This window comes from Astatotilapia calliptera, chromosome 16 (genome assembly GCF_964374335.1).
Source record: "Astatotilapia calliptera chromosome 16, fAstCal68.1, whole genome shotgun sequence".
Classification (NCBI taxonomy): Eukaryota; Metazoa; Chordata; class Actinopteri; order Cichliformes; family Cichlidae; genus Astatotilapia; species Astatotilapia calliptera.
The window spans coordinates 18,848,836-18,920,924 of NC_137437.1; the positions used below are offsets into that span (position 1 = coordinate 18,848,836).

The 72,089-nt window shown below is 39.6% G+C and overlaps 2 protein-coding genes across 3 annotated transcripts; both read left to right on the forward strand.

Moving 5' to 3' along the window:
* Positions 1-15,794: 15,794 nt before the first annotated feature.
* pcdh8.1 (protocadherin 8, tandem duplication 1) lies at positions 15,795-19,726 on the forward strand. 2 transcript variants are annotated; one of them, XM_080290719.1, is made up of 4 exons: positions 15,795-18,429; positions 18,564-18,634; positions 18,912-19,057; positions 19,196-19,726. In XM_080290719.1, the coding sequence occupies exons 1-4, from the start codon at positions 16,066-16,068 to the stop codon at positions 19,522-19,524; spliced, it is 2,910 nt and encodes a 969-aa protein (XP_080146845.1). In that variant the 5' UTR covers positions 15,795-16,065; the 3' UTR covers positions 19,525-19,726. The 2 variants fall into 2 exon arrangements, with proteins under 2 accessions (XP_080146845.1, XP_026001032.2); XM_026145247.2 differs by having other exon boundaries at positions 15,808-18,429; positions 18,912-19,045.
* An 18,840-nt stretch (positions 19,727-38,566) lies between these two features.
* Positions 38,567-51,897, forward strand: LOC113008089 (protocadherin-17-like). The gene is made up of 4 exons (XM_026145246.2): positions 38,567-42,129; positions 43,305-43,363; positions 43,515-43,684; positions 50,319-51,897. Exons 1-4 carry the CDS (start codon positions 39,661-39,663, stop codon positions 50,894-50,896), a joined length of 3,276 nt encoding a protein of 1,091 aa, XP_026001031.1. The 5' UTR covers positions 38,567-39,660; the 3' UTR covers positions 50,897-51,897.
* The last annotated feature ends 20,192 nt before the right edge of the window (positions 51,898-72,089 follow it).

Here is a 72,089-nt window from a genome sequence, read left to right on the forward strand (position 1 = left end):
CGACAGAGGAAAATCAGTAAATAGAGTGAAACAACTTCCAAGCTCCATTTCCATCATTCAGATGCACGCTGTCCAGAGTCAAGAGAGTGAAGACAGTGAAGCTGCAGATGAGGCTGTTGGAAGAAAAGGAAAAGAGTGGTTTTAGAAATGGCTCTACAGTATTTAACAGTATGTCAGTCTAAACACAGAATAGAGAAAATAGTGATAAATTAAAAAAAAAAAAAGCCTGCTATCCTCTTAATGCACTCTCACAAAAAGAGCCAATTACACACAGAGCAGCATTATAGAAAGCTTTTATAATGTTTCCTGGGTGTCAAGATCTTAATTTTTGATGCTGCTTTATGTGCATCCAGAGTATAAATTGGCCTCTCCAGTTTGCTGAAGTGATAAGAGGTAAACACCAAAAACCAATAACTGTCAGCCGAACATTAAATCAAACTGACATGTCTCTTAAAAGGTACGGCCATGAAAAATTAAGTGGAAGATTTTTGAGAAGACTTAAAATATGGAGTATTTTTTCATCTATCTTGGCTGCTGTGATCTACAGTTTTTTCCCCCACTGTGACTGGCTCTAGTCTGAGCATGAATACAAACAATTTGGCTGACATTGCTTTAATCAGCGCATCTGCAGCAAAGTGAGTTAAAAAAGACACTTATTCCACACAAGATATTAAGGTCATCCTTTTGATGTGCTTTGTGACATTTTTTTTTATTTGCTTTGTAATATTGACGCGTGTTCCATTAAAGCATGTCGAAAAAGGTTAACTTGACATGGATGCACTACCGACTCGAGCCGAAATGGTCACCTTGACTTCCTTTCACCCGGGCTCTGAACATCCTGTTCCTGCAGAGAGTGAGTCTGTGACCCGTGAGAGGAGACTTTAAAGATTTCATGGGCTCAGTCAATCTCAGCTGCGTCCCGAGTTCAGGAAAACTGAGAGTGAATCAAGTAACACTCCGGCAGAGAGCAAGTGACATTAAATCCTTAATAGTTATTGGTGAGATATTAAAGGATTACAGCACTGTGGGATCCTGTGACCGAATGGAAAACATTCTGTCAAATATCCTCTCTCAGATTACCGTGTCACATGCGGATGTAACAAACAGTCCCTCTGCATATACCATAAATCTCATCAAAATGTGCATGTATGGCAGTTCAGGAAATGCAGACTAAAATAAGAGAAGGGAGAACTTCATTGCTCTGACACATGTAGGTCTTGAGTCACTTGGCTTTTCCACAGAGCAATCACACTAACTTTGAGCAAAGGTATGGCAAATTTAAACATGTCAGCCAATTTCCAATGTGTGAAGCAACAGAGTGCTTCACCAGCGCTGGCGGCTCATGGCCTTGGGCCTTGAGATGTCTGAATCTGAAATTCACAGTTCAGAGCACACCCGGAGATGGAGCCTTAGAATCCTTGATGCCCTGCACAATGAGGCCATTTCATAGTAGTTCGCGGTAGTCTCTTGCTGGTGTTGAAGGGAGAGGAAAAGGGATTTTGACAGGCCAATGAAGAATTTATTTGAAATGTCTTGTGGTGTTGAGAAGATTTGCATGCTCTTCAAAAATCTGAAACACTGGAGAGAAGCACATAGATATGAGTTTATACAACTAGTCCTCCAGCCTGAATTGAGCTCTTTATCAACGTTTATGCCAACTAGAACCGAAGATGATCAGCCCTTCATCCATATAATCTTGGGGTATTTTTTTAATGTCTGAACTGTCACTTTGATGCAGCGCATCACTGTTGACAATTTGTCCACATAGCCTAAGCAAACTACACAGATTTTATCGTGTCTAGCTGCGCACAGCAGTTTGTATGGAAACATGCAACCGAGAGAGATGCTGAACATGAGGGAGCATCGGAGAAAGTGATTTAGGTTGACAAGAGCGTTTTCTGCTTGATTTTTTGGTGACAGGCTGTGACAGTGCTCACAGTGTACAGGAAACAATTGTGGAGAAATTTGCTTTGACTATTTGTACAAAGCGCTCTCCTTGCCAAATATAAACATGAGCAGACTATGTGGTGCTTTAAAGGGTTAGTTCGCCTCATAAATACATTTTCTTACTTTGAGGCTGATTATGTTGCTGTTTTTTTTTTTTTTTGTCAGTCAACCATGTGGAAAGAGCAAAACCAAACACTGTTTGGAGTTGTCAGCCATGCCATTCATTTGTTTAATTAATTAGAAAGCAATCTTGGCACTTAGTGCAAAATAATATCAGCTGGTTCAGACTGAACTCATAGCCCATTAAAAGATGTTATTACCAAGGTGTCACACAACAACACAACAATCTCATGATGGGTAAAACCAATGAGCTCTCTCAGGACCTGTCCAACCTTATTGTTGTTGTAAAACATACTGATGCCATTGGTTGCCCAAGAATTTATAAACAATCGAAGGTGCCAGTGAACAGTTTAAGGACCATAATCCAGAAGTGGAAAGAATATCATTTCACTATAAAGAGGCCTCGACCAGGTGCTCCCCACAAGTCTTCAGACAGAGCTGAAAAGAATTATCTGAAGACTTGTCCAAAAGCCAAGGACTACTTGTGGAGAGCTACAGAAAGACTTGGATTCAGCAGGTACAATTGTGTCAAAGAAAACAATGAGTAATGCATTTAACTGCAGTGACCTGGATGCACGTTCAAGACTCCATTTCTGAAGAACATTTTATATTTGCTGACCAACTGTTACGTCCCTCTGCAGCTTTTAATCGTCTCAGTGTTTTCAGCTGGTGCTAATTGGCCACACCTAGTCAGGTGTGGATAAAAGCATACCTGAGGCAAGCTTTCCAGCAGTGCACTAGTCTTTGCCTTGGTGGCACCAGCCATTCTAGCCAACCTGGTTTTCCATTTTAGGATGAAACCTCTTCTCACCCACACTCTGTTATTCATCTCCTTTTTTTTTATGTTGCGGCTTTTGAGCCGGGTCGTAACACCAACATTTAGACAAGCCCATGAAATACTGGGAGAACATAGTCGGGACAGATGAGGGCAAAGTTGAAATTTTTGGATGCCATAATGCACACTGTGTTTTGAGGTCAAAAGGTGCTGCATATCACCCCAAAAACACCAGACCAACACTGAAGTGTGGAGGTGGGAACATCATGGTGTGAGGCTCTTTTTTCAGCATATTGCACTGGTATGCTTTGTATAATTGGAGGAAGGATTGATGGAAAAATGGCTGCCATTTACCAGGATGATGATGAAACAAAGGTGGAAGTTTCAGCAATGATCCCAAACCCACAGGAAATGCTCATTTGGTTTCAGAGAAGGAAAAATAAAGTTGCTGGAAATGGCCCAGCCAATCACCTGACCTGAATCCAATTGAAAGTTCAGGGAAAGAACTAAAAGTCAGAGTTCGTCAAAGGGACCCAGAAAATCTTCAGGATTTGAAGACTCTTTGTGTGGAAGAATGGACCAAAATCACACCTGAGCAACACATGTGACTATTTTTTCCATGGAGGAAGTGTCTTGAAGTTGTCCTCACCAACAAAGGCCTTTGTACGAAGTTTTAGATCAATTTCAACAAGAGTGTTCAATACGTTCACCCTGTCTCATTATTACACATAACTAAGATCAGTAATCAGTAACTAATTTATGTACATCTACAGTTTTGATTTCTTTGTGTGGATTGAAGTGTTGTTACCAACCATCTGGTGAGAATTTCATATCAACAGCACCTTTAGAGCATTTTTGGTGCCCTTTGCATGTTATTCAGGCCAACCCATAACTATCCAGAGATTAAAAAAACATCAATACCAATCCAAGACCTACAAGATGAAGTGAGGTAGTGATTCAGTACAGCTGTAAAAGCAAAGCTTAGGTCAAGAAGACCTGTTTTCTTGCAAGTCAAGAAAAATGATGCTGCATGAGTAGAAATCCTTTGTATCATATTCCCAACAGGAAAGCTGCCGATTTCACATAGTGAGTCCCAAGTAATTATTGATGGTGCCTCAAGAAAGAGACATCCTATTTATTCCATATTAAGTACTCTGCATTGACTTTGCAGAATTTGGTTTCAAATATTTCTTCTAACATAAAGAATTCAGAGTGATGAGGCCTCATAAAACCTTAAAGATCTCATAGCAACCTGTTATCCTAGTAGAGCACTTTGCTCTCAGAAAGAGGCTTTCCAGCACTTTCCGAAAGCAGACTGGAGGGCAGAGCCGTGAGCTTATCAAACTCTCCTCCTGTCATAGGCTCGGGCTGCTTCTTCTACTTCTGTATTTTCACTTACTGTAAATGCCATTACTGCATGTCATGGACTTTTTACTTTTTCACATAGTTTGTGTTTTCTTGTTTGTTTTTTGTGGTCTAGTTTCTTCCTGTTAAACTAGAGTTCTTCCTCCCCACTGTTTCTCTTAGGGAATTTTCTGTACTTGTATTTGTTTTCGCTCTATTACTGTAGGAGCTTTACTTTACAATATAGTGCCTCAAGACAATTGTTGCTGTGAATTGATGCCATAAACAAAATTAGAACTGAATTAAAAGCTAATTATCCCTGCAGCAGCTTCTTAAAGATAATAGCTGTTTAACAGGCTGTGTTAACCCGTAATAAAAATCTAAAATCAATCTAGCCTATACACGGAAGTATGTTGCAAATATGAAGTGTTGGTTGGTTTACTATTTTGCTTCTTCTATAGTGATTTGTGAAGACCGGAGCTGTGCCTTGAGGACATGCAGACCTGTGGCTGCCTCTGCTGGGTGAATATCTGTGAAACAGACAGTATGTACAAGCCAGAGGGCATGCGAAATAATTTACTTTCATGCTGTACTTCTGTCTAACTGTCAGTGTCTTTTATTTCCAGTCAGGCGCAGATCATTATCTGCTAGATTGTTTTTTGGCACTGTGGTTTTTAATATTTTAAGGCCAGTTCTTCTGTTAGGTTTCCTGGTGGCAGATTGTGGTTGCTCTAGAGACAGCTTCCATTTTATGTCTTGCACATGCATTTACTGAGAAGTGTTTGGTAGTAAATGTGGGTCACATACAGATGAGTGTTTTGATTTGTAGTGGTAGGTACACTCCCTGTCAGAGTCACTCTTTTTAAACCAGTTTTCTCGAAGTACATTTTTTACTTTCAACTAATCAGTAAATTTGCTTGTAGCAACCCTCCAATTGGTATTTTTAATTGCAAAAAGGCTAATGGTTCTCTGGCCACTAATGGTTCCTAACTAGTACTAATTATACCATTGTATCTTAAATTACTGAATTACTTAAAAAATTACTCTTGCAGATCTTAGGGTTTAATATTTTGTGTTAGTGGTGATATATAGGTCTCTGTGTGTGTTTCTACACAAACAGACACACATGCACAAAACATAATTAGGCACAGGTGTGCTTTGCTGACCTGCTGGATTGCTGGTGGCTCTTTCCTTAGCACAGTCTGTGCCCTGCTGGCCATACAGCTTTAACCCAAGACCACCATCTCCCAGCAAAGATTGAGGCAGCCTCCAAATGTCAGATTTTCTCCAGAAATATGAACCATGCTGTTCTCCACTGCACAACTGATTTAATAGTACTCTAAAATCTAAGTAATTCTTTTGTTCGTTCATGCATGTTGCTGTTAACCTATCTCTGTATCTCTAGCTGGGGTTATTGGATTAAGATTTACACGGTATGTGCAGCAAAACCAGAATAAATGAGGATTATAAATTCTACAATGCATGCATTCTGTTTCAAGTATAAAACACTGGATAATCGAAGCAGGATTTATATGCATTATGTATGGAAGTCAATAGCCTTTCTCATGTGTCTGTCCAATTGATTGTCATGTCATGACCATTCAACTTACTGGGTGTCATTGAAACCAAGGAGGAGTCGACAAGGCAGGGTGAGTAGTATACTGAGAGCTACCGACTGTGGAAGGTGGTTTAAATATTAAAGTACATTTCTGCCTGTACTCAAAACATAAAACAGATCTCCCTCTGTTCACTGTCTCTGTGCGATGTTGAATATATTCATGTGGGCTGGCTGACTGTGCTGATAGCAGGTGCATAAAAATCTAAAGTTTATGATTGAAGAGAGGGGCACGGTTCAGAGTTCTCCTTGATAAGGTGAACAGAATTAGCTCACGCACAGCTTATGGTTCTTTCTTTTGAACAAATATCTTCAGGGCTCAGTTTATGGCCAAGGACAAAACATTCAGTGTTAACCTAATCTTAGGGTTGAATTAAATATTTATTGTGCTTTGCAAAGATGCTCGTTTCAGTTTTGCTCTCGCAAGCTCCTCTAGTTTATTTTCCGTTGCATAACTCACAATGGAAAAGCTAACAATAGTTCATTTCCTGCTCCTGAAGCACCAAAAATGTACTCCAATGTTTATCTACTGCACTGTTTCTGGGTTTACACATGAAAATTGTAAACCGGCTCTGCTGTTTGTCCATGGCCCGTACTTTACCCTGTATGGTAGTAACATCTATAACTCACAGCCTCAAAGCCTCCACATTCAGCTTCTGTATGGCAGGCACATTGATTGCTTGGAGGAAAACGATGCGATGCAGATATTGCTCTCGTGCGGTATTTGAAATGTAAACATGTCCGACGTTTAAATCAGATTTCAGAAAAACAAATCATGAATATACCTACATTTCCGGATTTGTCAAACAGTGTGTTTTTGGCTCAGGATTCAACATACTAATTAGCCCCTAGGAGATTCATCTAACAGTTTGTGATTTTTCCTGATTTTTAATCAGTCTAATTTCTCTCTCCAACACACAGGCACGTTCAACAGCATACACACAAAAGCCTCTGTTTGCATAATGTGTTCGCTGTCTGCTCCTTTGAGACTAGCCATGTTTGTGCATGCCTGCATCTATGTGTATCTATGGTTGTGTGCTAGAGAGAGAGAGAGAGAGAGAGGGAGGGAGAGAGAGCACGCACGCGTGTGTGTGTGCAGGCACGAGATTGTTCAAGTTCATTTGTATGTGTTTTGGGAAAGAGGGCTCCACCCCCACCCGACCAACCCCCACTCCTTTTAGTCTGCTGCCCTGGCTGTGGCTCGGCCGTGATTGCTCTGACAATTCAACAGCAAAAAAAGGGGGAAAAAAACCCACCTTCTGCCAGACTGTTTTTCCTGTTCTGTTATGGAAATGAGATTTTCCATCTCACTTCATCTTCAGTACTTAAATACCTCTTTGCTCAGAATAGGGCTGTCTAGCCTGTTAACACATTTCCTCCCATAATAGTTCTCTGTTGTTCTGTAAAGCTTAGTTGAATTTCAGCTCCTGAGCCTTCACAAAGAAATAGATTTTCTACAAATTGTGCGAAATGTGAACTGTCCTATTAGGCATGCGCTGATTGCGCTCTAAATCACAGTTAGTGTATGTTGTCTTGAGGGCAGACTGTTGAATATCCTGTTTGCATTATTCACAGAAGCCATGTCCTGTTGTCTTGTTCATTCAGTTTTCCTCACAGACGTGCTGCATTGTGACTTTGATTGTGATTCATGCTAAATATTTTCAATCGTAAAAGCACATTATGTAATTGTATACTCCATAACACTCGCTTATTTATAGTGCACTTTTTCAGATTGCATTTTAAAGCGCTTTAGCGGATAAATATAAAAGACGAGATCGGGGAAGTTAAATGGACCTAAAAAATAAATAATAATAATAATAATAAAGTAGGAAAAGTAATAAAACATTAGCAAGTATAACATACAATTCCCTTGTGTTACTATAATCAGCAGTAGATCCTACCCTGAAATTTGAGGCACAGGAGACATCAACTGCCCTGTCACAAATCTGCAGATTCATCAGACAAGAAGCACCATTCAGCAGCCTCCTAATCTGTAAGGTTTTCAGCTGAATGTGTGAGTTGGGGTATGCTGGTGGTGTTATCAAGTAGTGCCTGCCTTATCAGATATCTTCTTGAGTTGAACTCACGAGAAAACCAAACTTGGCTTTTAAAACATCCCGGAGCTTGTTCACTTCCAGTGCCAAACCTCGGTTGTGCTGTAGATGAGGGTTTCATCCTTAGATGGTGCTATCAAGTCTGTCAACAGACCAACACAGCCATTTAATAAGTTACTACAAGGCAAGCTGAAAATTGATTCATTAGCTAAAACAAAAGAGTGCCTGAAAAGTTTGTTTAGCAATGTGTCCTGCTTTAATGACAGGAGGGCGATAACGTACCAGCTAATTTGTGAAAGCAGATGTCATTGACTCACAATGTAAAATTAATTTAATACTCAAAAATCAATTAAGCTAATCTGCCCTTTACAGCAAACAACGCAGACATGGGGGAACATAGTGGCGGAGCTATAAGAGAATTTCTTAATCTCAGATAATTAATAACTAGGGCTCTATAAAGCACTCATTTGGTTTTGCTCTGGAGGATGTGGAATCACTTCAAATATACACCAACATTATTCTTTATCAGGCCTTTTTTTCTGTAAAAGCACAGAGCCTTGATTCATTTTTATGAGAGCTTACAGTTTTCTATTCATAGAGCCCTTTAGAAATAGCAAGCATTCATAATGGAGCAGGGATCTGATTAACCTCCTTGCTTGCCAGCACAATGGCAGGCTACCCGGAGACTCGTGCTGTAATGGAGTCCGCTATCACCGAGCATACTCCAAACATTCTTCGCACCGCAGGACTCGGCGACCAGATTGGATTCTCTTAACTCCCCTCTGCACTCGGCACTCAGTGGGGAAACAAAACATCCTCTAAGCTGATGCCCCTCAACATTAATCTATCTCTCTGCTCCACTCATGCACTTCCGCACATGCACAAGCTATGCACCGTAGGCATTCTCTTTAGTGCCTTTGTTACAATTTTGCATTCCTAATTGCGGACTCTTATGAGCAGAGGCTGAAAAATAAGGGGCTATTGTCTCCATATGGAACCTTTAACTGGTCGGAGGACTTGTTGGTCTATGAATATGCACCTTTAAGATTATGATCGCCATGCAAGAGGGTATGCACTATACCCTCTTGCATGGCGATTAGTGTCTTTTGCAGTTTTGCTGAATTGTGATTATATTTCATATATTGTTAATTTGTTATCTGGTGGAAAATTGAGAAATCATCTTGACAGCAAAATGCCCTTTACTACAATGACGACAAATAGAAATGATAAAATAAGCCTTATTAAACTCACAGGGTGTAATTCATATTAATATTTTCTCAAATTGGATTTCATAATGCTCCTTGCCTAAATTGACCATGACTTTTCCATCCCTACTTCCTTTCCCTCTTATCTTATATGATATGAACCATTACAGGGTTGGAGTATACAGAGTTTTTCAAATGTTTATCTCCCACCTCAATGTTGCCATCTCCTGGCCTAACAGGATTAAGCAAGGCAGTCATTCAAAGCTTTCTGTTGTGGAGCAAATGGATGGCTTGTGCCAAATATGTCAGAGGGAGTGATTACACCCCTCAGTGGCCAGTTGGCCCAACAGTCTGCCCCCAGTGGCCAGCCCTGTGGGGGCTGTCAGGACCAGGCAGACTGGAGCTTGGTTAGGAGCCAGTGCTACGTTTAACAGCCAGCTCCTGCACAGCCCAAGTGTCATCCGCACCTGCCAATGGGAAACAGTTCTCACCCATCAGATAATGGCTGAGAGGAAATTGCTTCAAGGAGCTGACATTCTAGGATGGCAATATGGAGATGTGAAATGTATTCAAGAAGGAGGAGAGGGACCTGGCCCTTGAAAAAGGCACAAATTAGCATTGACACACATACGCACACATGCAGACCCATATAAATACTCCCATGTAGAAACACACAAGCAAAGCGGCTGTACTTTATCTTCCCTGCTTTGAATAATATAACCATGCAAGAGGGAGAGAGGGAGAGAAAAAAAATCACAGCCGGGACTACCGAGCAAATTCTTATTTACCTCACCTGATAATAAAAGCCAACAAGCCATGGAAATATGAATGGCAAGTGTTTACACCGTGGCTGCAGACACCCTGAAACGGGGAATATTTTAGTATCTACAATGACCGGCTTAAATGGTGACGTGGAAAATGAAAATCAGAGTGAAAGTTTGATAGGGATATTGTCACATCAAATATGTGCCTGCAATCAGCAGGCACAGAATATGACTGGAGGTTAACATGTAGGCCCACTGATCTTTTTTGGGGGGGTTCATCTATGTCGCTTAGGGTGGTAAAATTCACTATGAGGCATGAAATGTGAAGTAGTCATCATAATTGGATTGAAACTCATAGTAGAGTCTTTACTGTGATATAAAGCCCGCACAGGGCCACACTTCACACTAAAAGAGGAAAAGCAGATTTTTTTGTGCAGAATCCAGTTGTTTGCTTCTCTATTTTGAGGTTCCTGATCTTTGCTCTATATTTGCATCTTAGATCCTCTGCTGTGCCTGTGTGTTCCCTCAAACGAAAGGCAAACGGTGCAGATTTATTATTCATTAGTGAGAGCAAACAATCTGTTTCTGTGTGATAATGTTTTATTTTAATTTACTTGTTATCATTTTCTGTGAACAAGTGTGGAAATTTGAAGTGTTTTCAATATTTGTTGCTGCTTGCAAGTCGTCTCTCTTAACATGGCAGCATTTCAACCTGTAGATGGCACTCTCAGCCACTGTTTTAATCTAAACCTTTAGGGTGACTCCCTATTTTGAAATGACTGGCCTCAATTCCTAAACCTGTTTTCCTTTGTTTGCTCATGTGATTCTCTTGCAGGTATTTTCTTAAATGCTGTGATATACTGTATTCAGTTTTTTGTCCTCTCTGTGGTTAAATTCGAAATGCCAAACATCTTTGTGCATACCTGTTTCATGCATATGGTCAAAGCTTATTCAGAAATGCTTATGCATAATAAAGTGCAGCTAGCAACTGTTGTTCCAATCGTTTTCAGGCAGCGAGCATTAGTTACACAGTGGGGAATGGCTAGAGTTGAGTGGGGGTAGAGGAACCTCAGCCAAACATGATTTGTCTTTGAATACTAATGCCTCTTTTGATCTGCCTCGGCTTTTAGGAGATTTAAACAACAAAATCTGTCTTTCCAAATTTCTTAATAGACTCAGCCTTTGTGGCCAACATGAAGAAATCCTGGAAACATGTTTACACGGCACTGATATTAATTTTCTGGATTTGTTTAAAACATGTAGAGTCCACCGAGATCTAATTATGGGGAAGCCTTTATTATTCATGCTTTGCCCTAACAGACTAATTAATTTATCATAAAATAGTAAGGCATTTTCTGATTTTCTTATGTTATGCATTTATTTCCATAATTGATCTTTGTTTTACAAATATATCTTTTAAGTTGCCTCTCACATGTTCTAAATTCAGCAGCTGTACTAAAGAGATTTCATCCCCCCTGAAATGATCTGAATGCATTAGTCACTCTGCTTCAACAGGAAAAAAAATGAAACCAACAGGAAAAGAAAACAATTACCAAAGACCTAATCATGGCCACAAGTACCTATGTGATTTATATGGCCCTAAAAGCTGTTTAGGAGCATATCGTGACAGAATGTTAAGTGTGATTAGGGACAGTATGTTAAACATTTGGCCTGTTGTAATCGGTTGGAGAGCTGCGAGGATGGGCTTTGGTTGGGAGGGGTGGGGTGGTGGTGGTTATCTGTGCCTGTAACGCTACAGGAGGTGCCAAAAGCCACAGAGACCACAAACCAGTCTGAGTATTTGGCACCTCTGCAGCTGCTGCTCACATACTTCCACCCTCTCGTCTCACCAAGGGCCACAAGCAAGCACAGGATAATCTTATTTTATCTGCCTTTCAGACAGCCCAAATGGCTGAGATTAAACCTGCTACATGACCCTCACGACCAGGGTACTGACATGTATACCCCCAGTTTATTAGAGCACCTAAGGTTAAAGTGAGATGAGGAAACTGATAAGGGACTGGCCTGAAAATGCCTGGATGAGTTTCTAGCCGTAGCAAAAAAAAAAAAGTCTGCACCTATCTAAATTTTAAAAAAGCTGTGTCATGAATACAAATCAATGAAGACTCCACTGAGGCGCTTAGCAGCAGGGTAAATGTTTAAACAACCTGATGCCAGGACATTTACAGGTGGTTAAACATACCAGAGAACAGCGTTTGTCCATACTCTGGATTCACACAGCTGGTTCTTTTAGATGTGAATCAGTTTTAGGAGAAGGAAGACGTGTTATGATTGTTTTGAGATTCCATATAAGAATTTCAAAGTCGGTGTAAAAACTTTTAATTAATGTAAATTATCTAAGCTAGAGTACATGCAGTGTCTGTGACAATATGCAACGCCTGGTGGTTGCAAAATTTGCATGACACGACTGTCATTTTATTCAATTATGTAAAATACAACACAAAGTGTTGTCATGAATTCGAGCCAGATCAACAAAGGAAACCAAGCTGATTAGTGTTTTTTATTCTGTGTCATGCTTTAGTTTTACGCATAATAGCTCATTTGTGTTTCCTACCAAGTGTCAATTTTGTAGTTTGTCCATACACATACCTGTATTTCCGTGCCTCTTTGTTTGTCTTCAGTATTTGTGCAGGCGTCTTTTGCAGTCAAACCAAAAACATTGTTAAGAAAAAAAATCCCTACACAGAAACTTTTTTTAAAGTAGTTTACATACCCTCTCAGCTTTTTATTGAAAACAGCAAAATATTGGCTGAATTTTCTAACTCTGGGTGACGCTGTGGCTGTTTTCCAAAAGGTGGGCTTTTGAGACATTTGGTCCCAGTGGCATATGCCAGGATTACTGCTTCCAGTGTCACCAAATGCCTTTCCTGCCTCCATACCTGGAGGTGTGTGAAGTGGGCAAGATGCAATCTTCAAATGGCTTTCATGTGATGTTGAAGACTGTCTGGCAATCAGATTGATTTCTGACCATCATTGTGATTAATGTGATGCTCACTGCTATGGGAAGATTAACAATATTCTTACCATTAATTAAAATCACCTCAGTGAGAGAACAGATGGCAAAACCCATTAATCTGCTGTAATGTTCTTACTGTCACCACACACATCTTAATCAAGCCGTGATCTGCATTAATCACCTGACTTAAATGGCAAACAAGTATCACTCCTGTGTTAGCCTGGCTTTGTTTGTGGCCAGACCTCTGGTGACCTTGTAATGATGTATCGATCAGAAAAAAACACTCGGGACACGAGTGGCTGAGGTTTCTCATCGAGCCAGTTAGCTCATTTACACTGTAGGATGCACGAAGAAAATCGCAAATGAACAGATCATCACAACCTGTGGAGCTGCTCTTTTAATCGCTATGTCTGTACCGACTAAAATATTTTATCAACAGCTGCTCAGTTGTTACCTTGAATCCATTGCAGCACAGAGTGGTAAGTGTGTGAGACATTTGATAAGATTAAAGCATAATCCTCTTAGAGGCAAACAACTAATTTGCCTGATAATTCTGTATTACCTTCTGACTCCTCATAGCCATAAAATCCTGGATTTTAACACCCAGCCAGCATGGGGCCATTGTGCTGAAGGCTTTGTGTGTCTGGTAATGGCAGAAAAGTATCTTATGTTTGAGCCCCTGCTGGCTCAGTGTTCATATGTTCAGCATGATCTTGTTTTTAATAAAGGTTGAAAATAGAGATGCGGACTAACAAATAGCCAAAAATGACTAGATATAGAGGCTACATTTAATTTTTACGCTTAACTCCACGTCATAACATCTCTCACTTAGTGCTGAGTAGCACAAATGGTGACGCAATGCTGTTACACTTGCAAGATTAACCATTTAGGTTAGATTTGCATTGGCTTGCCTTGGCGTTTAGCCCAAAATACCACTTGATGTAATCATTTGTGGCAGTAAACAGACCTCAGCATATAGGAAAACCCACTTGTTGACTCGATGCCTTATGGATTGGAGGGCAAGTTCTGAACATCCATTTCTGTTGTAATGTGATCAGACTGAGGCACGTTCCAAGTTCAATATGGATATACTGCAGCTTTCAGTGCCATACATTATAAATTAGCCTTCTCTGCTACAAAGTGTTGGAACATTTTGTTATTGTTTTTTGTTAATGGTGCCTGGTGTTCTTGCCAAGAACAGCAGGCACCGTTATTTGAAAGAAAAAAAAAATCAATTTTCACATTTAGCAAGCAAAATTGGGCTTGTATAACACTCTAACTATGGCAGCCCAGAGCTCCTTATCACCTCTCACTGACAAGTATCTCCGGTCTCTGTGGGTCTTTATTGCGTGCTTTTTTGCACCTTTCAGTGTGTGCCCTCTTGGGGGGGCTCAGACAGATTTAACCCAAACTTTTGTGAGGCGTCAAGAGCCCTTTGAAGGGTAATAGACGCCTTTTAATCAGCAGAAGCTAATCACCCATATGGTTGACAAAGGCCTGGTTGACTCATGCTCTTTTGTTATCACTGTGAGGGCTGTTGCTGTTGTGTGTGCGTGTGTGCGCGAGTCTGTGGAAGTCTCTCACTCTGTGTGTGTGGTATGATTGGGAATCAATGCAGTCCTTTATGACTTCTTTATTTTTCAGACTTCCACAGTTCCTGTTATAGAACCATTGTTGAAAAGGGTAAATTAAGTACGACTGGGTGTTTATTACAATACAGATGGTCTTGATTATACTGGCAGGTTTTTCCTCTAACACAGAGTTACAGTGATATTCTATGTGTAATTAACATTGTGGGTGTCCAAAACACAGCACTAATCAAATGACACTTGTCTGGCTTTGTGGGTTTTCTCAACCGCATTACGCTGAAATTCCTCCTCCACTATTTGAACAGATGAGACAGCATTTGCAGATGCTCCACCCCAAAATAAAAAGAATATAAAAAAAACCACATGCTTTTCCTTATGCATTCCTTATGTTTATTTGCAACATTTACACGGATAAATGTGGAAGGAGAAAAAAACTGCAAAAATAAATATGTATGGAGTTTTATTAAGTTTAAATGTCAAAATATGAGCACTATGTGATTTTAATATGTGTGAAAATGAATATAAATGAATGTCATTAGAGATGGGACCCTCCATTATTAGATCTTTCCTAGTTCCTATTTTGCATTTTCTCCTGCCTTTAAAGACAGGCTGGAAATAACTAAATACATTAACTCACTATTGTGTTCTGCTGCTTGTATATATATTACATTTTCACGCTATATTATATTTCTACTTAGTTCAGAGGGAAATGTAGAACTTTTTTCCTGCATCACATTTAATTGACAGCTATACTCATATGATAATCTTGGGCATACTAATGCATTATTAAAGAGCCAGTAGGTATAAACGTGTTCAAAATAGTACCACCTCCACAACATTAAGATGCTCCTCACTGTTAAAACATCCACAGTAATATTGCTGTAATAAAATGTTTATAAGAAAACACATGCAGGCAATCATTCTGCAACATTTTTATTTTTTACTTTATGCATTTGCTCCTCCTTGTGTAATGAGTTTTTTTTTTTTTTTTTTTTTTTTTTTGCATTGTGGCTTTTCTACTTCAAACATCTTACATTTCTTCCATCACTACCTTTATTCCTCACATTTTAAAAGCATCACTCCCCGCAAAGCAAAAACTGCACTCAGACTGCCAATCATGCTCATAATATTTTCTTATGTCATGCGCCCCTGTTAACTTTTTTCTGTTTCTCAGTAATTACCACCAATGTATAATTTCACTGGCATATGTCCATTGCGCTTTAATGTCTTTACATCCTAGCTTCTGCATAATGTCCTTTAGAGAGGCAACAAACTCGCCCAGTCATTTATTCTAAGTTGTTAATTTTAAACTTCCTCTTGTGGCATGAAGTCCTATTATATGCAGTCCTCCAAGTAATTTAGTTAGTTAATTAATGGCCCTATGTAGATTTATTTAGAAAACAACTTTATCAGCCTGCACAAAGCCCCACAATTGGTTTATTCAGTGAACCATTTGCACCCCAAACAGTGAACAGAAGTGGCAAACGTGTTCCGTTTGGTGCAGGACTGGAAGGCCATTGGTCGACTGGGCAGCCTATTTGCATATACCGGAGCTTATAGTCCCGCAGCAAAGTCAGAGTTGAACACCGTTGTGATTCGACCTGACATAGCACAAGTGGCGGATTGCTTGCATGATTTATGACTTTTTTTGTGCAGCATTCAGTAACCCTTCAATATGACAGTTTGCAAGATTGCAGCAGCTGGGCTGTGCGTGGCGCTTGTTTTATTTTTAAATACTGCTCAGTGTACAACTACAAGGTATTTCACCTATGAAGAAGACGCACCCGGGACAGAAATAGGTAATTTGTCTCAAGATTTAAAGATTGATCCAGCTGATGACCCTGACACTTCATTCCGCTTTATGCAAGAGAATAACTTTTCTGTGATTCACATGAGAGAGAACGACGGACTTCTGAGTGTCGCAGAAATAATTGATCGAGAGCAGCTCTGCCCCAGGACTCCCCGTTGCTTCATCACCTTCGACATCGTGGCCTTCTCCAGGGAGAAGTTTCAACTCATTCACGTGGAGATCGAGGTGAAAGACATCAACGACCACTCTCCCAATTTTCCTCTCAACGAGACAACTCTGGAGATTGTAGAAAATGTGCCACTGGACTCTAGATTCCCTCTGCAAATCGCGCTCGACCAGGACGTGGGAGACAACTACATCCAAAGCTACAACACTTCCTCCTCCAGTCATTTCTCTGTTGAAGTACGCGATCGGGAGGATGGGGTGAAGTTTGCTGAACTGGTGCTGGTGAGGCAGCTCGACAGGGAGGTGGAGGACTCCTACACTATTGAAGTCACCGCATATGATGGGGGAATGCCTGCAAAGTCCGGGTCAATGACTGTGAATATCAAAGTGTTGGACTTTAACGACAACAGCCCGACTTTTGAGCACAGCTCTCTGAAAGTTGAGCTGAATGAAGACTCTCCGGTAGGCCACCGTGTTCTCAGAGTGCACGCGTTTGATCCCGATGACGGCATAAATGGCGAAGTGATGTACGCGTTCTCCGACGGGCTGTCGTTAGAAGCTGCGCGCCTTTTCCACCTCGACCCCCACTCCGGTGACGTGACCCTGAAGGCGCTTGTCGATTTTGAGAAGAGGAGATCATATGAGCTGAGCATCAAAGCGTCTGATTTAGGCGCGAACTCTGTCCCCTCCACCTGCAAGGTTTTGATAGATATCGTGGACGTGAACGACAACGCACCAGAAATCAGCATCAAACCCATGACCTCCAGCAGTGATGGAGTCGCCTACATCACGGAAGCTGCAGCGGCAGAGAGCTTCGTGGCTCTGATCAGCACCTCGGATAGAGACTCTGGCTCCAATGGGTACGTGCGCGTTAGTCTGCTCGAGCATGTGCATTTCACCCTCCAGCAGGCATATGGAGACACGTTCATGATCGTTACCACCACCACTTTAGACAGAGAGAAGATACCAGAGTATAACCTGACTGTGGTTGCAGAAGACCTGGGAAGCCCACCTTTCAAAACTATCAGACAGTACACTATCCGTGTAACAGATGAGAATGACAATTTCCCTCTGTTCAGTAAGCCACTTTATGAAGTTTCAGTCCTGGAAAATAACATCCCAGGCTCATATGTGACCACTGTTGTTGCTCGAGATCCTGATATGGGAAAAAATGCCAAAGTCTCATACAAACTCCTCGATTCAGAGGTACCAGGCGGCTCTTTAGTGTCCACTTATGTTTCTGTGGATTCCCTCTCAGGGTCTTTGTATACTTTAAGGTCCTTTGATTATGAGACGCTTCAGGAGATTGAGCTGGTCATCCAAGCAGAAGACAAAGGTTCCCCTGCTCTGTCAAGCACATCAACAATCAGGGTCAGAGTTGTGGATCAAAATGACAACTATCCATATTTCACCTTCCCTGTCCTTGTGAATGACTCTGCTGAGATTCCTTTGCCCTTTAATGCACCTCCTAGCTATCTTGCCCTTCGTGTAACAGCTGAAGACGAGGATGATGGAGTGAATGGAGAACTCTCATACCAAATTGTGCAAGGTGATCTGAAGCTTTTTACAATGAACAAAGACACTGGAGAGATTGGTTTAAAACAATGGCTGACAGCTGAAATTGGGGACGTGCTGGAAATGAAAATCGCAGTGAGTGACAATGCCAGGTCCCCGCTCTCTAGCAGTGCCACTATTAGGTTTGTCGTCTCAGACACAGAGCCCTCCGAAGACCAAGTTGTCATTGTGCTGCGGTCAAGTGATGAAGAAAGCGCCGGCGTTGATGGCTCACTAATTATCATCATTATGCTCAGTGGGGGTTGTGCATTGTTGCTGATTGCAATAGTGGTTGTAGCTGTGACATGTAAACTCAGACGTGGGGGGAGAAGCCGTGGCGCCAAGAGAGAAGTGTGTCAGGGCCTGTTTGATGGCAGGCCCCTGCCCATGCTTAGTTCAACAGAACCAAACATTTACACAGGTCAAGGAGGCTTCTTCCACGAGAGGACCTCTTTGTCTCTCGATGATTCCTGCCTGTATGAGGAGAGGAGCAGGGACTCTGAGACGAAGGTGAGTAAACTACATTTAGTCTTGTTTTTCTGTTTTATTTTCCCTCATATTTTTATAGGATGTTTCCTAGTACTGCTTTGATCTGTGTGCCAGAAATGGAAACTAAGCTCTCTCTTGTCACTTTGTTCTCTTAGATGTTCCTGCCCTCCAAGCATTTCCAACCAACATCTGTGTGGCAAGGTGACAAATACTGCTTGCAAGTGAGGTAAGACAACTAAATGAATGTCTTTTCTCAGATCTGATGCTTTACAAACAGTGAAATCAAACTAAAAAGAGTTTCTTAAAAAAAACAGTACTTCACACACACGCGCGCACACAGTCACAGACACAAAACATACAAGTTGCTTGTGGCATCTATGCAAAATGAGGTTAGATGGGCAACAAAGTCCCGTGCTGTGTATGCAGAGAAAAAAAAGTCATCAATAATCAAGCTAATGTGATGCAGTTGTGCCTCATACTGTATTTGTTGATTGCATTTGCAGTGGGATTAGCAACACTGATCAGCTGAGCGTGAAGGACAGTGGTAAAGGGGACAGTGACTTCAACGACAGTGACTCTGATATCAGTGGCGATGGAGTCAGAAAGAACTTCAGAACCTTCCAGCCGAGGCTAAAGAGTGAGTTTTCCTGTATGTGTTTAAGTTCAGATAAAGCAAACCTTCACCAGAAATATATAAATGATCAATTATTTTAAAATATATGTAAAATCTTAATCTATAAATGCTCACCATTATTATTTTATTAAATTCATATTGCTTCTATTTCAGGTGCAGCTAACGGCTTATCAGAGGATTGCCAAGGCACCTACTGTGCAATACAGCCACAGAGCTTCCGAGCCCCTAGAAACACTGCATACACAATAGGCTTTTCCCCAGCGCCTGTCTTCAACAGTCCTCATGGCTGCCCTGAGTCTTGGAAGGACTCTTGTTATGGCACAAGTCAGCCCAAGTCCCGGAGCAGCATGCAGACTTTCTCCAGGACCAGAACCCTTCCTTCCTACTACCCTCAGCAACAACACGAGGCTCGTGGTGCAGTCAGGCAGAGCCCAAATATTGTGACTGTGGCTACAGGTTCGGAAGTTGCAACTGTCTTTTAAAAAAAAAGGTTATTCCAAGTGTACATAGAAAGTGTAAATATTTTTTGTTGTCCATGTGGGTCATTAAAACATGGACATATTTATGATAGAAGACATTTTTTCACGACTGCAAAATTTAATTTTACATCTTTGAAATTCAGTTTAATGCACTCTGCACGCTGCTCATTCTTTTTCCAATAAAGGTGTGATTGAAATACCAAAAGGGCTCATTCATTACAAGATTTTCTTCTCCAAATGTGGTGACACGGCAAACATAATAAAATATTGCCAATTAATCTATTTTAATTGAACAAAATTTAGCTTTTCAAGATGAAGTGGTATCCCCTTGCCATCAGAAACCACTGCCTGAATTGGTAAACACATAGAACTGTTCCCGCAGTTTGAATCAACATGATCAAAACTCCAGTCAGATATGATCAGATGTAAAAGCTGATGCTGCTGCATTACCTGAGAGACTGGCTTTGAAGACTCCTAGGTTGCTCCGTGGAGTTTCTTGCATGCAAATGAGAGAGTAGAACTGGTACTCAAGTGGAAAATAAAGTACGAACCATTATTCCTAAAAATTCATGCTGGGTGCTGTCACACCTGCTTTTGCGCTTTGAAATAATTCACATCACTGTACACAACACAGAACAACAGGTATTATGGTGCTTGACAAATTCCTGCCTGTCATTGCTGTGAGGGACAAATCCTTAGCCTGTGAATATAAATTCATGTACATTCATTCAGAAAATAGCACATAAATATACAAGTAATATACAGTTTTCTCATGCAACTTGTCCTCTGACACTGATAAACCATGTTCTTGCCAAGCTACTCTTACATTTGCCACACTGGTTGCTATTTTTCAGCTCACTTCAACCAGAAATATTTAGTGACAGTGCGAAGTGCCTCAGGTCCCAAATAGTTTATTGATGAAACACTGATGATTTTTAAAAGCCAGATATACAGAAACCTGGCCTACAATTAGCCAACCTTGACATGATTTTCAATCTCAAAGCTGTAATGCTTGTACTGTTTGTCTCCTCAGAAAGACCCATCATTGGTGAGTACAAGTACAAATCCAGGACAGCTACAGGAATCCAGAAAGCCTATACCTAAATTATGCAGGAAAAAGATCAATTAAATACATCTCTCAATCAAGAGACCGTGTCCATGGGGAAGTGCTTGAGTTTTCATCAACAACTTCAAAAGTACGGGCCAATTTTAATACTGCTTTTCATAAACATTTTTCCAAAATTTCTTCTGAGCTGCGTTACTGTACTTACTACTCATGGAAATGAGCATTTTAAACAGTATTCAATACCTGCTGATTTTCATCTGCTCATGTCCAAATTTGTCACAATATTCTGTCCTCGTTATTTTAAAGGTCGATTTAAATAAGCATTTGATTTATGGAGGCAAATGAGACAAGAGTTGAAGCTGTGGCAAGTTACATAACAGCCATTTAAGGGACATTACTTAAGAGGAAATAAATAGTTGTGGAAAAAAAGCTGTAGAAAAAAAGAGCTCTCAGTGGAATCTGATGACAGCCTGAGCCATTACTTTTTTTTTTCCTGTTTTCTGTTCATCTGCAGGAAGCGGGGGCTAAGGGCAGTGCTCATTTGCATAAGCATAAATACCTGCTTTTTTAGTTTTTGATAGCTGTGATAAAAGCTGGAATGGAGTGGATTAGATGCCTTTTACATAACACCTAAAGCACTAACAGAGTTCTCACACATCACCTCAATGTGCCTCATGAATAAAGGACAATGTTCAAACCTTATTCCATATTTAATCTGTCATGGCCACCTTTTTTTATTGAATGCTTGTATTCTGCAAAGTCACTCCAGTTCGAATATTGCTAAGTTATTCAAGGCCATGCAAAACAAAAGGCAAACGATTAAAAAGAAGGTCATATTTGTGCCCCCAGTGATGTGTACTGGTCTGACAGATATCCAATTGTACACAGAAAGAAAATGCATTTATCAATCAATACAGTATGGTTCCCTTCGTCATTGCTTTGTATGCTCCTTGTAGGTCAAATAAGTTGTGCACTGACCTGACAATTTATGCCACAAGGTACATTTATAAACACAGTTTGTTATAAATTGCGTGTCTGTCAGAAAAAGCCATTGTTAGCAGGCACCATGTTCATTTATTTTCAAATGGATTTCCCATTAATGTCCTGCAGCAACTCTCGCAGTGCATTTGAAATCTCCTCATAGTAGTAGAAAGTGAGCGTTTTAGACCTGGTTTTCAGCTCATCAGTAGTCTACGGACAAATGAGTCAGATCTGCACACGTCATTTCTAGCCTCAGCACCTGTGGTTTATTTTTGACAAATAGCTAACTATGTGACTGTGATTATGCTGTTATGGTCTCTTAGCATTTCAACTTTGAGACACAATTCCCCAGTGTACCCAGCATGTACAGATGGAGCTTTTTTGAATCACTGTCATTTTGTGCTTCAGGCCGATCCCAGAATGCAATGTTTTGTACGTCTCACACCTCATCTTCATCTTTGTCTGAACTGCCAAGTGTGGGTATTGACTTTTGGATGCTTTGAATTGTGAAGCTGGTGTGAAAAAAAATAACACCATTTGTTTTCCACTTGACAGTTTTTTCTAGAAGCAAAACTTTTGTTTATGTTCATTTACTATTAAGATGTCATCTGCATCATTTACATGTAAGCCTATGTCAAACTATGGCTTTTTACTCCTGTGTAAAGTAAATGCCTGTAATTGTGACAGTGAATGAAAAACTGTTATTATGATTATTGAGATTATGGATTCAATTTAATCACCGACTAGCAGAAACCTTGATTTTATGACTCACTATCCAGGCCACACTGAGATTATGAACAATCTTAAAGGACGGTGTGTCACTTTGGGAAGAAAAAAACTGATTTGTTTTCTTGCTGAGAACTGAAGAAGATAAGATAAGAAGATCAATATCACTTATATCAGTCGGTGGGATCCAGAAGCTCATTAGCTTAGCTTAGCTTAACAAGGCAACAGAACAGATTTATTGCTTGACCAATGCATGCTGACATGTGGCCTTCATCTGGCAATTCTTAGCTTAGCACAAGGAGCTGAAATTGGGAGAAACAGTTAGCCTTTTCTCTTTGGTTGCAAGGCAACCAGACTGCTAAAGGTCACTGTAATTGTAATCTCTATAAACAGATATCTGCATGTGAATATGCAGGCTCTGCATGCAAGGGACAAGATTTTTCATACCAGACATTTTCTGGTTTCCATCTGTCGTCATTTTGTAGTCCGAGTAATACAGAACAGTCATTTTTTTGAGTTTGCATACAGAATAACTGTCTGTGCAGAGAGAAAGAGAAATCCATGGTCTAAAATGAAATCTAGAAACCATCAGCCATCAATTTCTGACAGTTTAGCTTCTTAATAGCTTTTTTTATTCAGCATCCATCGTTGGACAGCAAATAGCGATTGGGAACAGGGAGTGGTGACCTGAATATCAGGTTATCCCTTATTTCCTGTAGCTGCTGGTTACACCTCAGACCCCCAGGGGCAAGTCATTAGCCGATACTTGATAAATTCTCTGATAACTGTATTTGTGGGATACCGGGACAATAAATACTTCTTCACATAGATGACTGCAGATTGTTTTATTCTCGTTTATGTTATTGCTGCCGAAGGTATGTTCTTAAAATAGGGCAGAGCCAGGATTGCCGTTTCCCAATTTCTCATCTTGGAGCGAGGCTAAGCTGATTGGCTACTGGCTTCCGGTTATTATTGAATGGACAGATACGAGTATGGCATATCTAACCTTTTATGTAACCTGCAAAAAGAAAATGAAATGCAGTATATTTATCAAAAATGTGGAACAATTACCTTAACCTAGAATTCTCAGCTAGCCAACTCCCCCTTTCCTGCTCTGTTTGATCACACATTGCATAAAAATGAGTCTTGAAAAGTGAAGTAAAAAAAAAAAACTCGCTCTGGATTAGGTCTCTTGCCTGGATCACAACCTGTAATATTCAGTACCCAATGCCAGACACTCAGACTGTAACAAGGGATCACAGTGTGCTGCCTTCAGTTGCACTGCTGCCATTCCTGCACTCAGCCTTAATTAATACAAGGTGTTCTTTCAGTTCTAGACTGTATTGTTTTATATATGTGTCTTTACCTTATGAAATAGTGCTTTTGAATATTTTTAGGACTCAGAATATTTGTTACTTTTCAATTCCTATAAACACTATTGCCACGGTTGACGCTGGCCAACCGTGGGGATGTGAGGAAGGAGGACCCAGGCGTGGAGCTCTGAATGCAAACAGTGCGTTTATTTACAGTGAAAATGGAAAACATAACAATAGATCCCCAGTGCGTTCCCAACTCCGGTGACATGTCCTCTTCCCAGTCTAGTATCCCTGTCTCCGCTTCTCAGTGTCTGAGCACCCCATGCTCACTGCCCTCTCGTCTCCATGCTTCTCCTGGGGAAATAACAGAGAGGCCGCCGTCAGACACACCACCATGCAGCAGACTAAACTTAGTAACTGGTCAAGAGACTAACGTGAAGCCACGCAATGATCCAGTGTCGGAGAGAGCTCCACCATACTCTTAAATAGCTCCTCCAACGGGGCTTGATCAGCTGTGTGATGGTCTTCAGGAGTGGTCAACCACCTGGCAGGGCCACACCTACCAGGCCTGAAGGCGCCTGTAAACAGGTGCTCCCAGACACACACACCCACACACACATACCTGCAAGCAGGGAGAACAAGGGACAGCAACACCAAAAACACATATAATATAATACAAGTCCATAACTGCTCAGGGACCCTGGATCGCTCAGATCCAGGGTCTATTTTAAACGATAAGTCCAGATACCTCTCAAAAAAGGTCTTTTGGGTTGTTTTTGTTGTTCTTTTGTTTTAAATGAACAGCCTTTAACTATTAATTCAAACCTTTAATTATAAATTGTTAGTTATAAATCATAAATTGTTCTCACCTTGTGTCTATTTACAATGTAATGAAAAGAAAAGGCAATTTTAAGAATTTAAAAACAGCTAAAATAAGAACATAAAAATCCAATTCAGTGCATGTTTGTGTATCCTTTTATTTTTTATAAAGAATATATTGCCTAAGGCCACATACAGTCATGTGAAAAAGAAAAATTTCTCAGGACTCTATGCAGTCCTGTGAAAAACTGAGTATACCCATGATTCACTAGCTTGGTGAATCACCTTTAGCAGCAATAACTTGAAGTAATTGTTTTCTCTGTGACTTTATCAGTCTCTCACATCACCGTGGAGGAATTGTGACCCACTCTTCTTTACAACGTTGCTTCAGTTCATTGAGGTTTGTGGGCATTCATTTATGCACAACTCTCTTAAACTTCTGCCACTGCATTTCGATCAGGTTGAGGTCTGGACTTTGACTGAAACACCTTGATTCCTTGCTTTTTCAGCCGTTGTGTTGTAGATTTTTCTGTTTCTGCTTGAGATCCTTATCCTGTTGTATGCAACAGTTTGGGCCAAGCTTTAGGACAGATAGACTCACTCATAACTCTAGAATACTTTGCTATACAGAGGTGTGCACAGTCATGGTGTGGCTACAAATCGAACCTACATCATCACATCTCTGCCACCATGCTTGATAGATATGAGGTGTTTATATTGATGTGATATGTTTTGCTTTTACCAAATGTGGCGCTATGTATTGCGGCCAGATACCTCTACTTTGCAACGTTGCAAACCTAAGTTGTGCTCCCATGATGTTTCAGAGAGAAGATTTCTTCAGGCAGTCCTTCCCAAGCTATGCTTTTTCAGTCTTTTTCTAATTATACTGTCATGAACTTCAATATTTAAAATGGCCTGTATAGTCTAAGATGTAACTCCTGGATTGTTTGCAATTTCTCTGATTGCAAGATTGTGGTATTTTGTTAATGCACGCTTGTTGCTCTGGACCATGCTCTGCTTTTGCAGTTAGACTCATTTTCTGATCTTTAATCAGCCAAGTGCATTTGATTAGCAGACCCTGGTTGTCACTCACTCTCTTAATTCCTATGGAAACAGTAAGAACATACTTTGTTTTTCACAGGACTGCATAGAGCGCTGTCAGTCAAGGCAATGCCAAGGTGCAGTGAAACTGTTACAGCCCCACATGCTGGTACAACGACTTATTAGTACACCTTTTATTATTTTTTTCTTCTTTACGTCACACAGCCAGTAGCGCCTCTGGGGTTTTTTCATAGGGCCACTGAGAATATTGGGGTGTCACACCAAAAAACAGAATTTCCAGTTTTATTATGCTGTTGCCCAATATAGTTTATTTAAAGAAAATATGGCAAAAATGAGAAACAGAAAAGAATTATCTGCCTATTAAAATTCCTGCTATGAAAGTTGATATCACTGAAAACAGGTACATATGAAAACCAAAGAAAAATTTGAAATCTATAATAATTTATTTTAAGCAGGAATAAATAAAAAGTGAATGTTTCAACTCATTGTAGGTTGTCTTCCTCTCTCTTGTGTTCAAGTTTATTAGAATTATTACCAACACAGCAAGCTACTGCAAGATGCTGTAGCCTGGATCGCTCTCTTTATTTTCAACTCTCTCAAGTTAGCATCAGTTACTTACAGATCATAAACAAAACAAATTATACTTGCAGGACAAAGGATAAGCACATAGTATTCACTATATAATGTGTTCATCCTTTTTGCTAAAATCCCCAATTTGTTAGAAGAAATTGGTGCAGTTTTTTATGTATTGATTAATTTGGCAAACAGCATCATAAGTTCAGAGAAACTGTGCACTGAAAGTCATTATATTCCCCAAAGTTTACTAAAAATGACCAAAATGATACTCTGTGGGTTTACAAATAGAAATATTTGCTGTATTTGTCACAGATTAGGAAGTTGGTACCATCATGTATGATATGTGTCAGAATTTTTACATGAGGAGCACATTTTAAAGGCGAATGTTGCTATATAATACAATATAGAGGTCATCAATTCATCTTGGCTCCTTCATCAGTCATTATTGATTTTATATTATTACTCTAGTTGAATCTGAAATGTATTAACCTCCTAAGACCTGAACTCTTCGATGGCGTGCATTTTTAATTTCTCTTTGATATTTGGGCATATTGGGACCCGATGAATGTAAAAACAAAGAATTACCAGATTTTTTTTTTTACCTTATTTTTGTTTTAAAGAAAAATAAGAGCCACATATGAGGAAATTCATTTAAATTTTTGATAGGACAGTAGCAGTATAATGTCCTCGTAAGTGGATATCAGGCCCTTGTAGAGCAAAATTGAGTATTTTGGTCTAAATAACCCAAAATGTGATGTCCACATATGTGGACGCCAGGTCTTAGGAGGTTAATGTTTACAGCATGAACCACAAAGAACAAACAGGAATGCTTGAGCTAATTTCTTTAAATTTAAAGAAAATAAATGTAAACAGGCATAGGTTAGTTAGGTTAGTTAAGATTTATTATATGTTTTAATTCTGTCAGTTTCAATCAAACTGGGGTGAAATTGAGTCCATATAGATGAAGTTATCTTACACAGACCCTTGCTTTTTATCTATGAAACTATTACAACCTGAATAATTAACTGCACTCTATGTAGCTTATGGCAGCACTAAATAACAGTGCCAGTATCTGTCTGTTCTATTTTGGTTCTTATACCACTAGGGGGAATCATCATGCTATGGAACCTCAAGAAATTACAGTTTGCCCAAACATCATTTACACTTATGGGGCGCAGATTTATGTACTGCAATCTTGTTAAAATGAAGTCTCAAAATATATATTAATAATCAAATAAAAAAATAGGTATTTTCATGTATTGTATTGTGACTGGTTCACTCAAAGTAGAAAATGTTTCTCTTCAAAAGCAGGGCAGTGTAATCCATGAGCTCTCGCTATGCTTTTACAAAACATCCGCTTTTAATGGAGTTCTAGTCTCACACGGAGCCTGTGTTCAGTAGTAACATCACGCAGCGTGGCATTAATGTGTCAGTACTTTTACTTTCCCACTACTATTTCATCTTTTTCCATTGTATAGCTCGAGATTTTTCAGTGCTGTTTACATAATTCTGTTAAGAGCTTCCACTGATTTAAATCTGTCGGTCCAATGTGGCATCATCTGGAGGCTACGAACGTGTTGCATTCAAGTCTGATGAACAAACAAAGGATGAGTACATTTTGAGGGGCTTCTGCAATCAGATCACTGAGTGCTCATTTTAAGCTTGAGCACATCTAAGAGTAATCCAGTACCATGCAATCCATATTCTGCTCTTTTATCTTTATCTCAAACAGAACCCCCAAAAAAAGGAAAATCAAAATTACACGCAATATAGAAATAAATATATATTCCATTTTCTTTCTTTTTGCTTCAACTGTAATTATTATTCATGGATTAAGGGGAAAAAAGTGGAGCACGCTAAAGACCATTACAGAGAATATTCACAGTGATCGCAATATAAAATATGCATTTAAATCCCAATTCAGCTTGTATTCTGGATGAGCTGTTATTATCCGTTTTCAAGAAAACAATGATCATAGCATTCTCATAAAGGACCTTCTTTTAAGCATCTTTGTTATGTAGCATCTATGCAAACAGAATGTTTTACCTAACCAACCACAGGCACAGTCAAATAGGTTTTTTTCTGAATACGGAAATGCACACAAGGGCTTGACTGCATCTTTGCCACCTCAGAAACTGTGTGGTTGACCTGCCTACAGTTCTGTATCTGCAGACTGATTCTGCTCACACATCGAGCTTTGGTCCTGTGCTGATGATGATAAATCTGTGCCAGTTGTTCACCAGTTGATTGTGGTATACTGCTGAGCAGGGAGAGTGTCTCATTCATTGTGTCAGTGTGGGCCGTCATGGAGACAGCTGCCAAAGGAAACACGGCTTTTATACTATTCTCCGCTACATGGGAGAGAAAATTAGGAGAGAGAGAGAAAGGGAGAGTGCAAGAGGGAGAGGACAGAATAATATGTTGCATCAATCAGTCTAAATGACTTGCTTATAATTAGCTAACAATGTTTTGTTTCTTCGGTTCCCTGAAGTTATTGGTTCACAGTTAACCTTGAAGTAATTGGAAAGGCTCCGTTGATGTTCCCCAATCTGTATGGAACTGACAGTTTATTTTTCTTCTGCGGATGGCTTCCCTCCTCTTTCATGTTGCTACAGTATTTATGAATTAGTTTCCTGTCACTTTACAGTACAGCCTAATACTAATTGGTGGCGAGATATATGGGTTATTCACATCCCACTAGGTGGCACGCAGTCTTCCTTCCTTCCCGACATTAACATGACTGAGAATTGTCGAAACTAATAACATGGTGTTGCGCTGGTAATACTGCTGCACAAATTACACCTTCCTTGAAAATGGCATAATCTCAAACATAAATTTAAACACTAAGGCTCGGCAGCCTCTGCTTCTCCAACCGGTCCCTGACATTTTAATTTGATGCTTCATCTGCAATTAGACATGCACTGCACACAGATTGGCTTATTTTTATTTAGTGAGAATCAAACATTCACTTTGGATTCCTCTTAATTTAAAAGGAGAGACTGAGAGAGACTTAGTGCAGGGGTTTTACCCTCAGTTCTTATTAAGTTTTAATAAGTTGGACAGTGTCTCGACTGAAAAATGAATTTAGCTGTCATGCTTTTGATGGCTACCATATTAGTGGCATGCTAGGACACAAAATCCTAGTCCAGTTGTCAATAAAAAAGGCCGAGTGTGTTGTGAGAGAGAGGATGATGAGCCGTGAATGCAAGAAAAAAAAGCGTCGCTCCTCATTGTTTAGATTTGTGAAAAGAAAAAAGATCCACATATAAAAGAAAGACAGTCTGTCAGTGAACATCTTGGCATGTTTATGCTTTGCACAGTTTTGTTCCATTTCAATTTCACACTGAAAAGTGTTATGCTTTTTTAATTTTCTGATAGTCCCTTGCCTCTGTCGGCCACTTTGCAGGATAGATATCTGCCCAAGAAGTTAATTTAAATGACTTTTGAGGATGGTGATTGATCCATTGCATACTAAATAACTTTCCAAGCCTAATATGAAGTGCCACAGCAGAAAGAATAAGAATATGTTATGAGCTCTTCCAAATCACTCCCCTATTGTAGCTATCTATTATCAATCTAATTATGTAAGCGCTGTTCGTTTCATGGCTCTCACCTTAATCCCACACAGAATACCGAATGTAGTCACTGTCAAAACCACTAATCTTACAATAAATGCACTGCAGTGTTGCATGCTGAATTTGAATACTTACGATTCATTTTTCAAGGGCTTTAGGCTCATATTCAAAATATATAAAAACAAAAAAGCGGTTTGTTTATTGTTTTGCTTTGGATTCTCAGAGATCACAGAGGCTGAGGCAGGTTTTCTTTTGTTTACCGAGGAAGATCACAGCCTGGGTCATATTAGAGATGTTTACTCCTCCTGTCAAAGGATAAGTTGTAAATTTTAGCTCACAGGAAATGAAAGATGTAGTGGCATGCTGAGTACAGACACCAAAGTAATGTCACCTTGAGTGAGCACTTCTCTTGTCTGGACTGGCAGGTGATATCAGAGGATAAACTCCATTTTGACCTTGTGTTCACTCATCTCAACAAAAACACAGGAGAAGAACAGCATTTAAAAAAAAGAAAAAAAGAAACACCCGTCACATTTCAAATATTATTGCTTCAGTCATGGCTGCCGATAACGGCGCTTCATTCTGTCTGGAGCAACGGAGCAATGTCTAGGCTTGATGTTAACGTTGTTTATTAAAAATGCAAAAAAAAAAAAAAAGAAAAGAAGAAGAATTAAAAAAACAACAACTACTAAACATATCTTCATTAACATTCACTCCCGTGTAGGTGTGATTGATTCCATCATCAACCAAGTTATTTTCGTGACCAGCATAGGAACATCAAACACCATGACCTCCATTATTTCCCCTTTGAAATTGCATTCACTTTATTCACCTTTGTGGCTCTCCAATACCTTGAATCATTTCTCCTGGGAGGTGTTTTTTTCTAACCTGCTGCTTCTCTGCCAGTCCTAAGAGCAGTGTAACCAGCAATTCTCTCACACTGTATGTGGGACACTTGAGCTAAGAGTGAGATGAGACATCTGGCACAACCTTCCCGAGACTGTGCACTAGATTCAGCTCAGTGAAATTTAGACAGAGACCCCCAAAATAAAGTAGCACACATGTTATATTTATCTTGATAATATATGGCTCTTCTGTGGCAGGATTCAAATTCACTCTTTGATACTGAGTTCTGTGTCTGTGGAAAAAGATGCAAATAGATTTAAACATTTATATGTCTTTGTAAGTTATTCTGGGCCTATGCACCTCTAACGTCTCACTAAATAAATAGGAGTTAGAAAAAATAGAATGAACCTGGAAAAAAAAAATCTGACTTCTTTCCAGGAGTTAGAGGAAAACTTACTCACCACTCGTGTCTGTGCTCTAAGAGTGGATCTGAAGCCAGGTGGAAGTTAGATTAGCTTAGCATAAAGGCTTTTACCACTGGGGAAAGAGATGCCCTAGATATCACCAAAGCAAATTGTGTGCCTGCCACCTCTTTAAAGCCCACTAATTATCAGATTTTGTTTGTTTAATATCTACACAAAATGAAATCTGCTAATGAGAATCAATCATTTTGGTAATTACAAGCAAGGTTTGCTTGGTTATCTGAAGTCTTGTCATCGCAATCAAGATTAGACTCCAACCAGTAGGGACACTGCACACAATACAACTCCACCTGCAACAAAATTTATGTGCAATTTTAAGCTCATTCTTTGTGTATAGATAAAACAAATGAGATATATTGTGTTATTCCCTGAGCTTTAGAAGTCTTGATAGGCTTATATCAGATCTAGCCGAACTGTTTTTTTTTCTTTCCTGCTCCACATGTATCGACACGATAAGAGTGGTACTGATCTTTTCTTTTCTTTTTTCTCTTAAAATGTTTGCACCAGTAGGATTACTGATGCGCTTATGTAATATGCCCATCTATGAGCACTCCATAACTTTTTGCCCTTTTCAAAGTGCTTTTCACTTCTGTCTTTATTAGCAAATACAATACACTTTTCTTCGTAGTTCTCATACTGGTTCAGTTGTCGTGTAATTGAAGAAATTACATCTTGGTGTAAGATGCTTGATGATGGCCTTCTTAAGCTTTATCCACTCATCTATTACTTTCTGGTTAAAAACACAAAACAAAACAAAAAAACCTTGGTTACATTGCAGTTTGATGCTGGACTTTGTAGTGGTTTTCGTATTTTGAGTGTGTGTGCACCTGGAGAGGTGTGCTCTTCTTATTCTTTTCTTTTCTTTTTTTTCCCAGCTCTTGTTCTGGCTCCTTACCATTTCCTGTAGTCTCCCCTACAGCTGTCCCAAGGGTTTTCATACACCATCCCTTGAGTTAAAAACATCAGTTTTAACTTAAGGGGTATCTTCTCCTTGGAGTGTACTTGGAAAGATGTTAATGTGTAAGCGCAGGCTGGCAGGATACTTATAGCTTCAAGACTTTGACTAGATATTCTTACATTACAATAGGAAAGAATGACTTCAATTGAGCAGACAGCCTTGTTCAAAGCCTGAATCAAAATGTCCAAATCTGTGATATTCCCAACATAATCAAAGACGCAGCAGTTGTGTTGCAGGCCTGTTTTGAAATTTGAACAGTAAGTTGTTGCTGGAGTCGCTAAAATCTGCCACGTGACTTTAGAGTGCTGAGGTCTAACGAGTTAGGACATTAGGTCATTACGGAAATGAATAATCAATGTATCTTCAGGAGCGTGTGATTCTTCCTTATGCTTGCAATACTTTACAGCTCAGGCTATTTACAATTATTGGACTCATTTGAAATACAAATTCCAGATCCCTTAATGAAGCCTAGCTGAATGGTAAATTGTATAGATTTACTGAAATATTAATAATGCGCGAGTGTTAGTATCTATTTCAATATATATTACCATTTTTTATGTACACCTGATCAAGAGGCAGACATGAATTAATGACTCTATTTGACTGCATTCTTTGACTGTTAAGTAGTTTGTGCTTAAAAATAACGTTAGCCTTTGTGTCGTGAACAAAGCTTAAAACCAGCAACTGTGACCAAGTGAAGCCAAATTAAAATGATTTAATATATTTGACTCACTGATGTTTTGGCTTAGTCAAAGGCAATTAGCACCAAATCCGACATGCCTTTATGTAGCACTGACCCCCAAACAGAGCTCTTTTTAAACTCTGTTTTTCATTTACTGCAGAAACTCTGGAAATGTGCAATTGCAGGCTATGGCGTGTGTTTCCTTGTGTCTTATAATTGCATTCACGATTCCAGTCTGAAATGTTCAATGTGAACTGAATAGGAATTCAGCTCCACTAAAGTACCTGCGAGTTTTGCCATCCTAATGTGTTTTGTGTTTGGATCACAGCACAGCATTGCATGCTTCTTTACCAGACTGATTGATGAGCAGGCAATTTGTGAGGTTTTAAGGTACATATTTGCATAAACTCTTAAAAAGACTGTCATATTCTTAACTCCTTCCCCCCCACACACAAACAAAAAAAATGGAGATTTGTTTTCAGAATTTATTAGGAACCAACAACCAAAACTGCACTGGGTGCTATGAAGACTCCAAAAATGATTTTCAGAATTTATGTTTTAAGAATTTGGCAGACAGATGCTGTAACTCCTGGATCCCTGGAGAGCTTCTTTAAAAATCTAATGCAAAAACATCAACGCTTTAACCCATACACTCTAGAGAGGGAGGCTTGACTCCGCAGTTCTGATTCAGAATTGAAATGTTGGAGAATTGACACACTGACCCTTGAGGATTTGCATTTACATGCAAATCCACAGCTGGTTTGTAGCAAAAATAATTTATTCGACACGTATCATGATAACAAGGCTTGTGAGATGTGTGAGTCTCCTTTTGTTGCACCCACAGAGAGGCAAGCAGCTCTGCTATAAAGGTGGATATGAGAGAACCACATAACAATTGTCAACCTGCAGTACAAAAATGGAAGAGTAATGGCCACTAGTAAAAGGCCAAGATGTGGATGTGCTGTGCAAAGAAAACCAGTGAAATAAAACAAAAACATATTTTTTTATCCTTTGACTATATTTATTGCCAGAAATGAACAAGAAAAGTTTTTATTCCATATATACAGAAAGACACCTATAAATTAGGGAATAATACAAGAAAGTGGAGGGAATAACACGTGACAATGGTCTGGTATTTGAGTGTGCTTTGAACTGTAACATATTAGTGGAGATACTTGAAAACTAGATTAGCTCAAATAAGACAAGTCAGTGCACTAGAAAAAAAAATCCTTTCAATTGTTGGACAACTTCATAAAACACCAAACGCCACAAATAACAAAGTCCACTTATGGGAATTATTATCGAAGGACCAAAGGAGGACATCAGGTGAGGTTTCTTACATCTGCTTCCAAGACTCGCTGTAAGGTTGGGGTCAGGTTAAACATCATCAGAGATGGATGATTTTAGATGAGGTCATGTTCCAGTTAATGAAAAGTTAAACACAGATACTTGGAAACAGATCAAATCCTAGTCCTTAAATACAAAGGTGGTCAGGGTTTATGGATGGGTCAACACAACACAACACCAGACAGTAACATGGATGGCTGCTGTTTACTTTCTGTTTCAAGCTGATTAAACCTATATTGTTTTTATGCAATGACAAAAAGTCCTCTAACCCTACAGAGAAGTAGTATCTTTCTTCTGCCGACCTTGCTCTTTCATGGTTGAGGTAAATACAAGAGACTAATTTAAAAATAAGTGCCTGCATGCCTGAAAAGATCATAGTTTGAATTAAAGCTAATCTAAAAAGTAATTAAAAATAACCAGTCCTTCACCACAGCACTGTCATATCATAAATGGCTTTTTATTTTTTTCAGCCAAGGTTGTTGACAATTTATCTGTGGCATTTCTTCTGCTTCAGGTATTCTCTTACGGGTCATATCACTGGGTAGGAACAGCTGACCTATATGGCTGTTTATGTTTGGAGACTCGTTGGCAAATAGGGCATTTCTCTGGGACTATTTTCAGCAGCAGATTAATGCACATTTGGTATGCCAGTGAATTATGACAGCTTGTGTATATGGGACTAAAAATAAACAACAGCTCCCATGTTAATCTTAATGAAGAAACATGCTACCCAGTGCAACAGTGTCAACCCGTCTCCCTATGAGATTGTATTTCTACAAGTAGCAGCAGCAAATATTTTAATATATTTTGAAGGAAATGTAAAGCTGCCCCAATTACATATTCTATTAACATATTAAGGAAATGTTGTTAACTAAGGTATTTGGCAAGTTACAAAAATGTTTTACATAAAAATTTCAGTGAAATGTTTGCTGACAGTGTATTTATTATCATGTTTGGTTTGTATTACAGTATATAATAGCGCATTTCATACACCTAAAACTAATCACACTGTCACTGAGCTTTGTTATGGTTGTGATTATGCACTGAAAGCACATGGTTAAGGTTAGAGTAAGTTCCAGTTGTGTCTCGATGCAGAACGGCGACTGCAGTCATCAACATTAGATGAGACCACAGTCTTTTCCTAATCTTGCCTTAGTCTAACCACAGATGGGGCTCAGGATGCAAACCTCTCCCGAGTCAAAGTCCTATGCTTTGTGCCATCTTTCTGCTCGTCCTTACCTCTTACATTCCAGGCATCACTTGTCAGTCAGATCATTTTTTTGGCATTGTTGGATTTGGTCTTTTTGTAGGATTTGTTGTGAAGAAAAAAATAGGGAATATGGCCAGACTTATGCTTTAAGAAGAGTGCAAAAACAGAATAGATGAAAATAGGACATGACTGGACTCACATGCAGATAATGTTTATTTTATTTGCTGCAGTTTCAAGATGTCTGCTGCTACCTTTACTGAACTGAAGCAAACTGAATTTGTTTTGGGGTGGTGAAAGAAAATTGCATGTCACCAAAAACAAACTTTTTTTTCTCCAAAAACAGTATGTTAGTCACTGAGGAAATATTAACCTTCTGAGGTGTAAGTCGTTATGGGTGGTGATCATAAACTAATCCTGTGTTTTAGAGAAAGGCAAAATTTATGTGTGTCAGTTAAAATGATGGTTTTCTTTGTTTACATATAAACAAGACACAGATGACACCACGGTGATTGACCTCATCAGTGACAACAATGAGGCCGCCTACAGGGAGGAGGTGGATCGTCTGGCTGAGTGGTGCGACAGAAACAACCTGCTGCTTAACACCGAGAAGACCAAGGAGCTCATCGTGGACTACAGGAGGAATGCTGACCCACATCCACCCATCCACATTAAGGGGACGGCTGTGGAGCGTGTGAGCAGCTTCAAGTTCCTGGGAGTCCACATCTCCGAGGATCTCACCTGGACGACCAATTGCTCTAAGCTGGTCAAGAAGGCTCACCAGCGCCTCTTCTTCTTGAGGACTCTGAGGAAGAACCACCTGTCCTCAGACATCCTGGTGAACTTCTATCATTGCACCATCGAGAGCATCCTGACCAACTGTATAACAGTCTGGTACGGGAACTGCTCTGCCTCGGACCGGAAGGCGTTGCAGAGGGTCGTGAAAATTGCCCAGCGCATCGCCGGAGCACCACTTCCTGCCATAAAAGACATCTACAGGAAGCGGTGTCTGAAAAGGGCTGGGAAAATCATCAAAGACCCCAGTCACCCATCACATGGACTCTTCACCCTCCTTCTTTTTCTGGCATGCCTATTGCATAAACAGGGAAAACTCAATGTCCTTCCTTCAACTTTTAGTTTCATTCTCCTGATCCTCGCCCCACTAGTAGATGGCATAAACCCCAGTTTAAGAACCACTGCCTTAAAATGTGGATATCATGTTGTGTGGAATGTACAAAACAGATTTCCCTTTAATCCCTTCGGCAGGTACATTGAAATTCAGTTTCAGTGTTTCGGTACAACTTTTTTTTTTTTTGTATTATATTGGCAGCAGAAGTTTCAGAGGCAGGCTTCTCAAAAATCTTGACACATAAAACTAAAATTTTCTGCATGAGTGGTTACAAGAATAGGGGGAAGAGTTTTTGGTGCTTGAATGAACTGTCCCTTTAAGATGGGTACTCTGTTGAAGAATCATGACACATCGATTATGCAGGGATATGGATCATTATTTCACAGTAAAAGACACATAATAGTGGGCTTTAAGAAACTTTACAGAAATACAGACTTCTTTTTATTGCAATATAGTAGTTTAAGTAGTTCAGAGTAATAATTATTACTGGATGTCACTGTTCTGTGTTATTTTGACCATCATACATAATAACTGTTGTCACTATTGTAACTTTTTTTCTTTACAGTTAATAGGGATGCTGTCCCGACCATTGCTGTACAAATTATTTTGTGTGCGCAATTTACATCCTTGCAAAATGTCTCTTGGAGGAATTTGTTTGAAGAACCTGCTTTTCCCTTTGTTTACACTGCACCAAGATTCATTGACTTGATCATCATTCCCACTCACCACCATCAGTATTCCGGTGTGCAGCTTGAAGTGTGGTGCAACCAGCAACGGGAGCAAAAACAGAATGATAAACAATTTAATCTCACCTCTAATCACGCTTGTGCAGAGTGGTAAGTGAATGACATCAAAGAGATGCCAAGATATTACAAGTATGCTTAAATGAGCAGTGTTTTGCCGTTTCAACCCCTGTGGAATACAACAGGTATGATTTTACACCAGCCAGATATTGTGCTTCCAGGTAAAAATCAATTCGTCATAAAACATCCCTGTGTTTTCACTGCAAGAAAAGCAGCAGAGATCGTGGTTCATACTCCAGGGCGGGGACAGTGGTCTCATTAGAGAAACTTATCCATGACAAAGTCATCAGCTTCTATAAGAACAAGGCAGCCAAAGCCTCACATTAGGATGTGGCCTATTTATTATGGATATGAACCACCCTCTCATTCAAAGTTCAGATCATATTAAATGGTATGACTGTGACAATGCACACACATTTGTCAATAGCAGTTCTTTCCTGAGGTTTTAACATAGACTGAATGATAATTAGTTTCCCTTTGTTGTCCTTATCTCTTACCTGCAGAAATGGCCAATTTATGCAGGCTGCACCCTGGCAAGGCAAAGTTGATGCTCCCCAGAGGAGGAAAGCAGCCATGTTTCAGACAATGAAAATGAACTCGGGGACAACTCAAGGTTGATTTAGATCCTGGGCAACATGGAATTAAATGAGAAACCGGGCCACACTAGTTGACACAGCTTCCTCTCAGAATGACTCTGGTATGGTACCTGCATCATCAAGGAGCCCCATGCGTCACTAAGATTTGGTCAAGTGAGGGGGAAAAAATGCAAATGTCATATTGTTGAAATGCTGAGTGAACTAAATGTCAGTCCATCTTTTTCCATATGAGATATGAGATTGATGTGGATAGGCTATTGAAAGCAAGTGTGATAGATGCAGAAGGCAGGTTATACCAACAGCTGTGATATTTGAGCTGGGAAATAAGCCTTGTTATTTTTTTTTTTCAGAGGAATAAGCAGTTCTCTTATGTCCTTTGCAGAGATAATCCTGAAAACACCCACAGTCTGTCTCTTATTTTATGTCATGGTTAGATTTTCTCAAAACTAATCGCACTAATCGACAACAAGGTGCAATGCAAGAGACAGGTGGTCGCCTGCTATTTTTTAATAATTAATAAGAATCTTTAGTTCTGAATATCCAAAGATGTTCAATGACACCAAGAACATGGCACTGCAAGGGGAAGAAACCTTGAAACATTTTTATCAACTTTAATTTCACATTTTCCACAACATGTTGGCCATCTGATCCAATTCACCTTAAAAATGATCACTTGTCAAGTCCTCACCGCTTCTACTTCCTCCCAGCCAAACACATTTCACCTATCTTTTCATAATCCCTAGTTCACTTCCACATGTATTAGGAGCAACATCCACAAGCACGTTTTCCCTCTGATGCTGCTGCTCTGTGCGCGCACATCAGTAAATGAATCACGTAGCACTAGAACAGCCCTTCTTCATGCGATCTTGCCAGACCTATTGGAGAAACCCCCAAGGCAAGATCTGTCACTGTTCACTCATTTGCTGGAAGACGATCAGAAACTATGTTAAATGCACCAAGAAACAACCTACACCGGAGTCTGTTATAAAGGCGTCGAGAGGATTCCGGGCAGATCAGCTCACTGTGAAGGGAGCAGGTTTCAACAGTTGACGCGGAGAGAACTGAGCGCAGGAAAAGCGATTAATTTTGATTATCTGAAATCTTCCAGCAGCCTTTTTTTCTTTTTGCATTTTCTGGCAACGTTTACGGGGGCAGTGCAGATGAGCATTGTCCGAATGAAGGATGCGAGAGCACTGGGTCCAATTGGACTGGATTATGGGATTACTGGACTGATTATAGGACAATCATCGGGCAAAAGTCGCAGCCGTGCTATAGATGCTCTTGAATGACGGGAACACAAAAGGTTGGACAGGAGTAGCAGCTCTATATCCTGCTTTTATTCTACTTTGTGGCATGGGTAGGCTGTATATGCTACACGAGCAGAACCCATATGCAACAGTGTGCCGCACAGGGAAAAAAGTAAATGCATTGCGAATGGTAACATCGGCCAATGCTGCATTTTGAACGGGCATGTCAGAATTTGCTGTAGCCTAGGTGTAGATGTCGCATGAGGGCAATGCGCTTTTGTAAGCTACGGTCTAACCTTCACCAGAGAGATTCAAGCGCTTTAACCTTGGATGCAGGAGGGAATATTAATACTTTATAGTCATCGATTATTCATTAAGTCCCCCCCCGTGAGAAAAAAAAAAACAACGAAAAAAAACCCCAAAGCATTTCTCGTACACGATGTTGAATTTGATATTTAATTCATACATCAGGTATCGCCAGGCGGTCATCTTTGTTTACAGAAAGAGTTCATCATAGCCGAGCGGTATATGAAAGAGGTTAAAATACCAATTTAAAAAGAGGTAGCGGTTCACGCATCGATTTAGTACCTAATTAGCCAAAGATCGGCGTAAACCACATGCCGGGTTCGGTTTTAGTAGTCTAGGTTTGCCGTAATCAACAGGTTGAAAGTCAACGAGGATTTTTTTTCTCTCTGCCACTACTGCGGATCAGGTTGAAGGGATGCGTCTCTCTGTACCAGTTTTCTTACTGCTGTGGGTTAAAGCCCTGACATTGAAAAATCTCAATTATTCTGTCCCGGAGGAGCAAGGACCTGGAACTGTTATAGGTAATATAGCAAAAGATGCCGGATATGGGACCATGGAGAGAGGGAAAAAATCAAACTTCAGAGTACTGGAGAATTCAGCACCACATCTGGTGGATGTTGACCCGGAGAGTGGACTAATCTTCACCAAACAAAGGATTGACAGGGAGACATTATGCAGGCGTAACCCAAAGTGCCAGCTGTCTATGGAAGTGTTTGCAAATGACAAGGAAATATGCATGATCAAGATTGATATACAGGACATAAATGATAACTCACCCAGTTTCCCCTCAGATCATGTCAATATTGATATTTCAGAAAACGCAGCTGCTGGGACACGCTTTCCTCTCACTATTGCACATGATTCAGATTCTGGGGAAAATGGGATAAAGACCTACCAGGTCACAAGAGATGATTACAATACATTTTCTCTGGATTTAAAAGTGAGAGGCGATGGGACTATATATCCGGAGCTGGTGGTTCAGAGACCTCTGGATAGGGAGGATCAGAGTCATCACACCCTCCTTCTCACAGCAATAGATGGAGGGGAGTATCCAAGATCGGGCTCCATGCAGATCAACGTCAGAGTGACTGATTCGAATGACAATAGCCCGGTTTTTGAAAAATCCTCTTATGTTTTAGAGATTCCAGAGAATTCTCCCCCTGGAAAAGTACTTATAGATTTGAACGCCACTGATCAAGATGAAGGAAGTAACGGGCAGGTGGTGTATTCCTTCACTGGATATGCATCTGAGCGAATACAAGATTTGTTCTCCATCGACCCCAATACTGGCGTCATCAAGGTCCAGGGAGAGATTGACTATGAAGAGAATCCAATCATAGAGTTTGATGTGCAGGCTAAGGATCTGGGGCCCAACCCAATACCAGGCCACTGTAAAATTACCGTCAAAGTGCTTGACAAAAATGACAACTCGCCAATAATTAGTTTTGTTTCTGTCCGGCAGGGAGCCATCAGCGAGGCAGCGCCTCCAGAATCTGTCATAGCGCTGGTCAGAGTGACAGATAAAGACTCCGGCCGTAATGGTCAACTTCAGTGCCGGGTACTAGGAAATGTACCTTTCAGACTGCAAGAAAACAATGACAATTTTTATACGCTGCTCACTGATAGACCTCTGGACAGGGAAATGAAAGATGAATACAATGTAACAATTGTAGCCAGAGATAATGGGATCCCATCTTTGAATTACACTAGGTCATTTACTGTAAAAATCTTGGATGAAAATGACAACGCACCACGCTTTACAAAAGCAGTGTATGTGCTACAGGTGCCTGAGAACAACATCCCGGGGGAATACTTGGGCTCCGTTTTGGCCCACGACCCAGACGTGGGTCGAAATGGGACAGTGACGTACTCCATTCTTCCATCACATATAGGAGATGTTTCAGTCTACACATATGTGTCTGTTAATCCCACCAATGGAGCCATATATGCCTCCCGGTCTTTCAATTATGAGCAAACTAAATCATTTGAGTTCAAAGTTCAGGCTAAAGATGGTGGATCACCTCACATGGAAAGCACTTCTACAGTTAGAGTCAGTGTTCTCGATGTCAACGACAATCTCCCGGTTATTATTTTACCGCTTCTTCAGAATGATACAGCGGAAATCCCGGTGCCTAGAAATGTAGGTATTGGATACATTGTGGCTACAGTGAAAGCAGTGGACCATGACCATGGAGAAAGTGGACATTTGACCTATGAGATCACAGAGGGAAACGATGACCACCTGTTTGAGATGGATCCAGTGGGAGGAGAGGTCAGAACTGCCCATGCTCTTTGGGAGGAGGTCGCCCCAGTGGTTGAGCTGGTGGTGAAGGTAACTGACCATGGCAAGCCCCCCTTATCTGCCGTGGCTAAGCTGATCATTAAGGCGAACACAGACACAGCAACAGGAGGGGGATCCAGCGCGAGTGGGGAACAGCAGCACTGGGATGTGTCCCTGCCCCTCATAGTTACCCTCTGCATTATCTCTGTCATGCTCTTAGCAGTCATGACCGCCATTGCTGTCAAGTCCAAGCATCAAGATAAGGAGGCTGGGAATTATAACTGCCGCATGGCTGAGTACTCCAATCCTCCAGTGGGGAAGGGGAAAAAGAAACGGATCAACAAGAGTGACATCATGCTGGTTCAAAGTGAGATGGAGGAGAGAGATTCTGCGAGTCGAATGAACGTGGTGAGCAGCCCGTCTCTCATCACCTCGCCAATTTGTTTTGACTACCAGAGCCCCCTGCCACTCACACTGCCCAGGTCAGAGGTCATGTACCTGAAAACCACCCCAAACAGCCTGACAGTCCCCAGGGCAGGTTGCCACTCCAGCTTTGCCGGGCTTAGCACAGACACTCCAGCGAATAGGATGTCAGTGATACAGGTAAGAAGGATGCTGCACTGTGTTCTTTATCAGCCCTTTATTCTTGCTTATCTGTACACACTGCTTAGCCATACTGATCTGACAAAAGAAAAGTAATCGACTGAAAAAAGAGAAACTCTGTCACTGTGAGCAGACATCATTATTTTCACTTTTTCTCCCGCTGTTATGATGCTCTGAATCATTCTCTGCATATAAAGCGTTATACGGCAACTTACTGTTGAATCGTATTCATGTGCTTCAAATGGCATTTCACTAAGGAGAGGTTTTTTGATTTTTTTTTATCCATAGCAGTATTTTAGAATCATTTCGAAATTGCTCAATCTTAAGTCTTCTGTTGGAAAATGGTACAGTTGGTCTTCATAATCAGAAAGCACTCTCAGTTAGACATGCAAACAGCGTGAGTCTTGAAGAAGGCTGCTGTGACCCTGCCAGATCTGCTGCTATGGAGTGAAAACAAAACCTTGCCTGAAATGTGGGATTGGACAGGTGTTTGAGCAGCTTGTCCGATCACATTACTGAACCAATGTGCACCAGACAGCGAGATGCACACAGCATAACCTTACAATCGCATTTTTCGCTCCCCGCAAATATGGGCCAGATCCACCAGCCCGTATCCAAAGTTGGCACGATAAGGCCATTAATAGGGTCCAGCCATGCCTTGTAGAGACGGCAGGGTTGAATACACGAGCCAGCTAACATGCTAATTTGACAGCATAGGCTTGTAGTGCAGTTTAGCACAGCAGAATTATGTGTTGTAAACGATGTAAATATCTAGGACAGTCTCGCAGACAGTCTCATTTGGAGATGATAACGCAGATGACAAGGCCTGGCACTGTCACCAGTCACTAGAGTATGTGGGTGTGATCAACACAAACACATTATTGTCAAGATAGGGTGGAAAGGATGCTGATGACAGTGGCTAATGCTTAACTCTTCGCCTCGCCGAGGGAGAGTACATATGGTCACAATGGAGATTTGTTCCTCTCGTGATTTCGTCACTGCCAGGTGCTCAGCAGATTTTCTTGAGCAGATTTTCCACGTGCTAGAGTAAAGAAATTCGAATCTAAAAACTGGATAAGGGAATTTCTTTTCCTGTCTTAATCTCATGTTACTTACGCTGTCAATTAAAATTTTAACATGGACAATGTAAAATATTATTTTCCTTTCATTTTTAGACTGAAAATTTTCCCTCAGAGCCCAATTATGCTGGCAGCAGGCAGCCATTTGTTCAAAGGTAAGAGCACTAGCCAAAAACGTCTGACCAGTGCGTTTAGCTTCTTCACTTTTGTATCAAGCCAGCTGACTATGGCTATCAAACAGGAGTTAAGAGGTAAGTTAAATTCTTTTTTTTTCTTTCTTTTTGTCCTCTTCCTGTTCTGCTGCAGCTCAACATTTAAGGATGCAGAACGAGCAAGCCTCCGAGACAGTGGCCATGGTGATAGTGACCAAGCTGATAGTGACCAGGATACTAATAAAGGCTCACACTGCGACACGTCTGCCAGGGAGGCCCTCAAGATGAAAGCAACAGCAGTTAATGGCCAGCCTTTCGAGCAGGGTGAGTGGACATCTTGAAGATGCCTATCTGACTCTTACACTAGACATTATTTATAGTTTATCCAGTGGGAACATGCATGCACCTCACTGATCTTTAAGTGGGGGTCTACCATTTTGGGGGTGCAGCCAATGCAGCCACTTCTCCTGTCAAGAAGCTGAACTGTCATTAGATGCTGTAGCTGCAGTGTTACTTTGTCCCACTTTAACTTGCATGCAGCCTGAGTTGTGTTTCAAAGATGACATGAAGGCACCAGAGAGGAAGGCAGATGATAGTTTAAAAGGATAAAAGTGTTCCTTGGCTGAAGGTAGAAATTGCAAACATCTTCTGTCTGATTTAGCTATCAAACCACCTCATATGCATGGCAAAGTGTACCTCCGTAGGCGCCTTTCTTTGATCATGTCATTATTTTAATACAGGTTTGTCACATACATGTCCTGAATAAGATGACAGAGACAAGAAACATGATCGGCACTTGCGGTGCAAAATGAAAGATATTTATGGTGCAACACGACACAGAGCTTCCACCTTTTGCTTGGAAAGACTTTCTCAGCTGTTATTGGTTTTGCTGTGGTTGCACTGTTTTGAGAGGAGCCTGCTTTCCAACTGGAAATAGAAATGTTAAATTTTATTTCACAAATCTGAAACGATTGGCGCTGCCAGGAGTATAATCATAGATGACTGTCAATCTGTTTCAACCTGGCTGACCTGATAGGGTCTGATATATTTAGCTATTGTGGATATAAACTGAAAATATGAGAGCAACTCTCAGTGGTAAGATAAAAGATAATGGGGGACTTGAGTGAAGTGGTGATGTTTCTCATTTCCTTGTCTGCGCCTTGGAAGAGAATGGCTGTGGTCATCATGTCCCTGTGCAGTACTTTCCACACCATTTACATTGCTATGTACTGTTTGTTTGCAGCATGCTCAGGAGGGCAGAGATGGAAACACTCTTGCGGCTGCCAGAAGGATGTGCGAATCTCTCTCTCTCGATCTATCTCACTTTTATATATGTGTGAGTGAGTGAGTGAGTGTGTGTGTGTGTGCGTGCTATGAGGAATTATGGTAGACCAAACTTGACTCTGTGGGAGGTGTAAATTCAATCACTTTTTTTTGCAGCACATTTCTGAATCTGATTCAACCCAAGTTCTAAGGCCAATCACATGAAGAGATATTGAAGGAGATGTTTTGTACATGCAAAACTGAATATTTACAAGTGCAGTACTGACGCTTCGCTTGACAGGAATGTCAGTTAATTTATAGAAATGCATTTATAAGATAAGAGAAAAGCGATGAATTCGGGCTTTGCTTTTAATATCAACATGTTTTGCTAATGGCTTCCCTGCTTGCATGTGAGGAATGCAGTTAAAAGGCAAAACTAATGGTTGGATTAAACTCTGTTCTCTCTCCTGGGGTTGGTCAGTTGAACATTAAATGGTGTCACTGTCCGCAGACTACAAGCTGGAAGGTCTACATTATGCATTATGCCTTAGACGTGATCACACACACAAAACACCCTCCAACCCACATACTCCTTCTGTCTCTCACTGTCTCTCTCTCTCACACACACAAACACACACCACACAAACATGCAGGTACATTTATTGAACAACAAAGCCACTGTTTTGCAGATTTAGACAAGATAGTGCTATTATCCAAAATGGAGACACCTCAGAATTTTAGTTCCAAATGCACCAACACAAAAGCTTGTGGGTTAAGTAGTATTGCTTTTATGTCTTTACCTTTACCATCCCTCTAGTCTCCTGGCTGCTTTGATACAGGTAATATATGCACCTGTGCAGCTTCCACCATCATGCACTCTGAATATTTATTCACTCTCACAGACACCAGATGCACAGTGGGTATGTTGCTAGGCTTTCTCTGATTCTATTTATAATGGGCAGGCAGTTTCTTTGTTTTTGAGAACACATTATTGTTGCATTCTACAGTTGCCCATAAGATCACAGCTATTTGTCACTTTGTCATGTTTCTGTTATGTGGCGGTGTAAATGCAGCAGCAGAATACATAAAGGTGCTCCGTTGTTTCAGAGCACGCATTTAACAAAATTTTACTCAGTGATAAATGTAAAATGGAGAGCAGGCAGATGAAGGCACTCCCACTTCATTTAGCCTGTTTTAAACTATCAAAATCCCACAACATCTAACAGTACTGCTATACAAGCTAGTGTGCCTAGTTAATTTCCTATGTATATATTGTGTGTTATAGAAAAACCTGTAGTGTAGGACAATAAAAGTGGGAAAAATATCATTTTGGTGCAATTTACACAATTGCAAAAAAAAAAAGGGGGTAATAGCTTAACCTTCCCAATCAAACAGACAATATAAACAGTTAAAATATGCCTTTTAATGCACTTCAACTGTTAATGAATGTGCTTGTTCTAAGCTATAACAACTCTTTTTAGCCCCCAAGTGGAGACTGCAAAATCCCTAAACATATATATATATTATAACTGTAGTAATATAAACTATTTAATAATCTTAATTGCAGGATAGGATACGTTATAGCTTTTGATAGACACTATAAGCTCGTGTGTATGAGCCTAGATATGCTTAAAACTGCACAGGTGCCATATATACAATGTTTACATGCTGGTAATAAATTCTAAGCAGAAAGGTCTATAATGTAAAGTATTATCTGAGTAACAATTTAATCTTGTATAATATAAACATGTCTTTCAATTACTCTCGGCTTTCTAGCACCACACAATAGTGCAAACGGCAAAAATACCTTACTCTGTTGCAGGTGTACCTTCTAAGCACATACATCCTTTTGCATCAGCATCATCTGCTCGCTCCTCCGCACTAGTGATAGGCAGCATGGAAATGAATTCAGCATCTCCCTGCTTCTCCTTGCTTATGCTTATTGTTCTGGCCTTGTGTATCTGTGCATAAAAAATACTTTTTTCTCTGTGGCGGAGAAAAGAAGATGGAGAAACACAAATGCATGGGGCACAGAACTGTAATCTGGGGTGTAGATGCATCAAAGCGTGTAGCACTTACAATATGCAGGATCTGTGTTGCATTTATGCCAAATCAAAGCCATAATTTAGTTCTCTCTTGTAAGATGCCTTTTGAGCAAATGCATATTTTGAATCCTGACAAAGCACCATAATAGTTTATGCTAAGAATGCAACATAAGTTCTTACAACCTCCAGCATGAGAGGAAAAAATCATTGCTGCCCGAAACCCAGAAATACAAATTTGTTTAGTAAATCTAAGAGTTGCTATGGCTTGTCAGCATCTACTTGTGTTTTCAAAGATACATTTACACATCGTACTGACCCAGTGCAAATATGAGCGACCAAGAGAAGACTTTATTTCTACTGTTTAGATACAACTTTAACAATAATCACAAAGGTTTCTGTTCTTTACCTTGGATCACATGCAACTTAATATAAACTGTAAAAGCACAATCGATGATGATCATTGACCTGAGAAAACTTGATAAAGCACATGTTCCGCTTATGTCTTATATACAAATAAATTGAAAAAAAAGTTAAAAAGCAAAATATAAAAAAAGATCATAAAAAGATCAAAATTTCCAGATCATTGGACTAATTATTAGAGCTATCTGCTAAGAAAATGTGAGTCTGTGTGCATTAGCTGTGCACCGGCTGGTTTAATTCTTCTCAGAGCACGTCTCACATCACACATTTATATAAAGGATCTTCAGTTCTACAATGTTTGTTATGTTTACTTAGCTGGGAATAGCAGCAGAGCAACTAGCAGCACACAAAGGTAAAAGGTGGGGTTTTCATTTAGTGAAATCTGCAAGGTCTGTGTTTATACTCATTTTGATGCGAGATCTTTCTACAGAAAACCTCAATGTGAAAAACATTGGCCTGTATAAACAGACAAAAGTCACATCTCATATACAATTAGGAGATGACATGATTTAAAATTACACCTATTATTCCCAAAAGTCTTTACTTTGCACATAAAACACACACAACGTTACAAAGAAATGACTGTTGCCCTTTCAAGAAATCTGTAGCACACTGAATGCCATTTTAACATTTGTTGGGAAGAAAATGTAAAAATCTTTCCCTTCAACATTTTTGCAGACATGGAATCTGTAAAACAGTTCTTATGTAAATTAACAACCCCATTTAAATCTGCCCAGTCCTTATAAATAACAGTTCCATTATATCCTATGGCTATGTGTGGGTGTATTGGTGTTCGTATACTTGAGCAGCGGTATGTGATAATTGTGGCATGTACTTTGCAAATGAGCTTCCACTGGCTGTGTGGCACATGGTGCTGCTTTTTACTGCTTTTGGGGGTTTTGGCATAGAGGAGGTATCTTTTTTTTTTAATTTTGAACTTCCTCTTCGCCGTTCAGTATCCTCCAGCAAACTGGTCGAGGCCAGTTTATGCGGAAGGTACTGTTGCCTTTGAAAAGGAGGATCTATCCACCTCTTCTAGGATGAACGCGTTCATGTGGAGCTTCCTCTTATTCCAGGCTGTGTAGTCCCATCCTCATCAAAGCCGGGTTTCAAAATGAGATCAAGTGCCTCATTCAGGGTTACTCATTTGCTCCACAGAATGACATGGGAGCAAGATAGAGGAGTCTTATCTAGCTAATCAGAGTAGCATCAAGTCGTGTGAATTAAATATTGCAGTTATTTATATAAATGAAATACAAGTTTTGATTGGAATTTTAGTTGCAGGAAAGTGATTTTTTTATTTATGAGAGAGGAATGATGTGAAGATTTAACATCATATGTAACAAAATTGTATTACCGGTGTTTGTGTCCTGTTTTGTTTGTGTCCCAATCTGTATTAATGTCTCCCCCATTCAACAATAAGCGTACAAGCCATCTATGTCTTGATGCATGCTCAGTCATCCAGGTAAGGAAATGCCAGAAAGTTGATTCTGTTCATCTGGAGATAACGGAAAACACTATCCCCAAGTAAACAGAATCAATTTTCTGGGATCTACAACATCTAAATATTTAATCAAATACTAATCAATTCATTGTTTGCATTTCTTTGTATATTTAGTGAAAGGGTGCCTTTAAAACCTCAAAGTAATCACAACAAATGAAAACTTATTTTTTTACATAAGTTTAATCAGTCAGCAGAACAATTGGAGGATTCTTTGAAATATTAGTTTTATAGATTAAATTGCAGTTTCATTTTCATGTATAGCAAATGAAAGAAAAGTAGGATTTACCGCCAATTTACAAAGACGTGTTTGACATTTTTATTCTTGTGGCTACATGCAAGACATCCCATTGCATCATTGTCAAATTAATTTCAATAGCAAAGTGTAATGGCGTCAGGAAAAACAACACCTTCTACATCATTACACCATGGAAATTGGCTCTGTGGTACGTGTTGCTTTCTGTGTGCTTATTGTACCCCTCCAGGGCTGGGTGTGGTGTGAAATGTAAACGATGGATTTACAACCCAAATATAGAGCGCTGTCCATTTCTCCTTTGTTGCTGACATTTAGTGCCATGAACACGTTGTGCAGTCCTGTGTTGTGGTGTGCCGCATCAGCCAATCAAGCAGAATCTACTGCAGCCATGGAATATCCAGCGGACCACTTAAATCAACAGTACTCAATACTTTCAGTGTGGATTATATGTAAAGCTTATTGTTTGGCCTTTTAAAAGAAGCTTATGAGAAAGATTTAATCTTAATTTTAGCCAGTGTCCAAAGACAGTTGTTTAGGGAGCTTGTTGATGACTGTTTACTACAGCAGAGGTCCACAAGTGTTCAGAGAACAGCTTAGTTCACAATATGCATCCACTAAAAAAGATGAAAAATGTGCCAATGAGCCCCTGGCTATGCACCAGAGTCCTTTAAAATAAATAAAAGAAACACTCAAGGTCAAATGGCACTTCCACAATCAAACTAAAATCAACTGACTTGGATATATTATTATAGTGTCAATATAACAGTTTTTGAACTCCCTCCCAAACATTCTATCTTTTGAAGTTTTAGAAAAAATATATAAAAATGAAAATAATGAGCCCGCACAATGTCGAACAACATCCCAACTACGGAGTGTTTCAAAACTTTCTGGTCAGAAATGGCAAATGCAGTCATGCAAATTCAGGCTTGTTTTTCTTTCTTTTTTTGTTTATTTCACACAAACATCTTCTGATGGAAATGTAAATGAAAAAAAAAACATCACTTCCTCTGCACCAGATGATATTTTCCAGGAAACACCTACACAGGTTGTTGAGAATAGCAGAGGGAAAAGATTTCATATATAGGACGAATCATTCATTTGGTACAATAACGGAAAAAGAAAAGAGTAAAATTAACTTTTTTTTATATGACTTTATTTGCGTATCAGTGCTTTAAGGTTGCATCGTAAGCAGTTTTTAGAATTGAAAACATGCATTGCTAAATTCAAACCCTCACAGTTGCTGTCGCAATAAGCTGCTGTTGCTATTCATTCTGAAAATGTCTGGTGACACATACTCTATATCAACAAAGATACTTAGCTATGAGCTGGATTTTAATAGCATCAAAATTTGCATCCGTTTGTGGCGTTTTATTATTGCTGCTCATCCTTCAAATGCCATCTACATCATCTTCTGTTTTTTTTTTTACTCACCCCAGCATGGTCCAATAACAAAATGTTTAACTGTTTTTACAGAGCAAGACAAATCAGTCCACTGCACCGATGAATGTCGTGCACTGGGACATTCTGACAGATGCTGGATGCCAAAGTTACGGGTAGGAAGCCAAGCAGACAGCGCCGATAATCGCACCAACCTTTTCATCCCTGTGGGAATGGATGCAATGGTAGAGACAGAGATTTATGGCACCATCAGCTGCAACAGCAGAAAAACCCTCAGCACGTTTGGAAAGGAACAGCGGGACAGTACAATCCTTGTGGCCAATGTCAAACCTTACTTAAAATCGCAGCGTGCACTAAGCCCACCGCTCCAGGAGAGTCCATCTGCGTCTAGTAGTCCCACCAAGAGTAGTGTGCCCCCGGACTTGGCCAACCAAGAGCCCAAAGAAGTGAGGGACGGGGGTTCAGACAGCAGTGCCTATGGCCCTCCAGATGGCCAGTGCTCCCCACTGCACACAGAATTGGAGGAGCCCTCCTACCTGACCTGCGAGCTCAGGCCTAAGTCCCTGTCAAGCAGTCTCATTCACAGCTCTGTCATCAGCCAGGAGTGTGGGGGGTCAGATTGTGCTCTCGACCCTCGGGACTCTGGTAACTGACAGGTGGGGCGCGATCCCGTTCTCTCTCACCTGCCAGGGGTGATGATGATGATATCACAGATCAAATGACCAAGAGCTGATTTAATTTAACCCACAGAGGTGTTCAGACACGCATTGTAACCAAAAACCATCTGCTTTGTATGTCTTTTCTTTTTGAGTTTGTGACTTGTTGTGTTCAAGTGAAATATGTGTCTTTGACTGCTGTGAAGATTTGGGGGTGGGTGGGGGTGGGGGGGGAGGTGGGGGCCAATCAGTGCTTACCTGACTACAAGTGTTTTCATAGTGTACTGTACCCGTCGATTTAGGTGTCTGTATTTTACACATTTCAAACTCCAATTTTGTGAGGCTGTTGAACAAATTGCTACTGTTAAGCTATTGAGTCCTGTCTGCTTTTGTACAGTGAAGCTTTCTGTCTCCATTTAGTGTATAAGGAACATCTCTTTGAATATCACAGCAACTGAAATACATATCAGTGACGTTACATTCAAAAAGTGAAGTGTCTTATGAACTGTTAATGGTGGTGCAACAGGGAATGTCCCTTTTCATGAAACCATTTGAGGTTCCTCGAAAAACAATTTTTTAAGAATGTATTTGTAATTTTATTGTCGTCCTCTCTGCAGTTTATGTGAAAATAAGCTGAGCTTACACGTGAATGTGGGCCACTGTACTTGTTGTGTATTTTATTAAATTTGTATACACTGTGCGTGCATGGAAGGCAATTATTTTTGACTGGTGACAACTTCTGAAGCTGTCTTGTTTATGTGAGAGAAGTGCTTTTATGTCTACAAGGTGCTTAATGTGTGTTAATGACAGATAGCACTAGTGACTCTGCAAATGTGCCAACTTTAGCTATATACTGTATACCAGCACATGTGACCTAGCAGTAATAAAGATCTTAGTCACAGACACTGCTAAAGAAAATCACAATCAACATTTTACACAGCTATTTCTATTTAATAAAGGCAAATAAAAACAGGCACTGTGTATTAGTGCACCCACCAGAAGATGGCTTGACTCCCTCTGCTCAATGCTTTTATTAAAAATATGTATCGTACGGAAGAGATGGATACATTTTCAGGGATATTTTTAAATTCAAAGTCATCCGAGCTGCTGTCAGTCTGGGCTACTTGTGATTATAGGTTTGTTAAATATGCATGTTTCCTGACAAATGATGAGACACGACTCTAAGAAAAAAAAAAAGGAAAAAAAATGACATTCAGCAGTAACAAGCAGTTACAAGCAAGGACTTTTGCAATGAATTCTTTGATTAGATAAAATGAAAGTTTAATGATCCCTGTGGGGGGAAGTAGGTCATTGCAGCAGCAAAGGATTGAACAAATAGTGCTATTAGAGGTTATCACAACTATATGCAAAAAAAGAAAAAAAGAATAATGCATCAAGCACAAATAAAACATCTTCACTGTAGCGATTTCAAGGTTAGGAGAACCTAGCGTTTAATATCCAGGGTTTTATAGTCTTTTTACTGACTGTACAAAATGTTCGATATTTGCTCCCTACCTCATTACGAGACCAAATGTGCAAATTTGCTGTTTGCATGCACTGTACTCTATTTACTATTCAATCAAATGCAGAAGGGGTAGGTGTAGTGACAGAAGGCCATAGTCTGCAGACATATTCAAACAGACAAACTGCAGCAATCCATCCATTTACTAATTTCTCTCCTGCTTTCCAAATGTGGCTGCTGGTTATCCATCGCAGCAGGAGACAGGGATATACATTTTTTTTTATTCCTTTTTCTTTTTATTTTTGAAAACTGCCAAAATACTCACTTGACACTGTGTATGGAGAGATTAAACATAAGCATGGATGTATGTTTACAAAGTTAGATCACTAAACTTCCTGGAATCCTGGAAATGTAAAAGTGTTTTCTATTTTCTCATCTGTAAAACCATCACACAAAAGCCTCTCGCTTCTTTTTACTTAGTTTAGTTTAGTTTCTCCATCTGGAGACACTGACTTTTGTACCCTGGCTCAGTGAGCGGTTTGAGAATGCCTTGTTTTTCATGAGTTCTGGATAACAGAATCCTGTCATCTACTGAGAGCTGACTATAAGTACGACTCAGTTTCTCCTCGGGGAAAACACATTAATTTGGATTTTGATTTGCATTTGTTTTGGTGCTGGTATTGACACAATTCCAGACCTAGATGTCTCATCTCAGCAGGCAGCTCTGATGAGCTCATCTGCATAAGTTGAAATACTCTTTGAGAGGGAGATTGCGTGGGTCACAGCAACTCATCCCATTGAAATACAGACAGAAACATCACATCATTTTATCTGTATCAGTCCCAGGGTTTCAGAACACGAGGGATGAAGACAGGTGAGCAGAATGTCAAGTGGAAAAGGGTTGAACCATTTGCTGCGACTCTTACTCCTCCAACTTTTGAACGCTATATCACTTAAGGATGTAATACAGGTTAAACTTCCACTTCTGCAATAATTATGCAAAATTTGCTTTGAAGCAAGCCTTTTCTTAATTAACACTGTGCTACAGTACAGCTGTTTGACAAAAAGTGCTATGTTGTCGAGGGGAGCTGAATGCAGATTAAGGACCAGCATGCAGTGTTGGATGAATATGACTTGTCTCTCAGAATGATTACAGTCACAGTGAAAGGGAATTACAGACAATGAAACTGATATGTGTAATACCTCCATTCTTCTACATTTTACATACACAAATGATCTATTCAAATGAAAATAGAATGAGCACTGTACCATTCAGTTGTGAAAAATTGACATGCTCACCCTGAGTACTTAAGCTTTTAATTCAATAATTCAATAACACAGCCGATTAAGAGCTTGTCTTCCACCTCCACTAAATTCTATGGGAGATGGTTCCACTTGGCTGAAAACTGTTGGTGGGGAAACAACAGTAAACAATATTGAGAGTGTAGTTTTCATTTTAACTCAGTCATGTCGTTGAACACAGCGTGCATGCCTTTAGGGGGAATTTTCAAAACGCTGCTTTTCAGGTTTATTTGCATTTTAAACCTAGAAAACAAACGTGCAAATAAACGGCTTAAACAGGGCACTATTAGGCAATGTAAACTAGACGCCAGAGCATTTATCTTAAAGAGATTTTAATTTGATAACATGGTTATATAGCCTAAAACATAGTGAGTGAATTTATGTCATGTTGAAAGAATCTTTTCTCTTTTCCAGTAAAAAAAAAAAAAAATAGGAAAGTGCTGCAATGGGACACGATCCAAAGATGACTCTAATTGGTTTTCTGAATAAAATTTGCTGTCATTTTTATAGGTTTAAATCTGGAATAAAAGAAAAACTTTAAAAGTCATGTTCATGCCTGGAGTTAGGTAGGATGAGAAATGGAAACCTCTCACATCTTTGTGGCAAATGCAGTGCGACCCTGCAGCCAGCAATCAGTTACAAGTGGGGAAAATACTCCCTCATCTCTGAAGCTCACTAATTTACACTTATCTAATTTATATCTTGTTTCATTATTTTGTACAAAAAAACAAAGTGTCAAAGACAGTTTGTTGTTTTCCTGGAGGATACGGACAGTTGCAAAGGCAATTCGATTTTAATCAAGAACAAGTCGAGGTGCGGAGCTGTGCAGCATCAGAAAATCAGAAAACACTGTCAGATATAAAATCACCATTAAGAACTGCCTCTGAAAAAAACTGGGCACAGCTGTCAGGCTCATGTACAGTGCCCAGAATGATATGACCATGATAGACCATGCCCATGGTATTAGATGAAGACCGCCACATTTCGAAATTCTGAAATCATTTTGTACTAAATAAAATGGTGAGATGAGGTTTTTACTTACACTATAGTTCATTTCAAAAATCCAACTTAAAGAAAAGAACAAAAGGATTAGCATCAAAATACACATCATTCATTCATTTTTTTTATTTATTTCTAAATACATAAATAGCAAGTAATTATTATTAGTGGCTCCTTAGTGTAGCTGCTTAGAGAACAGGCACGTCTCTTTGTGTTTTCAGAGTAAAAATCTGACAAATCAAATTCGGGGAGCTACCCACTGTGGCAAACCCTTGTGACAAGCAAGCAGCTGAAAGTAGCTTTATTAGTATTTACACAATATTATTGTTGGAGATGACAGCTGTTGGTGTTCTGTATAATCTGTAATAATATCGGATCATTTATCAGTGTATTAATGTTTTATATTAATCAATGTCTACAAAATATTTAGCAACTACACTGCATAAAAGTTCCATCCAAAATGTAATAAGGTGAAAGTGGAAAAGAGGATAATACAGAAATACTTATTTAAAGTAAATGTACATTAGAATTGCACTAATAGAGTAAATGTCCTTCGAATCTTCTCAACACAGTGGTTCATTCCTGTTGTCCGGGCTTAGATGCAGTGGTACTGGAGATGTCATATCAACTATATTGATAGCTACTCTCCAAAGAATGAAATTGGTGGTGGCTCTGCCACCCCTTTATACACAGCCCCTGTCAGGTTAGCTGTTCTCTTTGTCTTCATTTTTTATGGCTAGCTAAACTTGCTGCTTACTGTAGTTTCATGTTTAACGCAGCGGCATGGATCAGGGTATCATTTTTAGGTAAGTAAACATTTTTACCACAATCTGTCAAGTCAGGTTGTTAAAGTTGTTGAGTTACAAGGATGAGAATACAATTTTCTACTTCAGCTTATACATTGCTGTGTCACTAAATTTAAAACGTCCACTGCATGTTTCTCTGTAATGATAAAATGCAGACTGTCTCTTCATGTACTTGTATTTTTTAATAGAATATAGAGCTTTTTTAGTGATTAAAAGAAACAAAAAACTCACAATGATTGTAAAATACTTGTGAAAACAGACTGAGAAAAAGCCAAACAGTTAACCAAATTGATTAATGTGTTGTTAAATTTCTACCAGGCACAGTGACATGGAAATAAATGTACCTGCCAACTTTCACTATTCAGTAATGATTTCCTTAATTTGGATTCAAGGTGCTGTAATGATATGCATGTGTTGAAGCAACAGCAATTTCACAGTTTATTTTTTCTTTATAACAGTGGACAGACTTGACAGGGCAGCAAAGGAGGCATTTGCACAATACTGTCCTTTAATCATTGTTCTGCTCCCATGCTTAAAAGATGTATGCCACCACAGAATGCATTGAGTCCTCATTCAGACTCATGGGAATTAACACTCCTCTTGTTGACCCTGTCTGACAGAAAATTCCCGACTACACAACCGTTTCATTTTAAGTGGTTGTTAAGAAGGTGTTACTAACACATTCTCCTATGGGAGGAGTTCAAATACACGCCAATCTGTCAATCATGATTAATGTTTAACGCCAAGAAAGGGTATAGCGAAGGGAAGCGATCCGGCAGGACTTCACACAGGTTTCGCTATGTGCTACTGGGTCATGACATACTTTCCTCACTTTGAATTGGGCAAAAATAGTCCTCTACATGCCTTTTTAGGGACAAAGTGGGCCAATATCTGCATAAAGTGGAAAAGCTAATGCGTTCTGTCATATGCTCAAAAGTTCTCTGTCTAAAAAGCTTCACCCTTTAAGTGCTTTGTCTGCCATCATAAATAAGATGGAAAATAGAGAAAGGAGGCACTAGACAGAACCAGGCAGAGTACAGAAACTTGCCCAGCCTTTTAGAATCAATAGACAGTTTATTAAATCAATACACAGTTTGGTGTAGCAAAACCTGGCTGTCTGACAAAAGTGGTAGATGTTCAAGAAGATTTAAGTGTCATGCAGACATAAGTGCATGATCCAGAGACTTTTCAGACCCAGCAAGCCTCACAATTTTCAGCTGTTTGACACGGGTAAAGCAACAGCAAAGGTGCGGGTGTCACCTTTGCTGTTTTTATAAAACCCACTTTATGTTAAGCTTCTCAGTTGCTTAAAAAGGAGAAATCTCATTAGCATTTACTGGAAGTGGACTCGAAAGTTAATGATGCAGCCAACTTGTCTGGAGGAGGTTTTAGCTGGAGTTAGTTGGGAGATTTCAAGTTTGCATGAGGATGCATACATTAGCACATTAACTACATAAAATTTTCGATCCTTTCTTTGTATAGAAAACCACAATTTTTCTTTGCATTTCAATTTATTACTCAAAACAACTTTCAGATATCTTAATATGTGTCCTGCAATGCGTATATATTTACTTGTTTTTGCATATGTTCGACTGTATTAGCCATGCACCATTGAAATTTCTCAAAGGTGACACGAATAATATTGATCCTTTCTCATTATAGTTCTGCTATCTTTTGGCAATCATATGGATATTACTTTAACACATATCAACCACGTAATCACTGTTGCAGCAGCTGATTACCTCTTCACTCAAACTCGACAGGAATGACTCACAGAACATGACAAAGACCGCTTCACATACGCCCCACCCACACAAGCCTGCAGGGTGCAGAAAAATCAGTTGCCAACTTCCCAGTGCCAGTCACCACATAGCCCCAGAAGTCCTGTGACCGTGTCCTAATGGGGCCAAGAGTTTGGTCTGTTTTGGTGACACAAGGGGAACCGATACAATCTTAGCCGATTTTTAATATTGTGGTTAATCTGTATATATAACTTCCCTTTAGAGCATTTTTATGATGAGTATTGTCAGAAAAAATCAACTCACAAGCCAAAGAAATGCTGCTACAGATGGTGTGAAAAGGATAGGCTAAAGCTACATTTTAAAGTTTACCATTTTGCAGCAATTTCACTAGTATTAAAGCCCTTATACACCCATTGTCCACCCACATAGGTGTTTTTTTACTTGTTTTAGCTGATTAAACCTCCCCAGAGGACTGTGTGGGTGTGTTCAGGCAAGTACTCAACTGACATCTCCCTCACTCTCCTGTTGGTTTTATTTCACCTGTGGGGTCAGTCAGTTTAGACCTTTATGATTATTAGTACACAGACAGTGGGAACATCATGTAATTCTGAGCCAAGTTTTGCACAAAAAGAGATTGATTGGAATAACTTACTCATCAGAGCCTTACTAAACTTGCCATTTCGGACACGCAAACAAATTGGATATAAATGCAAATCAGTGATCAAAGCTCACTTAAATTGGCTTCCCAGTCCAGGTAGTTTTATATCTCATGTAAAATATAACAAAATTACAGAATTGCTGAGACTTTTAAGGGGAAAATAGCAAAACTGAAAAAAGAAATGATTTTAATTAACAGTTTTGTTATTATCTTTTGGGGGTTGCTTGTTTTAATAAGTACTTGAACTTGGATTATTCCTCATTCACCTTTTCTTTCACTGTCTTTAATAGTCTGCAGTGTTGAAAGTAATTGGCCATTTTGACGTGTTTTTTGTTAGTCTGTTTCATTTTTTTTTTTCAAATCTGCTGATTTGCTACAGCCTTAGGTATACTCTAATGCTTGAGGAAGAACTCTTGTATTAGTAGCCAGGGATGAAAAAAGCCTGTCATTACATTATACAGCACAGCGAATAAAACATTAAACATGTCTCGCTGTGACTAAATTGAAGTTTTCTGGGTCATCTGTTGGTTGGTAATGAGCAAAGTGACATATTAGTGATAGACTTTAGAGGTTCACTCATTGAAGCAACTGGTACACTTGGAGTAGTACGGCTATGGAAATTGTCCTTCATACTCAAGCACCTTTTTATACTCTGATTATCTGTACTTTGGTATATAGGTTAAGCAAATTTTATGCAGCTTTGACACCTCCTGTTGAGAAGCACTGTTATCGTAAATAAGGCATTTAAGAGAATATCCTCATCCACCTATCATCGTGTTTCACCCAGAGAGAGATCAGTCCGCTGGCATAAAACTATGAAAGGCAGCTGCCAGCAACCCCCTCCCTGTCTGAATGAGCAAAAGTAGGTTAACCATAACACTGTGCAAGTCTGGTAAATATCACAGCGAGCCAAACCTCTCAACCTCATAATGACAGCGTTTGTCTACATGAACTCTTACAGGCCACTTATCGTAGTGCCGTACGTTAACCTGTAAATCAGGTTGCTTAATTTTTTTTCCGTAAGGAACGAGATTTTCAATGCAAATCTGTGTGACCGCTAATACAGCTCACACAGTGGTGTATCAGCAGAGGTAAACACATGTTAAGCATCGGCGTTATTACAGGGGATCGCATTATTGTGGTGTCTGTGATTATGTGTAATCTATTTAGTCATGACACACACACACTTTCATTTACATGTAAACGTATTGATGGATGTTGTAATGCTTTTCATTTCCACTGGCTGCTGTTTGATGATAGAGTCTTGCGAAAGGCATTCATCAACTACAGTACAACTGTGAGACCCGCAAACTGGACATGAATGTCCTGTGGGGCTGTCGTTCCACAAGGAGAGTGTATTTATAGATGTGAAACGGATTCATCATGAATGCCCAGCTAAGGTAAACTGTGGCCCAGAACAGTCTATACTGTTTTAAGAAGTAATGCCAAATCTAATAATTTTGGCAGCTGCAGGAATGCATGACCTTACGCCGGGATAAAAATATGATTTGTTTAAAGGAGAGCATGACAAGGTGCCATGGCACTTGAGTGGATTAGTACAACCCCCTGGGAAATCATCCATTTTCAGCTCTTGCATGGGTTTGAATCTAATTGCATGCAATGCTATTATATATCTCTTCTCAATCCTGTTCAGGATCACTATACATTCTTAACAGCAAAATGATGAAGACAGATGAGATTTATGTAAAAGCTTGCAAGCCCTGAGATTCAATGGGTAATAAAGCCTTTTTTTCAGGAAAGGTTTCTCCTTATTTCATCTGATCTTTTTCTTATTAGTTTAACTATCAAATGAATGCATTGATTTCAAAGCACTGTAACATACAGAAAAGGCCACATGTTATCATTAAACATATCATATTAAATCATATTTCTTGTAACCTCTTGTAACCTCTTCAGAGCATTTCAAGGACAAAAGAAAATACAGGAATAAGCGTCAGAAGTTATAAAATGATTATTTATACATTTTAGACAAATGTGCATTTTAAAATGAATTTGTTCATTAGGCCTTCACTTGCTGTAACTTCCTGTGTAGTGATGGCTAACAAATCCAAATTATCAGCATAGTAATTACAATCATGTGATTGTGGCTGTTGCAAAATTGTCACTGGGCAAAACAAACACCACTCTGGCTTTTATAGAAGCAGGGTCAGAGCAGTTTATGTCAGTGATTTCCAACCGGAGATACAAGTACCCCGATGGGCAATTTTGCAGTTGCCAGGGGAATGAAAATATTAGCTTCACTAATTGAAAAAGAAAAGAAGAAAAAAACACTGAAATTACATTTAAATTCAATGACTGCAGTTGCTTAGCCATGACTTAACAATTACGACTTAAGTCATGAATCAGCAGTAGGAAAAAAACCCCAAAAGTAATGCTTATTTGAGTAAAATAGATAAGTAATGGTCAAAAAGTGAATAATTTAAAACGCCAGCTTAAGGTATACTGACCTAGTAAAAGGTTCAGTATCAGAAGGTAATTTAGCTATTTCATAGAGGTAAAATAGATTAAAGCAAACCACAAGGGAACTATCTGAAACAGAAGGGCATAATCAGAGATCACTTGGAATTTGTACTAGGGAGCTGGCAGGTTAAAGACTGTTTAATGTCCAGCCTGACTGTGTCGGACATTTATGTTCACACACGGACTTCGGTCGCTTAAGGGGATTAAGTGCAGCGCTACTGTGACAATGAGCCAAACAGACACACTTCTGTATTATTTTGTCTGGCTTTAGGCATTGTAACGGTGAGACAAAAAAAGGGGGAGAAAAAAAACATCATGAGGTTATACTGGAAATTACAGCACTGAGATGTGTAATTATGGTCCAGCACACTGTGACAGAAACAAGTTATTAGACTTGTCAATTTGTTATTTTATACACTTTTTAGATTTGAAAGAAAGAAAGAAAGAAAGAAAGAAAGAAAGAAAGAAAGAAAGAAAGAAAGAAAGAAAGAAAGAAAGAAAGAAAGAAAGAAAGAAAGAAAGAAAGTAAGTAAGTAAGTAAGTAAGTAAGAAAGTAAGAAAGTAAGAAAGTAAGAAAGAAAGAAAGAAAGGTAGGTTCTGGTTCTTTTTTATAATAAAACACTGTAATAAGACAAAGTTTGAGGAGTACCTGAGAGTAAGTTGCTTTAACAAAAACAAATAATACATTGCAAATAAAAAGTCTTGGGTCACTAACATCCCCAGGCATGAATTTGAGAAACCGCAGAGAAACTATGCATGCAGACTTTGTACGGAAAGACATGCTGCATAATATAGAAAGGCTGAGGACAAAAACAGAAAAAAGAAGAATGTGAGGGTCAATTTGGAAAGAATCTGTGACCTCTGTGTTCATTCTACAATGATGATAATGGGCCATAATTAAAGTCAAAAACCTCAGAGCATGCATTGTGTCATATCTGCGCTGATTAGAGAGGTTAAGAAGGTCTCAAAGTTGACCTGAATCTTAAATTTGTCTCATTGGAGCACTTTATGGAAGCAATAAAACAGAACCAAAGCACACGTTGTCAGACAGCCAGGATCAATCTTTGGAACATCTTTAAACAGCAACGATACTCCCTCACTTTGTCATTTCAGGCAATAACTGGCAGCCCATTTGAATAAGTAAATGTTTGGATCAGTGGGAGGCTAGGATCGAAACTGTTTGTGTTGGAGTCAAAACACTGTTTGCAATATTGACCACAGAGCTGTGGCTACAGTAAGATCCAGCTCTGATGGTTCTGTTTTGTCCATCTAGTCGATCTTTTTTTTTCTTCCTGAAAACTGTAAAAGAAACGTTTTTAAGTTTTACAAATAGTTCTTTGTGCAATAATTGTTTTGTCAGATGTCCAAAGTCAGATCACGCGAGGTCTGTTGACTGTTTACCTAAAGCTTAGACAAAGCCAAAATCAGAGGCAGCTCATAAAATGAGTTGGATTCCCATTTCAGATGTGCATGCTTTAACTGCCATCGGCTGTAGGCTCCCCATTAGACTGTGACGCAATACCTCCTGTCCAATCCACTTTAATTCTAAATCTCATTGTGCTCTGTCTGCAACAAGGACACTGCAGACAGAAAAAAAAAATTCAAATTGCTCCAGATATTTTAACCTTGGTGATTAGGCAACCGACTCCTCAAGGTCACTAATGTTGCTCATAATAAAAAAGAGCGTTTTAATGAAATGAATCTATCAAAGCTTCACTAAGAAATGTGTGCAGTTCTTCAAACCGTGTACCCTTATCACCGAATCCTGGGCAGGATTTCATGCAATTTGTGAAAGCGAATGTGTTCTTTTCACTATTCCCATTCCTGAAAACTCCATGTGTGGATGAAAATCGCAGCCAAAGTGGAGTTTCATTCTGGCTCAGATGAGGTGAGGGAGCATTTGCATTCCCCTTGATTCCTTACTTCTTCCACCTGTTAGTGAGTGGAATGAAACATAACCATCCAGCATGATGTTTAAATATCAAAATCCACCAGTTCTGTGAGCCTTCCTGCTGCTCTAAACAAACAGGTTTTGTCACTGATTAAAGCCAAATCAAATGAGATTAATATATAAGTATATATGAATACATTTGTTTGAATTAGATTGAAATAGAAGGCCTCTTAGAGGGGTGGAAATTATTGCCATGGCAGAAGCAGCAAACCTGTTTCCAGGTTTTGATTGGTCGACATGCTACTGGAGAGCTCTGCTGGATATGCACCAGAGGTACAATAAATGAGAAACTGAACACATTTCGAGCTGCCTTGAACAAACTGAATGTTTATAAGGAGTTTCCCTTTGGGATTTAGTTCTTGCACCAGAGGGAGAAGTGATTGCGTGGGCTATCGTCATCTTTTTTTTCCCCCCCAATCCATTATAAAGACTCTTCCGTCATATGTGATCCTTTTCCTCCGTCATCTTGAGAAAGGAGATTAGAGCTGGATCTGAATACCATAGTGCACTATGTTGCTTTTTTTTCTTCTTTTTTTCTGTTTATAACCACCTCTCATTGACCTTGATGGAAACACTAGAGCAATTGTAACTTAAGGGGCGGAAAGATTGCTGAAATAGTCTAGCTAAAAGAAAAGTTGGCATGTAATGCAATGACAAAGGTCGGAAGTAGCATCTGAATAGAGGGTCATGTTGGAGTAAGGACACGTGGGGACAAAAAATCTCTTTCCTTTTCCCTTTTTAGGACAGTGCTTTTCTCAGGCTGAAGGAAATCAAAGGAAACACCATGAAGAACCTTGTATGGGAGCCTCACTACTGGCTTCAATACAGCATCTGACAGCCACTTTAAGAACTTTATCTTAAGGCAGTTTTGCATGGAGCGCAGAAGTCTCCCCCCTTTTCTAAGTGAGCCTTTGTTCTACTGGTCTCAACTCCACGATACATTTTCTCTTCCAGTCTCTTTTATCGCCTTTCTGAAACCTGTAATATCATAACTGCCTTTTTTTTCTGCCCAACACTGTGCTAAATTTAGTCTTATACTTGCTACTAAGATTTGATCACCTCATCTTTTACCACTAAAATAAAACTATAATTATTTTGCTAGCTTTCAGCCACTTCTCCTTCCATCGATAGCACACTGATCACTTTAAGCTGTCGTCACCCTCCTGGGGCAGAAATTGAGAGGGAACTCGGCACAGTGCAGAGGCTAATTGCCCATTTCAGTGCAAAAAACCTCATATAATAATATTGCATCCTCTAACAAACTATGCAGTGCAGAATTATAGCGAATTTCAAGCTACAAAACGACTCCGCAAACTGGAGTGTGGTATATAAAAGAAAGGGAAACTATAAAACTATAGCTTACAGCGAAAAAATTAGTTCACAAGATATGGATCATTTATTTTTTCTAATAGTGTTTTATTAGATTTTTTTATTGCATCCACAAAAAAAATGGGGAAATCACATATTTATGCAAGTGACAGACAGGAATGCAAAATAATGCACAAAACAAACCAGCACAACCTTGCTTATCACGATTTCGAAAGAGTAGCTGTAACACGCTGTAATTCCCACACAGTATACATGCATGATATGCAAAATTTCCATCAGATATTCCTCCGTGTTGCTGTGTGATGAATTAGCCCACACTTCATGCTGGATGTTTGCATTTCCTGCTCCATGTGGAAGAGAAGGAAAACAAGGAAACAAAGCAGAATAAATTATCTGTGATTTGAGAAAACTTCCAACTAAATTCCACTTTATGTATCTGTCATGCTTCATGTTGGAATTTTGGAGCTCTCTCACCCCCTACCACCCCAGTCAATTCAGCAGAGGATAACATCCAGAGGAAAGTGTTTTACATGAATGAGTTGCTGCTTCACAGACGGAGTAACTTATCATTTGAAAATTCATGCGAGTACAAAAATCATGACGAGTTATGCGGTTTGACACAGTATCAATCAGATTTTGTTTTGCAGACAGTGTCTTGTGCTTTCAAAGCTATTCTCAGTGGTCAAAAAGATTAAAGGCCTGGTCTACGAGTGCAACTACTGGGCATCGTTTTGCCAAGAATAGACTTCAAGCCTTCAGCATACACCACTCTAACCCTGACAGGGCATGGACATTTACTTCTGAGTGGGGCTCTGCGGTGACAGGCACCAGGTTGTTGGCGTCTTTTGTGATCTGTGTGTTGAAGGGCGTGGCTTTGTTCCAGGTTATCACGCGGATATTTGGTCACATTGGTATATATAGAGTTTTTAGGCTGAGCCATCATCTTAGGCTTCATGTCGTGTTCCTCAAATGCTGCTGAGACATTCTGGGCTAAGCGTGCAAATTTGGCGTGTGTCAAAGCAGCATTCACTTGAATGCCAAGACCCAAGGTTTTCGAGCAGAACAATGCATTGTAATGAGGAAAGGTTTATTTATCTCAACCGGTGGGTGGGAGTGATTTAAATGTCCTAACTCAACTGTGTACACTACACTGTTAATCAAAAGTTTTTTTAAGAAAGCGATGAGCTTCATTGAGACCACATCTCCAATAAGTGACCTTGGTCTGTCCAAACGATCTTTGTTGACAAAGCTGATACGACATTTTGAGTGTCTTGGGTTATTCTGTGAATGAGAGTTCAATCATCACATCATTAATGGGTTTGGAGTGGGGCCAGTCATTCATGACACTCTGCTTTATAGCTTTGCCAGAAATCTCTGTGCTGAAATGAGAAGGTTGTAGATATTTTCTATGGAGCTATTTCCTGACCAGAGGGTGCCTTTGATTAATGGCTTTTTCGCTGCGAAGCCATTTAGGTAATCCAAAAGAATAATCTTTCCATGTCTTTGAAACCTGAAACTGAGCACAATGACCAAGACTGGCTGTCTCCTCCTCACAAATTCCTGGGCTAATTAGTACTTATGTGTGTCAACCAAGATGTTTTAAGTGAATTGTTTTGTCCTTTTGCTCCAGCTTTGTGTTTCCATTTATTATTATTTTAAAGTAACTCAAGAGGTCTTTCTGTGCTGCAGCAACAATAGCCACATGTATGAATAGGTCCTGGATAAATAATGGCTCTAGAGAGGCTATTTTGCATGATTATATTTATTCAGCTCCAGTGGTCCCTTATCCAACAAAAGCAATTTACAGCCATATTGATCATAGGCTCTGTTTTATTAGTCAACAAAATCAGTTTTTATTAGCCTTGGATTTCTTTTGCTTAGGAGAGCTCCGTGTTGACTGATCTTGATTTGTGTGTACTCAAGTTATTGTTTTCTGTTTTTATTTCTTTAGAACTTCATGCCTTCCATCACTCTCCAGACTGTTGTAAAGCTTAATAAAAAAAAATCCCCTCCAAAATCCATCTCAGTAAGTAAATATAACTGCTTCCCTTCAAAGCCTGTTGAGTGCTTCTCTTGACTCACATTGACTGGGCATTGCCTAGGAGACTCAGCCTGCTCTCTACACCACAAGTGTTAACGCCAATTAAACCCCTGGCACCACCCTGTCATTCTCCACATTCTGTGACATATGAGTGATAACACAGACCCTTACCTACAGCTCTCATCTGACGCACATTAAATGGCACTAGACCCTTGCGTTTCCTGACATTTTGCAGAAATCGATTGCAATTTAATCAGTGTGAGCATGCTGCTATCAGCCACGCTTACACCAGCTGTTTTTTCGTGTTACCTGGGTCGAGTTCTCTGTGCTGGGAGAACAAAAAAGACCAAAAAAACCCAACAAGATTTACAGCAATTTCAAACTCCAACAACATGAAATTCTCATTAAATCAACCATAAAAAAAGATCAAGACAAGATCACAGCCTCCGAGTTGATAATAATAATCACAGATTTGATGTTCCTGTGAAAGCATATTTCCATTCAATTTGCACGCTATTAGATTTATTGTCTATTTTGAACACTCATTACTTCCCTTCTCCCTCCCCTTCTCTCTCCCTCTCTCCCCGCCTGTCTTGTTGTGTGTCTTCGTCTCTCCCTTTCTCTTCCCCTCTGGTGGTAAGTTCAATAATTATCCCATTATTCTTTGAAGTCTTTGTAAAATCCAAGGCTCCCAAACAATCCTTCAACATGTGAATACATGGTCCTTTTAAGTATTCGGGGTCCTACGAGGTAGCCGACAGCTGGAATGCTCCCGCTTTCAAATTCCAACAGGTCAAAATAAACCCCCAAAGAACGTGGCTTTAAAGAAGGAAATGTGTGGAACATGTCGCTTCTCGGAGCTTAACTCATACACTTCTTCTCTGAGCTAAGGTGTGCACCGAGGCCGGATTTAAACTGCCAGAAATTATCTCTGAACTTAAAGCATTGTGTGCCAATTGAATCCTCATAACACCACCATTGCTTACTGGGGCGACCACGCAAACACTCACAGATGCCTCAAGGTAACTACATGCAAACTCTATAGAGCTCAGTTCTCAGATGAACAGACTGAGCTTTCCAAGAGAGCTTAGTACCATTTTCTTAATGACTTAATTGGGTGATAATATGTTAAAAATTTTAATTTGTCTCTATTTTAGGAAAACCTTGAGTTCCATTGCCGGCTGCAGATCCTCGCACATGTGCAAGCACGCACACACAGACGCGAGTTATTATCCACTCATCCTTTGAATTTGCAATTATGTATGCACAGAGTGTCACACAGAGAAATCAGGAAAAATGAATATACCGGCACATGTTCCTATTTCCACGTATATCCAGATGAAATATTGATTATTAATGGCAGCAAGAAACCTGGGCTATTAAGCAGAGTAACATTCCACAAACACACTTTCTCACTTTAATTGAGTAGAGACATTAATACGTCAGTGATGTACAAATGTCTGGGTCCTATCTGCCACTAGGTATTACTCTGGGTTACTGCCTAAGGCGATACAAATATGAGCTGAAAATGAAAGCAGCTCTATAACTGTTTGGATGGTGGATGGTCTGATAAACGTGATAGAAATACTCATGCAGTTCGTGTCGTCTCAGCCAGTGCTCTTCCCTGTTTTATTGCTAAATCCGCATGGGAGCAAGAGAGGTGATGGTCAACTGAATGATCATCGTTGGTGCGGAACATGGGACATCACACCAAGGAACAGCAACACATGTTGATACATGCATGCAAACGCATGCTCACAGTCTTAAATATACAGCAATGCACTATTAGACAGCATGCATGCAAACACATGCTGTGAGGTAATTATCATGTGTAAACAAATGAACGCCACACAATCTTTCCCATCGCTAAATGAATGCAAAAATGAGTGAAAGACATGCAACCCCATAACTTATTTAATACAGTGCAGTACAAGTTGGATGCTATCATGACTGCAAATGATCACGCAAAAGATGTGAGCAGAAGCTGTCATTAAAGGCACAATGTGTGTTACCGTGGCAACATCATAGAGACCGCCATCTTTTTAATGCCGTGGTTAGGAACAATCGACACTGCACCCAATCCCCATGTGAATTAAAGGCACATAGCTAAATAAAGCTCAAGTACCCCGCTGCCACACTTTTACAATCCACTGTTTGTCTCTTCTCTTTAGGGAATTCTGTAACAACCTGTTTCTGTGGGGGGAAAGTAGGCAAAGTGTCAACACTCCACAATCAACGTAGCTCCCTGTTAGCTGGGATTTAATTTTAAAATAATCACTGAACAAAAAGAAAAGAAAAAGAAAAAGCAAATGATGAAACTGGTAAATTTTGATTGTCACACTACTACTTGACGGTAATTGTTCGACACAATGATGTCTCTTTTCACTCCTTCACTGACTGATTTAACGCAATCACAAAGGTGACATCTTGTTTCCCTCATTTGCAATTTCATGCAGTGTCCTTACTCTAGCTTGGTTAAATGTCTGAGTCTAACTCTTCACACTTTGCCATTTTGTACCACAATGACCTCTCTGGCCAAAGTAATTACCTCAGCTCTTGAGTCGTCCAAGTCATAGATAAAGCCCCACAGTGATATTTCTGCATCAGATTAGCAGATTGGCTTTTGCAGGCTTCTGTGACTTACAGAACAGTTGTTCATTCTAGACTAACGTGGTGCTTTCTGCTTGTTTGTTTATTCATTAGCATTTGATCTGTCAGCTGAAGAAGAGTTGTCTTTGGTTTACAGCAGTCTTGTCAGCATGAGCAACCGAGATAAGGTGAATGTAGTATTTAATTAAGACGTGGGTAGGAAGCCTTCCTGGTATCTGCGTACATACAGACACCACACAGCAATTGACCTTAGTGAACATGTCAAGACTTTATCTTGCTCCCATCAGCTCCCAGCAGGAGTTGTGAAGACAGTGAATAGCTTTGCTGCAAGGCAGCTTTTTCATTTCCACAAACAGAGGATTTTTTAAGTGTTTGTTTTGGATGTTATTTTTCAGTCAAGTGAGGCAACATTATTTTATGCTTCTTGTCATAGTGTTTCCAAAATTCCTAAATGCTAATTAGTGTGAGTCATGTTTTTTTTTTTCCTGCACAGTCAAATTATCTTTCGCCATGCCTTACTTCAAAATATGTGTGGCAGACTGAAATTAAATGAAATGCATGAAGTTATTTTTAAAAAATGAAAATCAAATTAAGAGTATTTCCACAAGCTTTGCTGCTAATATCTGTCAGATTGAAAGGAAGGAATCACTGCAAACGCTAACTGCATTGTGCTCTTATTGATCAGTCAGTAACCATCACTCTAAAAAGCAAATCAAAATATCAAGACATGCATTTAGACATTTAATGCCATGGCAGTTTCTGAGCTCCCTCCGTCTGCACTCAATTAATTTTGATATTGCCGTTGTCTTTCATATTCATCAAAACTTGTTTTATCATTGGTGTCACACATATTTAATGTTTATAGCAAAGAACAACAAAGGAAGCGCGAAACAGTTCTTTCCTAAGCCAACAGTGACACCTTGAGGCTTTTCATAAAACTACAGCTGGTTTTAGATTGATCGGTTTAGATGGATTGAGGATTATCTCTCATAGTATGATAACATAAACACTCAAATGAAGAGCAATGTTTGATGGGAGTAAGAGCATGGTTGCAAGCAAGAAGCAGAAATCAAAATGTAACAAATCAAGAAAAATAAAATAGCTGGTTGGACACAATTAACACAAAAATCCTAAAATCTTAAAATTGTTCCTATAAATTAAACAGTGTAATGAGGGATATTATAGCTTTTCTCTTCTGAACCAAGACAGTAAAATTAATTATCTGTTTGATCTCAATTGCTCCCATTGAGCCTGACATTACTTCAGACAAGGACACAAGTGACAAATAAAAGGTCAAATCCGAGCTCTTGAACAACACTCAGGGGATTTCATGGTTTTGTTATGCTGTTTTGGGTATTTCAACTTGGATCCACTTAACCCCTTAAAGGTGGCACTTGGTAACATATTATCATGCACAGTAAGAGTGAAACAGCATACTTCTTTACATTACAGTAATCTGCATTTCATACCATTCTCATACATAATCATTACACAGCAGCACGGGATGAACCCCTCTGCACTGATGTGTCTTTTCTGTAGCTGATGTTGCAAATGTTATGAAATGAACTATGAACCAGTATAAAAATAACAAACACACGACATGCACAAACTAAAAGCACTTGATGTGTGCATTGTTGCCTGTGAGGCTCCCAGTCATACGTTGGTTCCTTAAAACTTTATGACCCACTGCTTCAGACACAAGGGTCACCGCAAATCAATACAAAGCTGAGTCCTTTATCCTGTGAAGAAATATTCCTACCCTGGTGTATATGCTCTGTTCAAGGATGACACTGTCCCCCACACAGAGAGAGCAGAGTGGTGCTCTGAACAGTTTGATGAATATGAAAAAAAGGATGGAAATCATATGGTACTGACTTCACACTCATCGCATTTGTTAGATGATGCTTTTGGACATAGTTGAATATTTCCTTTGATGGGTTTTTTTTTTGTATGTTTGTTTGTTTGTTTTTTCCCTAGTCAACTATCAATTGTAGAGCTAGATTATGAGAATGCAATAACAGCAATGACGTTAGCGCATTTTAGAGAACTGGGAGGGTAATAAACGAGGCTGTGTCACTGCATGATTCTGCTAACATATATGGATGTGTATGAATTGCAGTGTCATTAATCAGCAGGAAAGATCCATGGTTTGTTGAGCTATTTATATGCCGCCTCTTATTATTTCAACTGCACTTCTCAAATTTGACCAAGAGGTGGGGCTATAGCAGCTAGAAAAGAAAAAAATAATAATATTTTGGTCCTGATTTTGTTTCTAGTCATGATCAGCAGTATCTATGCTGATATTCGTGGAAAGTCACTGGAGCATTTCCAAGCTGCAGCTTATTCTTTCTTTCCCCCTATGATTTCATCAGTGGGGCCTTAAACTCAGTGATGAGCCCCACTGAGGGCTTAAATGGGTATACTTATTTAGAATCAATATTCAGCTACCAACAGACCATTGATGCAAAAAGGTTAGATGCAACTGCTGACATATTTTGACTTTAAAAAACATAGAGTGAGTCCAGAAAAAACAAATGCGATGAAATAAAAGAAGGAGTAGAATATGCGGTAGATGAAAAATGAAAAGATAAAAAGAAAAACCATCATTAAGATTTTTACAATTTCAATTTTTATAAACATCATATGACGGATGTGTGCTAAAACAAAACAGTCAATAAAGTAAATCTAAGGATATAGTACATTAGAGCGGATATCGTGGATGGTAATAAAAAGATCATTAGATCATTAGAGCAAATGCGGTAATTATGTAAATTGTTTAGAACAGTGGGGATGAAAAATGTGGTGTAGTATGCCTTTTATAAATGGAGCTGCCTGCCACATACGCAGCTGCCCTGGGTGCCTTGGGAACCATGTAGAAGGTGAGAGGTGTCATCCATGATGGCTGATAATGTGGCCAACATTCTCAGCCCACCCCCACCCCACCTCCTCAAGAGAGATCAGAGATACCCTCGGAGGCATGTACACAGACTGCCTGTTGTTAAGAGTGCTTGTAGCCAGAGATGTTTTTTCATGCCCCTACAAACACGCTCACATTTTCTGCTCCAATCTGTCCTTAGTCTGTCTTCCTCCTGTACTAATTATTACTCCCATTGTCTCCGTCATTTAGTTGATCATTTAGTTCATTATCTACTTGGTGATGCAGCATGTCAGGCTGTTTGCGACATCATCATCTTGAAGTCTGAATTTTCTCGTGAAGTGTTTAAGGTGGCCTCTCAAAGTTCCATTTGTCCAGCTCTTTCCCAGCAAGCCCTCCAACCTGAACAGCCGTATAGGTAATTTGTCCCTATCCTCATTGACTAAATTGCTTGTGGAGTTGCAAGTGATTAACATGTCAGGTCTCCTGTAAGTATATTGCTTTACTCCATAAATAACTAACAAGCCCTTTTTGTTGCATTCTATATCCCTGCTGGCACAGCATGCCTGGGAAAGGTATACTACACTATAATTACTTCACAGGTTCTCAAGAATATCATTATTGTTAACCTTATTTCTCCCTAATTTCATTTAAATTTACAAGTGGAATACGCTATTGCTATCCAACTTACACTCATTGGCTGCTTCTTTAGGTAAGTAACTAATATTTATTTATAAGGAACCTTTCACAGACAAGCGGACACAAATGGAGACACAAAATAAAGTAAAATAAATAAATATAATCAAGTCATCCATACTATACAAAAACAAGTTAATATAAAGAATTAATTAAAGTCAGTAAACATATTTTAAAAAAGCCTAGCTAACCAAAAAAGTTTTTAACTTTTTTTTTTAGTCAGCAAAGTCAGCTGAAC

Excerpts from the sequence above, each read along its gene's own strand:
- pcdh8.1 (XM_080290719.1), top strand. The coding sequence starts at position 16,066 with ATGACAGTTTGCAAGATTGCAGCAGCTGGGCTGTGCGTGGCGCTTGTT. Across the intron at positions 18,430-18,563 it reads GCAGGGACTCTGAGACGAAG|ATGTTCCTGCCCTCCAAGCA; the intron begins GTGAGTAAACTA and ends TTGTTCTCTTAG. Across the intron at positions 18,635-18,911 it reads AAATACTGCTTGCAAGTGAG|TGGGATTAGCAACACTGATC; the intron begins GTAAGACAACTA and ends TTGCATTTGCAG.
- LOC113008089 (XM_026145246.2), top strand. The coding sequence starts at position 39,661 with ATGCGTCTCTCTGTACCAGTTTTCTTACTGCTGTGGGTTAAAGCCCTG. Across the intron at positions 42,130-43,304 it reads ATAGGATGTCAGTGATACAG|ACTGAAAATTTTCCCTCAGA; the intron begins GTAAGAAGGATG and ends TTTCATTTTTAG. Across the intron at positions 43,685-50,318 it reads TGGCCAGCCTTTCGAGCAGG|AGCAAGACAAATCAGTCCAC; the intron begins GTGAGTGGACAT and ends CTGTTTTTACAG.